The following is a 72,089-nucleotide window of genomic DNA, read 5'->3' on the forward strand; positions in this document are numbered from 1 at the left end:
TATTCATATTAATATAAACAGAACCAACATTGATCAATGAGTTTAACCTCAGTGAAACGCAGCCTCATTCCTCAATTATATTCATATTAATATAAACAGAACCAACATTGATCAATGAGTTTAAGTTCTTTGAAACACAGCCTCATTCATTAATTATATTCATATAAATATATACAGAACCAACATTGATCACAAAGCTGAACCTCAGTGAAACCCAGCCTCATTCATCAATTATATTCATATTAATATAAACAGAACCAACATTGATTAATGAGTTTATCCTCAGTGAAACGCAGCCTCATTCCTCAATTATATTCATATTAATATAAACAGAACCAACATTGATCACAAAGCTGAACCTCAGTGAAACCCAGCCTCATTCATCAATTATATTCATATTAATATAAAAAGAACCAACATTGACCACAAAGCTGAATCTCAGTGAAACCCAGCCTCATTCATCAATTATATTCATATTAATATAAACAGAACCAACATTGATTAATGAGTTTATCCTCAGTGAAACGCAGCCTCATTCCTCAATTATATTCATATAAATATAAACAGAACCAACATTGATCACAAAGCTGAACCTCAGTGAAACCCAGCCTCATTCATCAATTATATTCATATTAATATAAAAAGAACCAACATTGACCACAAAGCTGAATCTCAGTGAAACCCAGCCTTATTCCTTAATTATTTTCATATTAATATAAACAGAACCAACATTGATCACAAAGCTGAACCTCAGTGAAACCCAGCCTCATTCATCAATTATATACATATTAATATAAACAAAACAAGCATTGACCACAAAGCTGAACCTCAGTGAAACCCAACCTCATTCATCAATTATATTCATATTAATATAAACAGAACCGACATTGATCACAAAGCTGAACATCAGTGAAACCCAGCCTCATTCATCAATTTTATTCATATTAATATAAACAGAACCAAGATTGATCAATGAGTTTAACCTCAGTGAAACCCAGCCTCATTCATCAATTTTATTCATATTAATATAAACAGAACCAACATTGATCAATGAATTTAACCTCAGTGAAACGCAGCCTCGTTCCTCAATTATATTTATATTAGTATAAACAGAACCAACATTGATCAATGAGTTTAGCCTCAGTGAAACCCAGCCTCATTCCTCAATTATATTCATATTAATAGAAACAGAACCAACATTGATCACAAAGCTGAACCTCAGTGAAACCCAGCCTCATTCATCAATTTTATTCATATTAATATAAACAGAACCAACATTGATCAATGAGTTTAACCTCAGTGAAACGCAGCCTCATTCCTCAATTATATTCATATTAATATAAACAGAACCAACATTGATCAATGAGTTTAAGTTCTTTGAAACACAGCCTCATTCATTAATTATATTCCTATAAATATATACAGAACCAACATTGATCACAAAGCTGAACCTCAGTGAAACCCAGCCTCATTCATCAATTATATTCATATTAATATAAACAGAACCAACATTGATCAATGAGTTTAACCTCAGTGAAACGCAGCCTTATTCCTCAATTATATTCATATTAATATAAACAGAACCAACATTGATCACAAAGCTGAACCTCAGTGAAACCCAGCCTCATCCATCAATTATATACATATTAATATAAACAGAACAAGCATTGACCACAAAGCTGAATCTCAGTGAAACCCAGCCTCATTCATTAATTATATTCATATTAATATAAACAGAACAAACATTGATCACAAAGCTGAACCTCAGTGAAACCCAGCCTCATTCATCAATTATATTCATATTAATATAAACAGAACCAACATTGATCAATGAGTTTAACCTCAGTGAAACGCAGCCTCATTCCTCAATTATATTCATAGTAATATAAACAGAACAAACATTGATCACAAAGCTGAACCTCAGTGAAACCCAGCCTCATTCATCAATTATATTCATATTAATATAAACAGAACCAACATTGATCAATGAGTTTAACCTCAGTGAAACGCAGCCTCATTCCTCAATTATATTCATAGTAATATAAACAGAACAAACATTGATCACAAAGCTGAACCTCAGTGAAACCCAGCCGCATTCCTCAATTATATTCATATTAATATAAACAGAACCAACATTGAACACAAAGCTGAACTTCAGTGAAACCCAGCCTCATTCATCAATTATATTCATATTTATATAAACAGAACCAACATTGATCACAAAGCTGAACCTCAGTGAAACCCAGCCTCATTCATCAATTATATTCATATTAATATAAACAGAACCAACATTGATCACAAAGCTAAACCTCAGTGAAACCCAGCCTCATTCATCAATTATATTCATATTAATATAAAAAGAACCGACATTGATCACAAAGCTGAACCTCAGTGAAACCCAGCCTCATTCATCAATTATATTCATATTTATATAAACAGAACCAACATTGATCACAAAGCTGAACCTCAGTGAAACCCAGCCTCATTCATCAATTATATTCATATTAATATAAACAGAACCAACATTGATCACAAAGCTAAACCTCAGTGAAACCCAGCCTCATTCATCAATTATATTCATATTAATATAAACAGAACCAACATTGATCAATGAGTTTAACCTCAGTGAAACGCAGCCTCATTCATCAATTTTATTCATATTAATATAAACAGAACCAACATTGATCAATGAGTTTAAGTTCTTTGAAACACAGCCTCATTCATTTATTATATTCATATAAATATATACAGAACCAACATTGATCACAAAGCTGAACCTCAGTGAAACCCAGCCTCATTCATCAATTATATTCATATTAATATAAACAGAACCAACATTGATTAATGAGTTTAACCTCAGAGAAACGCAGCCTCATTCCTCAATTATATTCATATAAATATAAACAGAACCAACATTGATCACAAAGCTGAACCTCAGTGAAACCCAGCCTCATTCATCAATTATATACATATTAATAGAAACAGAACAAGCATTGATCAAAAAGCTGAACCTCAGTGAAACCCAGCCTCATTCATCAATAATATTCATATTAATATAAACAGAACCGACATTGATCACAAAGCTGAACCTCAGTGAAACTCAGCCTCATTCATCAATTATATTCATATTAATATAAAAAGAACCAACATTGATCAATGAGTTTAACCTCAGTGAAACGCAGCCTTATTCCTCAATTATATTCATATTAATATAAACAGAACCAACATTGATCACAAAGCTGAACCTCAGTGAAACCCAGCCTCATTCATCAATTATATACATATTAATATAAACAAAACAAGCATTGACCACAAAGCTGAACCTCAGTGAAACCCAACCTCATTCATCAATTATATTCATATTAATATAAACAGAACCGACATTGATCACAAAGCTGAACATCAGTGAAACCCAGCCTCATTCATCAATTTTATTCATATTAATATAAACAGAACCAACATTGATCAATGAGTTTAACCTCAGTGAAACCCAGCCTCATTCATCAATTTTATTCATATTAATATAAACAGAACCAACATTGATCAATGAATTTAACCTCAGTGAAACGCAGCCTCGTTCCTCAATTATATTTATATTAGTATAAACAGAACCAACATTGATGAATGAGTTTAGCCTCAGTGAAACCCAGCCTCATTCCTCAATTATATTCATATTAATATAAACAGAACCAACATTGATCACAAAGCTGAACCTCAGTGAAACCCAGCCTCATTCATCAATTATATTCATATTAATATAAACAGAACAAACATTGATCACAAAGCTGAACCTCAGTGAAACCCAGCCTCATTCATCAATTATATTCATATTAATATAAACAGAACCAACATTGATCAATGAGTTTAACCTCAGTGAAACGCAGCCTCATTCATCAATTATATTCATATTATTATAAACAGAACCAACATTGATCAATGAGTTTAAGTTCTTTGAAACACAGCCTCATTCATTAATTATATTCATATAAATATATACAGAACCAACATTGATCACAAAGCTGAACCTCAGTGAAACCAAGCCTCAATCATCAATTATATTCATTTTAATATAGACAGAACCATCATTGATCAACGAATTTAAACTCAGTGAAACGCAGCCTTATTCCTCAATTATATTCATATTAATATAAACAGAACCAACATTGATCACAAAGCTGAACCTCAGTGAAACCCAGCCTCATTCATCAATTATATACATATTAATATAAACAGAACAAGCATTGACCACAAAGCTGAACCTCAGTGAAACCCAGCCTCATTCATCAATTATATTCATATTAATATAAACAGAACCAACATTGATCAATGAGTTTAACCTCAGTGAAACCCAGCCTCATTCCTCAATTATATTCATATTCATATAAACAGAACCAACATTGATCACAAAGCTGAACTTCAGTGAAACCCAGCCTCATTCATCAATTATATTCATATTAATATAAACAGAACCAACATTGATCAATGAGTTTAACCTCAGTGAAACCCAGCCTCATTCCTCAATTATATTCATATTCATATAAACAGAGCCAACATTGATAACAAAGCTGAACCTCAGTGAAACCCAGCCTCATTCATCAGTTATATTCATATTAATATAAACAGAACCAACATTGATCAATGAGTTTAACCTCAGTGAAACGCAGCCTCATTCCTCAATTATATTCATAGTAATATAAACAGAACAAACATTGATCACAAAGCTGAACCTCAGTGAAACCCAGCCTCATTCATCAATTATATTCATATTAATATAAACAGAACCAACATTGATCAATGAGTTTAACCTCAGTGAAACGCAGCCTCATTCCTCAATTATGTTCATATTAATATAAAGAGAACCAACATTGATCAATGAGTTTAACCTCAGTGAAACCCAGCCTCATTCCTCAATTATATTCATATTCATATAAACAGAACCAACATTGATCACAAAGCTGAACCTCAGTGAAACCCAGCCTCATTCATCAGTTATATTCATATTAATATAAACAGAACCAACATTGATCAATGAGTTTAACCTCAGTGAAACGCAGCCTCATTCCTCAATTATATTCATAGTAATATAAACAGAACAAACATTGATCACAAAGCTGAACCTCAGTGAAACCCAGCCTCATTCATCAATTATATTCATATTAATATAAACAGAACCAATATTGATCAATGAGTTTAACCTCAGTGAAACGCAGCCTCATTCCTCAATTATGTTCATATTAATATAAAGAGAACCAACATTGATCACAAAGCTGAACCTGAGTGAAACCCAGCCTTATTCATCAATTATATTCATATTAATATAAACAGAACCAACATTGATCACAAAGCTGAATCTCAGTGAAACCCAGCCTCATTCATCAATTATATTCATATTAATATAAACAGAACTAACATTGATCACAAAGCTGAACCTCAGTGAAACCCAGCCTCATTCATCAATTATATTCATATTAATATAAACAGAACCAACATTGATCACAAAGCTGAACCTCAGTGAAATCCAGCCTAATTCATCAATTATATTCATATTAATATAAACAGAACCACTATTGATCAATGAGTTTAACCTCAGTGAAACCCAGCCTCATTCATCAATTATATTCATATTAATATAAAAAGAACCAACATTGACCACAAAGCTGAATCTCAGTGAAACCCAGCCTCATTCATCAATTTTATTCATATTAATATAAACAGAACCAACATTGATCAATGAGTTTAACCTCAGTGAAACGCAGTCTCATTCCTCAATTATATTCATATTAATATAAACAGAACCAACATTGATCAATGAGTTTAAGTTCTTTGAAACACAGCCTCATTCATTAATTATATTCATATAAATATATACAGAACCAACATTGATCACAAAGCTGAACCTCAGTGAAACCCAGCCTCATTCATCAATTATATTCATATTAATATAAACAGAACCAACATTGATTAATGAGTTTATCCTCAGTGAAACTTAGCCTCATTCCTCAATTATATTCATATAAATATAAACAGAACCAACATTGATCACAAAGCTGAACCTCAGTGAAACCCAGCCTCATTCATCAATTATATTCATATTAATATAAAAAGAACCAACATTGACCACAAAGCTGAATCTCAGTGAAACCCAGCCTCATTCATCAATTATATTCATATTAATATAAACAAAACCAACATTGATTAATGAGTTTATCCTCAGTGAAACGCAGCCTCATTCCTCAATTATATTCATATAAATATAAACAGAACCAACATTGATCACAAAGCTGAACCTCAGTGAAACCCAGCCTCATTCATCAATTATATTCAAAATAATATAAAAAGAACCAACATTGACCACAAAGCTGAATCTCAGTGAAACCCAGCCTTATTCCTCAATTATATTCATATTAATATAAACAGAACCAACATTGATCACAAAGCTGAACCTCAGTGAAACCCAGCCTCATTCATCAATTATATACATATTAATATAAACAAAACAAGCATTGACCACAAAGCTGAACCTCAGTGAAACCCAACCTCATTCATCAATTATATTCATATTAATATAAACAGAACCGACATTGATCACAAAGCTGAACATCAGTGAAACCCAGCCTCATTCATCAATTTTATTCATATTAATATAAACAGAACCAACATTGATCAATGAGTTTAACCTCAGTGAAACCCAGCCTCATTCATCAATTTTATTCATATTAATATAAACAGAACCAACATTGATCAATGAATTTAACCTCAGTGAAACTCAGCCTCGTTCCTCAATTATATTTATATTAGTATAAACAGTACCAACATTGATCAATGAGTTTAGCCTCAGTGAAACCCAGCCTCATTCCTCAATTATATTCATATTAATATAAACAGAACCAACATTGATCACAAAGCTGAACCTCAGTGAAACCCAGCCTCATTCATCAATTATATACATATTAATATAAACAGAACAAGCATTGACCACAAAGCTGAACCTCAGTGAAACCCAGCCTCATTCATCAATTATATTCATATTAATATAAACAGAACCAACATTGATCAATGAGTTTAACCTCAGTGAAACCCAGCCTCATTCCTCAATTATATTCATATTCATATAAACAGAACCAACATTGATCACAAAGCTGAACCTCAGTGAAACCCAGCCTCATTCATCAGTTATATTCATATTAATATAAACAGAACCAACATTGATCAATGAGTTTAACCTCAGTGAAACGCAGCCTCATTACTCAATTATATTCATAGTAATATAAACAGAACAAACATTGATCACAAAGCTGAACCTCAGTGAAACCCAGCCTCATTCATCAATTATATTCATATTAATATAAACAGAACCAACATTGATCAATGAGTTTAACCTCAGTGAAACGCAGCCTCATTCCTCAATTATGTTCATATTAATATAAAGAGAACCAACATTGATCAATGAGTTTAACCTCAGTGAAACCCAGCCTCATTCCTCAATTATATTCATATTCATATAAACAGAACCAACATTGATCACAAAGCTGAACCTCAGTGAAACCCAGCCTCATTCATCAGTTATATTCATATTAATATAAACAGAACCAACATTGATCAATGAGTTTAACCTCAGTGAAACGCAGCCTCATTCCTCAATTATATTCATAGTAATATAAACAGAACAAACATTGATCACAAAGCTGAACCTCAGTGAAACCCAGCCTCATTCATCAATTATATTCATATTAATATAAACAGCACCAACATTGATCAATGAGTTTAACCTCAGTGAAACGCAGCCTCATTCCTCAATTATGTTCATATTAATATAAAGAGAACCAACATTGATCACAAAGCTGAACCTCAGTGAAACCCAGCCTCAGTCATCAATTATATTCATATTAATATAAACAGAACCAACATTGACCACAAAGCTGAATCTCAGTGAAACCCAGCCTTATTCATCAATTATATTCATATTAATATAAACAGAACCAACATTGATCACAAAGCTGAATCTCAGTGAAACCCAGCCTCATTCATCAATTATATTCATATTAATATAAACAGAACCAACATTGATCACAAAGCTGAACCTCAGTGAAACCCAGCCTCATTCATCAATTATATTCATATTAATATAAAAAGAACCAACATTGACCACAAAGCTGAATCTCAGTGAAACCCAGCCTCATTCATCAATTTTATTCATATTAATATAAACAGAACCAACATTGATCAATGAGTTTAACCTCAGTGAAACGCAGCCTCATTCCTCAATTATATTCATATTAATATAAACAGAACCAACATTGATCAATGAGTTTAAGTTCTTTGAAACACAGCCTCATTCATTAATTATATTCATATAAATATATACAGAACCAACATTGATCACAAAGCTGAACCTCAGTGAAACCCAGCCTCATTCATCAATTATATTCATATTAATATAAACAGAACCAACATTGATTAATGAGTTTATCCTCAGTGAAACGCAGCCTCATTCCTCAATTATATTCATATTAATATAAACAGAACCAACATTGATCACAAAGCTGAACCTCAGTGAAACCCAGCCTCATTCATCAATTATATTCATATTAATATAAAAAGAACCAACATTGACCACAAAGCTGAATCTCAGTGAAACCCAGCCTCATTCATCAATTATATTCATATTAATATAAACAGAACCAACATTGATTAATGAGTTTATCCTCAGTGAAACGCAGCCTCATTCCTCAATTATATTCATAAAAATATAAACAGAACCAACATTGATCACAAAGCTGAACCTCAGTGAAACCCAGCCTCATTCATCAATTATATTCATATTAATATAAAAAGAACCAACATTGACCACAAAGCTGAATCTCAGTGAAACCCAGCCTTATTCCTTAATTATTTTCATATTAATATAAACAGAACCAACATTGATCACAAAGCTGAACCTCAGTGAAACCCAGCCTCATTCATCAATTATATACATATTAATATAAACAAAACAAGCATTGACCACAAAGCTGAACCTCAGTGAAACCCAACCTCATTCATCAATTATATTCATATTAATATAAACAGAACCGACATTGATCACAAAGCTGAACATCAGTGAAACCCAGCCTCATTCATCAATTTTATTCATATTAATATAAACAGAACCAAGATTGATCAATGAGTTTAACCTCAGTGAAACCCAGCCTCATTCATCAATTTTATTCATATTAATATAAACAGAACCAACATTGATCAATGAATTTAACCTCAGTGAAACGCAGCCTCGTTCCTCAATTATATTTATATTAGTATAAACAGAACCAACATTGATCAATGAGTTTAGCCTCAGTGAAACCCAGCCTCATTCCTCAATTATATTCATAATAATATAAACAGAACCAACATTGATCACAAAGCTGAACCTCAGTGAAACCCAGCCTCATTCATCAATTATATACATATTAATATAAACAGAACAAGCATTGACCACAAAGCTGAACCTCAGTGAAACCCAGCCTCATTCATCAATTATATTCATATTAATATAAACAGAACCAACATTGATCAATGAGTTTAACCTCAGTGAAACCCAGCCTCATTCCTCAATTATATTCATATTCATATATACAGAACCAACATTGATCACAAAGCTGAACCTCAGTGAAACCAAGCCTCAATCATCAATTATATTCATTTTAATATAGACAGAACCATCATTGATCAATGAATTTAACCTCAGTGAAACGCAGCCTTATTCCTCAATTATATTCATATTAATATAAACAGAACCAACATTGATCACAAAGCTGAACCTCAGTGAAACCCAGCCTCATTCATCAATTATATACATATTAATATAAACAGAACAAGCATTGACCACAAAGCTGAACCTCAGTGAAACCCAGCCTCATTCATCAATTATATTCATATTAATATAAACAGAACCAACATTGATCAATGAGTTTAACCTCAGTGAAACCCAGCCTCATTCCTCAATTATATTCATATTCATATAAACAGAACCAACATTGATCACAAAGCTGAACCTCAGTGAAACCCAGCCTCATTCATCAATTATATTCTTATTAATATAAACAGAACCAACATTGATCAATGAGTTTAACCTCAGTGAAACCCAGCCTCATTCCCCAATTATATTCATATTCATATAAACAGAACCAACATTGATCACAAAGCTGAACCTCAGTGAAACCCAGCCTCATTCATCAGTTATATTCATATTAATATAAACAGAACCAACATTGATCAATGAGTTTAACCTCAGTGAAACGCAGCCTCATTCCTCAATTATATTCATAGTAATATAAACAGAACAAACATTGATCACAAAGCTGAACCTCAGTGAAACCCAGCCTCATTCATCAATTATATTCATATTAATATAAACAGAACCAACATTGATCAATGAGTTTAAGTTCTTTGAAACACAGCCTCATTCATTAATTATATTCATATAAATATATACAGAACCAACATTGATCACAAAGCTGAACCTCAGTGAAACCCAGCCTCATTCATCAATTATATTCATATTAATATAAACAGAACCAACATTGATTAATGAGTTTATCCTCAGTGAAACTTAGCCTCATTCCTCAATTATATTCATATAAATATAAACAGAACCAACATTGATCACAAAGCTGAACCTCAGTGAAACCCAGCCTCATTCATCAATTATATTCATATTAATATAAAAAGAACCAACATTGACCACAAAGCTGAATCTCAGTGAAACCCAGCCTCATTCATCAATTATATTCATATTAATATAAACAAAACCAACATTGATTAATGAGTTTATCCTCAGTGAAACGCAGCCTCATTCCTCAATTATATTCATATAAATATAAACAGAACCAACATTGATCAATGAGTTTAACCTCAGTGAAACGCAGCCTCATTCCTCAATTATGTTCATATTAATATAAAGAGAACCAACATTGATCAATGAGTTTAACCTCAGTGAAACCCAGCCTCATTCCTCAATTATATTCATATTCATATAAACAGAACCAACATTGATCACAAAGCTGAACCTCAGTGAAACCCAGCCTCATTCATCAGTTATATTCATATTAATATAAACAGAACCAACATTGATCAATGAGTTTAACCTCAGTGAAACGCAGCCTCATTCCTCAATTATATTCATAGTAATATAAACAGAACAAACATTGATCACAAAGCTGAACCTCAGTGAAACCCAGCCTCATTCATCAATTATATTCATATTAATATAAACAGCACCAACATTGATCAATGAGTTTAACCTCAGTGAAACGCAGCCTCATTCCTCAATTATGTTCATATTAATATAAAGAGAACCAACATTGATCACAAAGCTGAACCTCAGTGAAACCCAGCCTCATTCATCAATTATATTCATATTAATATAAAAAGAACCAACATTGACCACAAAGCTGAATCTCAGTGAAACCCAGCCTCATTCATCAATTTTATTCATATTAATATAAACAGAACCAACATTGATCAATGAGTTTAACCTCAGTGAAACGCAGCCTCATTCCTCAATTATATTCATATTAATATAAACAGAACCAACATTGATCAATGAGTTTAAGTTCTTTGAAACACAGCCTCATTCATTATTTATATTCATATAAATATATACAGAACCAACATTGATCACAAAGCTGAACCTCAGTGAAACCCAGCCTCATTCATCAATTATATTCATATTAATATAAACAGAACCAACATTGATTAATGAGTTTATCCTCAGTGAAACGCAGCTTCATTCCTCAATTATATTCATATTAATATAAACAGAACCAACATTGATCACAAAGCTGAACCTCAGTGAAACCCAGCCTCATTCATCAATTATATTCATATTAATATAAAAAGAACCAACATTGACCACAAAGCTGAATCTCAGTGAAACCCAGCCTCATTCATCAATTATATTCATATTAATATAAACAGAACCAACATTGATTAATGAGTTTATCCTCAGTGAAACGCAGCCTCATTCCTCAATTATATTCATATAAATATAAACAGAACCAACATTGATCACAAAGCTGAACCTCAGTGAAACCCAGCCTCATTCATCAATTATATTCATATTAATATAAAAAGAACCAACATTGACCACAAAGCTGAATCTCAGTGAAACCCAGCCTTATTCCTTAATTATTTTCATATTAATATAAACAGAACCAACATTGATCACAAAGCTGAACCTCAGTGAAACCCAGCCTCATTCATCAATTATATACATATTAATATAAACAAAACAAGCATTGACCACAAAGCTGAACCTCAGTGAAACCCAACCTCATTCATCAATTATATTCATATTAATATAAACAGAACCGACATTGATCACAAAGCTGAACATCAGTGAAACCCAGCCTCATTCATCAATTTTATTCATATTAATATAAACAGAACCAAGATTGATCAATGAGTTTAACCTCAGTGAAACCCAGCCTCATTCATCAATTTTATTCATATTAATATAAACAGAACCAACATTGATCAATGAATTTAACCTCAGTGAAACGCAGCCTCGTTCCTCAATTATATTTATATTAGTATAAACAGAACCAACATTGATCAATGAGTTTAGCCTCAGTGAAACCCAGCCTCATTCCTCAATTATATTCATAATAATATAAACAGAACCAACATTGATCACAAAGCTGAACCTCAGTGAAACCCAGCCTCATTCATCAATTATATACATATTAATATAAACAGAACAAGCATTGACCACAAAGCTGAACCTCAGTGAAACCCAGCCTCATTCATCAATTATATTCATATTAATATAAACAGAACCAACATTGATCAATGAGTTTAACCTCAGTGAAACCCAGCCTCATTCCTCAATTATATTCATATTCATATATACAGAACCAACATTGATCACAAAGCTGAACCTCAGTGAAACCAAGCCTCAATCATCAATTATATTCATTTTAATATAGACAGAACCATCATTGATCAATGAATTTAACCTCAGTGAAACGCAGCCTTATTCCTCAATTATATTCATATTAATATAAACAGAACCAACATTGATCACAAAGCTGAACCTCAGTGAAACCCAGCCTCATTCATCAATTATATACATATTAATATAAACAGAACAAGCATTGACCACAAAGCTGAACCTCAGTGAAACCCAGCCTCATTCATCTAATATATTCATATTAATATAAACAGAACCAACATTGATCAATGAGTTTAACCTCAGTGAAACCCAGCCTCATTCCTCAATTATATTCATATTCATATAAACAGAACCAACATTGATCACAAAGCTGAACCTCAGTGAAACCCAGCCTCATTCATCAATTATATTCTTATTAATATAAACAGAACCAACATTGATCAATGAGTTTAACCTCAGTGAAACCCAGCCTCATTCCCCAATTATATTCATATTCATATAAACAGAACCAACATTGATCACAAAGCTGAACCTCAGTGAAACCCAGCCTCATTCATCAGTTATATTCATATTAATATAAACAGAACCAACATTGATCAATGAGTTTAACCTCAGTGAAACGCAGCCTCATTCCTCAATTATATTCATAGTAATATAAACAGAACAAACATTGATCACAAAGCTGAACCTCAGTGAAACCCAGCCTCATTCATCAATTATATTCATATTAATATAAACAGAACCAACATTGATCAATGAGTTTAACCTCAGTGAAACGCAGCCTCATTCCTCAATTATGTTCATATTAATATAAAGAGAACCAACATTGATCAATGAGTTTAACCTCAGTGAAACCCAGCCTCATTCCTCAATTATATTCATATTCATATAAACAGAACCAACATTGATCACAAAGCTGAACCTCAGTGAAACCCAGCCTCATTCATCAGTTATATTCATATTAATATAAACAGAACCAACATTGATCAATGAGTTTAACCTCAGTGAAACGCAGCCTCATTCCTCAATTATATTCATAGTAATATAAACAGAACAAACATTGATCAAAAAGCTGAACCTCAGTGAAACCCAGCCTCATTCATCAATTATATTCATATTAATATAAACAGAACCAACATTGATCAATGAGTTTAACCTCAGTGAAACGCAGCCTCATTCCTCAATTATGTTCATATTAATATAAAGAGAACCAACATTGATCACAAAGCTGAACCTTAGTGAAACCCAGCCTCATTCATCAATTATATTCATATTAATATAAACAGAACCAACATTGACCACAAAGCTGAATCTCAGTGAAACCCAGCCTTATTCATCAATTATATTCATATTAATATAAACAGAACCAACATTGATTAATGAGTTTATCCTCAGTGAAACGCAGCCTCATTCCTCAATTATATTCATATAAATATAAACAGAACCAACATTGATCACAAAGCTGAACCTCAGTGAAACCCAGCCTCATTCATCAAATATATTCATATTAATATAAAAAGAACCAACATTGATCACAAAGCTGAACCTCAGTGAAATCCAGCCTAATTCATCAATTATATTTATATTAATATAAACAGAACCAATATTGATCAATGAGTTTAACCTCAGTGAAACCCAGCCTCATTCATCAATGATATTCATATTAATATAAAAAGAACCAACATTGACCACAAAGCTGAACCTCAGTGAAACCCAGCCTCATTCATCAATTATATACATATTAATATAAACAAAACAAGCATTGACCACAAAGCTGAACCTCAGTGAAACCCAGCCTCATTCATCAATTTTATTCATATTAATATAAACAGAACCAACATTGATCAATGAGTTTAACCTCAGTGAAACCCAGCCTCATTCATCAATTTTATTCATATTAATATAAACAGAACCAACATTGATCAATGAATTTAACCTCAGTGAAACGCAGCCTCGTTCCTCAATTATATTTATATTAGTATAAACAGAACCAACATTGATCAATGAGTTTAGCCTCAGTGAAACCCAGCCTCATTCCTCAATTATATTCATATTAATATAAACAGAACCAACATTGATCACAAAGCTGAACCTCAGTGAAACCCAGCCTCATTCATCAATTATATACATATTAATATAAACAGAACAAGCATTGACCACAAAGCTGAACCTCAGTGAAACCCAGCCTCATTCATCAATTATATTCATATTAATATAAACAGAACCAACATTGATCAATGAGTTTAACCTCAGTGAAACCCAGCCTTATTCCTCAATTATATTCATATTCATATAAACAGAACCAACATTGATCACAAAGCTGAACCTCAGTGAAACCCAGCCTCATTCATCAGTTATATTCATATTAATATAAACAGAACCAACATTGATCAATGAGTTTAACCTCAGTGAAACGCAGCCTCATTATTCAATTATATTCATAGTAATATAAACAGAACAAACATTGATCACAAAGCTGAACCTCAGTGAAACCCAGCCTCATTCATCAATTATATTCATATTAATATAAACAGAACCAACATTGATCAATGAGTTTAACCTCAGTGAAACGCAGCCTCATTCCTCAATTATGTTCATATTAATATAAAGAGAACCAACATTGATCAATGAGTTTAACCTCAGTGAAACCCAGCCTCATTCCTCAATTATATTCATATTCATATAAACAGAACCAACATTGATCACAAAGCTGAACCTCAGTGAAACCCAGCCTCATTCATCAGTTATATTCATATTAATATAAACAGAACCAACATTGATCAATGAGTTTAACCTCAGTGAAACGCAGCCTCATTCCTCAATTATATTCATAGTAATATAAACAGAACAAACATTGATCACAAAGCTGAACCTCAGTGAAACCCAGCCTCATTCATCAATTATATTCATATTAATATAAACAGAACCAACATTGATCAATGAGTTTAACCTCAGTGAAACGCAGCCTCATTCCTCAATTATGTTCATATTAATATAAAGAGAACCAACATTGATCACAAAGCTGAACCTCAGTGAAACCCAGCCTCAGTCATCAATTATATTCATATTAATATAAACAGAACCAACATTGACCACAAAGCTGAATCTCAGTGAAACCCAGCCTTATTCATCAATTATATTCATATTAATATAAACAGAACCAACATTGATCACAAAGCTGAATCTCAGTGAAACCCAGCCTCATTCATCAATTATATTCATATTAATATAAACAGAACCAACATTGATCACAAAGCGTAACCTCAGTGAAACCCAGCCTCATTCATCAATTATATTCATATTAATATAAACAGAACCAATATTGATCAATGAGTTTAACCTCAGTGAAACCCAGCCTCATTCATCAATTATATTCATATTAATATAAAAAGAACCAACATTGACCACAAAGCTGAATCTCAGTGAAACCCAGCCTCATTCATCAATTTTATTCATATTAATATAAACAGAACCAACATTGATCAATGAGTTTAACCTCAGTGAAACGCAGCCTCATTCCTCAATTATATTCATATTAATATAAACAGAACCAACATTGATCAATGAGTTTAAGTTCTTTGAAACACAGCCTCATTCATTAATTATATTCATATAAATATATAGAGAAACAACATTGATCACAAAGCTGAACCTCAGTGAAACCCAGCCTCATTCATCAATTATATTCATATTAATATAAACAGAACCAACATTGATTAATGAGTTTATCCTCAGTGAAACGCAGCCTCATTCCTCAATTATATTCATATTAATATAAACAGAACCAACATTGATCACAAAGCTGAACCTCAGTGAAACCCAGCCTCATTCATCAATTATATTCATATTAATATAAAAAGAACCAACATTGACCACAAAGCTGAATCTCAGTGAAACCCAGCCTCATTCATCAATTATATTCATATTAATATAAACAGAACCAACATTGATTAATGAGTTTATCCTCAGTGAAACGCAGCCTCATTCCTCAATTATATTCATGTAAATATAAAAAGAACCAACATTGACCACAAAGCTGAATCTCAGTGAAACCCAGCCTTATTCCTTAATTATTTTCATATTAATATAAACAGAACCAACATTGATCACAAAGCTGAACCTCAGTGAAACCCAGCCTCATTCATCAATTATATACATATTAATATAAACAAAACAAGCATTGACCACAAAGCTGAACCTCAGTGAAACCCAACCTCATTCATCAATTATATTCATATTAATATAAACAGAACCGACATTGATCACAAAGCTGAACATCAGTGAAACCCAGCCTCATTCATCAATTTTATTCATATTAATATAAACAGAACCAACATTGATCAATGAGTTTAACCTCAGTGAAACCCAGCCTCATTCATCAATTTTATTCATATTAATATAAACAGAACCAACATTGATCAATGAATTTAACCTCAGTGAAACGCAGCCTCGTTCCTCAATTATATTTATATTAGTATAAACAGAACCAACATTGATCACAAAGCTGAACCTCAGTGAAACCCAGCCTCATTCATCAATTATATACATATTAATATAAACAGAACAAGCATTGACCACAAAGATGAACCTCAGTGAAACCCAGCCTCATTCATCAATTATATTCATAATAATATAAACAGAACCAACATTGATCACAAAGCTGAACCTCAGTGAAACCCAGCCTCATTCATCAATTATATACATATTAATATAAACAGAACAAGCATTGACCACAAAGCTGAACCTCAGTGAAACCCAGCCTCATTCATCAATTATATTCATATTAATATAAACAGAACAAACATTGATCACACAGCTGAACCTCAGTGAAACCCAGCCTCATTCATCAATTATATTCATATTAATATAAACAGAACCAACATTGATCAATGAGTTTAACCTCAGTGAAACGCAGCCTCATTCATCAATTATATTCATATTATTATAAACAGAACCAACATTGATCAATGAGTTTAAGTTCTTTTAAACACAGCCTCATTCATTAATTATATTCATATAAATATATACAGAACCAACATTGATCACAAAGCTGAACCTCAGTGAAACCAAGCCTCAATCATCAATTATATTCATTTTAATATAGACAGAACCATCATTGATCAATGAATTTAACCTCAGTGAAACGCAGCCTTATTCCTCAATTATATTCATATTAATATAAACAGAACCAACATTGATCACAAAGCTGAACCTCAGTGAAACCCAGCCTCATTCATCAATTATATACATATTAATATAAACAGAACAAGCATTGACCACAAAGCTGAACCTCAGTGAAACCCAGCCTCATTCATCAATTATATTCATATTAATATAAACAGAACCAACATTGATCAATGAGTTTAACCTCAGTGAAACCCAGCCTCATTCCTCAATTATATTCATATTCATATAAACAGAAACAACATTGATCACAAAGCTGAACCTCAGTGAAACCCAGCCTCATTCATCAATTATATTCATATTAATATAAACAGAACCAACATTGATCAATGAGTTTAACCTCAGTGAAACCCAGCCTCATTCCCCAATTATATTCATATTCATATAAACAGAACCAACATTGATCACAAAGCTGAACCTCAGTGAAACCCAGCCTCATTCATCAGTTATATTCATATTAATATAAACAGAACCAACATTGATCAATGAGTTTAACCTCAGTGAAACGCAGCCTCATTCCTCAATTATATTCATAGTAATATAAACAGAACAAACATTGATCACAAAGCTGAACCTCAGTGAAACCCAGCCTCATTCATCAATTATATTCATATTAATATAAACAGAACCAACATTGATCAATGAGTTTAACCTCAGTGAAACGCAGCCTCATTCCTCAATTATGTTCATATTAATATAAGGAGAACCAACATTGATCAATGAGTTTAACCTCAGTGAAACCCAGCCTCATTCCTCAATTATATTCATATTCATATAAACAGAACCAACATTGATCACAAAGCTGAACCTCAGTGAAACCCAGCCTCATTCATCAGTTATATTCATATTAATATAAACAGAACCAACATTGATCAATGAGTTTAACCTCAGTTAAACACAGCCTCATTCCTCAATTATATTCATAGTAATATAAACAGAACCAACATTGATCAATGAGTTTAACCTCAGTGAAACGCAGCCTCATTCCTCAATTATGTTCATATTAATATAAAGAGAACCAACATTGATCACAAAGCTGAACCTCAGTGAAACCCAGCCTCATTCATCAATTATATTCATATTAATATAAACAGAACCAACATTGACCACAAAGCTGAATCTCAGTGAAACCCAGCCTTATTCATAAATTATATTCATATTAATATAAACAGAACCAACATTGATTAATGAGTTTATCCTCAGTGAAACGCAGCCTCATTCCTCAATTATATTCATATAAATATAAACAGAACCAACATTGATCACAAAGCTGAATCTCAGTGAAACCCAGCCTCATTCATCAATTATATTCATATTAATATAAACAGAACCAACATTGATTAATGAGTTTATCCTCAGTGAAATGCAGCGTCATTCCTCAATTATATTCATATTAATATAAAAAGAACCAACATTGACCACAAAGCTGAATCTCAGTGAAACCCAGCCTTATTCCTCAATTATATTCATATTAATATAAACAGAACCAACATTGATCACAAAGCTGAACCTCAGTGAAACCCAGCCTCATTCATCAATTATATACATATTAATATAAACAAAACAAGCATTGACCACAAAGCTGAACCTCAGTGAAACCCAACCTCATTCATCAATTATATTCATATTAATATAAACAGAACCGACATTGATCACAAAGCTGAACATCAGTGAAACCCAGCCTCATTCATCAATTTTATTCATATTAATATAAACAGAACCAACATTGATCAATGAGTTTAACCTCAGTGAAACCCAGCCTCATTCATCAATTTTATTCATATTAATATAAACAGAACCAACATTGATCAATGAATTTAACCTCAGTGAAACGCAGCCTCGTTCCTCAATTATATTCATATTAATATAAACAGAACCAACATTGATCACAAAGCTGAACCTCAGTGAAACCCAGCCTCATTCATCAATTATATACATATTAATATAAACAGAACAAGCATTGACCACAAAGCTGAACCTCAGTGAAACCCAGCCTCATTCATCAATTATATTCATATTAATATATACAGAACCAACATTGATCACAAAGCTGAACCTCAGTGAAACCAAGCCTTAATCATCAATTATATTCATTTTAATATAGACAGAACCATCATTGATCAATGAGTTTAACCTCAGTGAAACGCAGCCTCATTCCTCAATTATATTCATATTAATATAAACAGAACCAACATTGATCAATGAGTTTAAGTTCTTTGAAACACAGCCTCATTCATTAATTATATTCATATAAATATATACAGAACCAACATTGATCACAAAGCTGAACCTCAGTGAAACCCAGCCTCATTCATCAATTATATTCATATTAATATAAACAGAACCAACATTGATTAATGAGTTTATCCTCAGTGAAACGCAGCCTCATTCCTCAATTATATTCATATAAATATAAACAGAACCAACATTGATCACAAAGCTGAACCTCAGTGAAACCCAGCCTCATTCATCAATTATATTCATATTAATATAAAAAGAACCAACATTGACCACAAAGCTGAATCTCAGTGAAACCCAGCCTCATTCATCAATTATATTCATATTAATATAAACAGAACCAACATTGATTAATGAGTTTATCCTCAGTGAAACGCAGCGTCATTCCTCAATTATATTCATATAAATATAAACAGAACCAACATTGATCACAAAGCTGAACCTCAGTGAAACCCAGCCTCATTCATAAATTATATTCATATTAATATAAAAAGAACCAACATTGACCACAAAGCTGAATCTCAGTGAAACCCAGCCTTATTCCTCAATTATATTCATATTAATATAAACAGAACCAACATTGATAACAAAGCTGAACCTCAGTGAAACCCAGCCACATTCATCAATTATATACATATTAATATAAACAAAACAAGCATTGACCACAAAGCTGAACCTCAGTGAAACCCAACCTCATTCATCAATTATATTCATATTAATATAAACAGAACCGACATTGATCACAAAGCTGAACATCAGTGAAACCCAGCCTCATTCATCAATTTTATTCATATTAATATCAACAGAACCAACATTGATCAATGAGTTTAACCTCAGTGAAACCCAGCCTCATTCATCAATTTTATTCATATTAATATAAACAGAACCAACATTGATCAATGAATTTAACCTCAGTGAAACGCAGCCTCGTTCCTCAATTATATTTATATTAGTATAAACAGAACCAACATTGATCAATGAGTTTAGCCTCAGTGAAACCCAGCCTCATTCCTCAATTATATTCATATTAATATAAACAGAACCAACATTGATCACAAAGCTGAACCTCAGTGAAACCCAGCCTCATTCATCAATTATATACATATTAATATAAACAGAACAAGCATTGACCACAAAGCTGAACCTCAGTGAAACCCAGCCTCATTCATCAATTATATTCATATTAATATAAACAGAACAAACATTGATCACAAAGCTGAACCTCAGTGAAACCCAGCCTCATTCATCAATTATATTCATATTAATATAAACAGAACCAACATTGATCAATGAGTTTAACCTCAGTGAAACGCAGCCTCATTCATCAATTATATTCATATTATTATAAACAGAACCAACATTGATCAATGAGTTTAAGTTCTTTGAAACACAGCCTCATTCATTAATTATATTCATATAAATATATACAGAACCAACATTGATCACAAAGCTGAACCTCAGTGAAACCAAGCCTCAATCATCAATTATATTCATTTTAATATAGACAGAACCATCATTGATCAATGAATTTAACCTCAGTGAAACGCAGCCTTATTCCTCAATTATATTCATATTAATATAAACAGAACCAATATTGATCACAAAGCTGAACCTCAGTGAAACCCAGCCTCATTCATCAATTATATACATATTAATATAAACAGAACAAGCATTGACCACAAAGCTGAACCTCAGTGAAACCCAGCCTCATTCATCAATTATATTCATATTAATATAAACAGAACCAACATTGATCAATGAGTTTAACCTCAGTGAAACCCAGCCTCATTCCTCATTTATATTCATATTCATATAAACAGAACCAACATTGATCACAAAGCTGAACCTCAGTGAAACCCAGCTTCATTCATCAGTTATATTCATATTAATATAAACAGAACCAACATTGATCAATGAGTTTAACCTCAGTGAAACGCAGCCTCATTCCTCAATTATATTCATATTAATATAAACAGAACAAACATTGATCACAAAGCTGAACCTCAGTGAAACCCAGCCTCATTCATCAATTATATTCATATTAATATAAACAGAACCAACATTGATCAATGAGTTTAACCTCAGTGAAACCCAGCCTCATTCATCAATTATATTCATATTAATATAAAAAGAACCAACATTGATCACAAAGCTGAACCTCAGTGAAACCCAGCCTAATTCATCAATTATATTCATATTAATATAAACAGAACCAATATTGATCAATCAGTTTAACCTCAGTGAAACCCAGCCTCATTCATCAATTATATTCATATTAATATAAAAAGAACCAACATTGACCACAAAGCTGAATCTCAGTGAAACCCAGCCTCATTCATCAATTTTATTCATATTAATATAAACAGAACCAACATTGATCAATGAGTTTAAGTTCTTTGAAACACAGCCTCATTCATTAATTATATTCATATAAATATATACAGAACCAACATTGATCACAAAGCTGAACCTCAGTGAAACCTAGCCTCATTCATCAATTATATACATATTAATATAAACAGAACCAACATTGATCACAAAGCTGAACCTCAGTGAAACCCAGCCTCATTCATCAATTATATACATATTAATATAAACAGAACAAGCATTGACCACAAAGATGAACCTCAGTGAAACCCAGCCTCATTCATCAATTATATTCATATTAATATAAACAGAACAAACATTGATCACAAAGCTGAACCTTAGTGAAACCCAGCCTAATTCATCAATTATATTCATATTAATATAAACAGAACCAATATTGATCAATGAGTTTAACCTCAGTGAAACCCAGCCTCATTCATCAATTATATTCATATTAATATAAAAAGAACCAACATTGACCACAAAGCTGAATCTCAGTGAAACCCAGCCTCATTCATCAATTTTATTCATATTAATATAAACAGAACCAACATTGATCAATGAGTTTAACCTCAGTGAAACGCAGCCTCATTCCTCAATTATATTCATAGTAATATAAACAGAACAAACATTGATCACAAAGCTGAACCTCAGTGAAACCTAGCCTCATTCATCAATTATATTCATATTAATATAAACAGAACCAACATTGATCAATGAGTTTAACCTCAGTGAAACGCAGCCTCATTCCTCAATTATGTTCATATTAATATAAAGAGAACCAACATTGATCACAAAGCTGAACATCAGTGAAACCCAGCCACATTCCTCAATTATATTCATATTAATATAAACAGAACCAACATTGACCACAAAGCTGTACCTTAGTGAAACCCAGCCTCATTCATCAATTATATTCATATTAATATAAACAGAACCAACATTGACCACAAAGCTGAATCTCAGTGAAACCCAGCCTTATTCATCAATTATATTCATATTAATATAAACAGAACCAACATTGATCACAAAGCTGAATCTCAGTGAAACCCAGCCTCATTCATCAATTATATTCATATTAATATAAACAGAACCAACATTGATCACAAAGCTGAACCTCAGTGAAACCCAGCCTCATTCATCAATTATATTCATATTAATATAAAAAGAACCAACATTGATCACAAAGCTGAACCTCAGTGAAACCCAGCCTAATTCATCAATTATATTCATATTAATATAAACAGAACCAATATTGATCAATGAGTTTAACCTCAGTGAAACCCAGCCTCATTCATCAATTATATTCATATTAATATAAAAAGAACCAACATTGACCACAAAGCTGAATCTCAGTGAAACCCAGCCTCATTCATCAATTTTATTCATATTAATATAAACAAAACCAACATTGATCAATGAGTTTAACCTCAGTGAAACGCAGCCTCATTCCTCAATTATATTCATATTAATATAAACAGAACCAACATTGATCAATGAGTTTAAGTTCTTTGAAACACAGCCTCATTCATTAATTATATTCATATAAATATATACAGAACCAACATTGATCACAAAGCTGAACCTCAGTGAAACCTAGCCTCATTCATCAATTATATACATAATAATATAAACAGAACCAACATTGATCACAAAGCTGAACCTCAGTGAAACCCAGCCTCATTCATCAATTATATACATATTAATATAAACACAACAAGCATTGACCACAAAGATGAACCTCAGTGAAACCCAGCCTCATTCATCAATTATATTCATATTAATATAAACAGAACAAACATTGATCACAAAGCTGAACCTCAGTGAAACCCAGTCTCATTCATCAATTATATACATATTAATATAAACAGAACAAGCATTGACCACAAAGATGAACCTCAGTGAAACCCAGCCTCATTCATCAATTATATTCATATTAATATAAACAGAACAAACATTGATCACAAAGCTGAACCTCAGTGAAACCCAGCCTCATTCATCAATTATATTCATATTAATATAAACAGAACCAACATTGATCAATGAGTTTAACCTCAGTGAAACCCAGCCTCATTCATCAATTATATTCATATTAATATAAAAAGAACCAACATTGATCACAAAGCTGAACCTCAGTGAAACCCAGCCTAATTCATCAATTATATTCATATTAATATAAACAGAACCAATATTGATCAATCAGTTTAACCTCAGTGAAACCCAGCCTCATTCATCAATTATATTCATATTAATATAAAAAGAACCAACATTGACCACAAAGCTGAATCTCAGTGAAACCCAGCCTCATTCATCAATTTTATTCATATTAATATAAACAGAAACAACATTGATCAATGAGTTTAAGTTCTTTGAAACACAGCCTCATTCATTAATTATATTCATATAAATATATACAGAACCAACATTGATCACAAAGCTGAACCTCAGTGAAACCTAGCCTCATTCATCAATTATATACATATTAATATAAACAGAACCAACATTGATCACAAAGCTGAACCTCAGTGAAACCCAGCCTCATTCATCAATTATATACATATTAATATAAACAGAACAAGCATTGACCACAAAGATGAACCTCAGTGAAACCCAGCCTCATTCATCAATTATATTCATATTAATATAAACAGAACAAACATTGATCACAAAGCTGAACCTCAGTGAAACCCAGCCTCATTCATCAATTATATACATATTAATATAAACAGAACAAGCATTGACCACAAAGATGAACCTCAGTGAAACCCAGCCTCATTCATCAATTATATTCATATTAATATAAACAGAACAAACATTGATCACAAAGCTGAACCTCAGTGAAACCCAGCCTCATTCATCAATTATATTCATATTAATATAAACAGAACCAACATTGATCAATGAGTTTAACCTCAGTGAAACCCAGCCTCATTCCTCAATTATATTCATATTCATATAAACAGAACCAACATTGATCACAAAGCTGAACCTCAGTGAAACCCAGCCTCATTCATCAGTTATATTCATATTAATATAAACAGAACCAACATTGATCAATGAGTTTAACCTCAGTGAAACGCAGCCTCATTCCTCAATTATATTCATATTAATATAAACAGAACAAACATTGATCACAAAGCTGAACCTCAGTGAAACCCAGCCTCATTTATCAATTATATTCATATTAATATAAACAGAACCAACATTGATCAATGAGTTTAACCTCAGTGAAACGCAGTCTCATTCCTCAATTATGTTCATATTAATATAAAGAGAACCAACATTGATCACAATGCTGAACATCAGTGAAACCCAGCCGCATTCCTCAATTATAGTCATATTAATATAAACAGAACCAACATTGAACACAAAGCTGAACCTCAGTGAAACCCAGCCTCATTCATCAATTATATTCATATTAATATAAACAGAACCAACATTGACCACAAAGCTGAATCTCAGTGAAACCCAGCCTCATTCATCAATTATATTCATATTAATATAAACAGAACCAATATTGATCACAAAGCTAAACCTCAGTGAAACCCAGCCTCATTCATCAATTATATTCATATTAATATAAACAGAACCAATATTGATCAATGAGTTTAACCTCAGTGAAACCCAGCCTGATTCATCAATTATATTCATATTAATATAAAAAGAACCAACATTGACCACAAAGCTGAATCTCAGTGAAATCCAGCCTCATTCATCAATTTTATTCATATTAATATAAACAGAACCAACATTGATCACAAAGCTGAACCTCAGTGAAACCCAGCCTCATTCATCAATTATATTCATATTAATATAAACAGAACCAACATTGATCAATGAGTTTAAGTTCTTTGAAACACAGCCTCATTCATTAATTATATTCATATAAATATATACAGAACCAACATTGATCACAAAGCTGAACCTCAGTGAAACCCAGACTCATTCATCAATTATATTCATATTAATATAAACAGAACCAACATTGATCACAAAGCTGAACCTCAGTGAAACCCAGCCTCATTCATCAATTTTATTCATATTAATATAAACAGAACCAACATTGATCAATGAGTTTAACCTCAGTGAACCGCAGCCTCATTCCTCAATTATATTCATATTAATATAAACAGAACCAACATTGATCAATGAGTTTAAGTTCTTTGAAACACAGCCTCATTCATTTATTATATTCATATAAATATATACAGAACCAACATTGATCACAAAGCTGAACCTCAGTGAAACCCAGCCTCATTCATCAATTATATTCATATTAATATAAACAGAACCAACATTGATTAATGAGTTTAACCTCAGTGAAACGCAGCCTCATTCTTCAATTATATTCATATAAATATAAACAGAACCAACATTGATCACAAAGCTGAACCTCAGTGAAACACAGCCTCATTCATCAATTATATACATATTAATAGAAACAGAACAAGCATTGATCAAAAAGCTGAACCTCAGTGAAACCCAGCCTCATTCATCAATTATATTCATATTAATATAAACAGAACCGACATTGATCACAAAGCTGAACCTCAGTGAAACCCAGCCTCATTCATCAATTATATTCATATTAATATAAAAAGAACCAACATTGATCAATGAGTTTAACTTCTTTGAAACACAGCCTCATTCATTAATTTTATTCATATAAATATATACCGAACCAACATTGATCACAAAGCTGAACCTCAGTGAAACCAAGCCTCAATCATCATTTATATTCATTTTAATATAAACAGAACCAACATTGATCAATGAGTTTAACCTCAGTGAAACACAGCCTTATTCCTCAATTATATTCATATTAATATAAACAGAACCAACATTGATCACAAAGCTGAACCTCAGTGAAACCCAGCCTCATTCATCAATTATATTCATATTAATATAAACAGAACCGACATTGATCACAAAGCTGAACATCAGTGAAACCCAGCCTCATTCATCAATTTTATTCATATTAATATAAACAGAACCAACATTGATCAATGAGTTTAACCTCAGTGAAAAGCAGCCTCGTTCCTCAATTATATTTATATTAGTATAAACAGAACCAACATTGATCAATGAGTTTAGCCTCAGTGAAACCCAGCCTCATTCCTCAATTATATTCATATTAATATAAACAGAACCAACATTGATCACAAAGCTGAACCTCAGTGAAACCCAGCCTCATTCATCAATTATATTCATATTAATATAAACAGAACGAACATTGATCACAAAGCTAAACATCAGTGAAACCCAGCCTCATTCATCAATTATATTCATATTAATATAAACAGAACCAATATTGATCAATGAGTTTAACCTCAGTGAAACCCAGCCTCATTCATCAATTATATTCATATTAATATAAAAAGAACCAACATTGACCACAAAGCTGAATCTCAGTGAAATCCAGCCTCGTTCTTCAATTTTATTCATATTAATATAAACAGAACCAACATTGACCACAAAGCTGAACCTCAGTGAAACCCAGCCTCATTCCTCAATTATATTCATATTAATATAAACAGAACCAACATTGATCAATGAGTTTAAGTTCTTTGAAACACAGCCTCATTCATTAATTATATTCATATAAATATATATAGAACCAACATTGATCACAAAGCTGAACCTCAGTGAAACCCAGCCTCATTCATCAATTATATTCATATTAATATAAACAGAACCAACATTGATTAATGAGTTTATCCTCAGTGAAACGCAGCCTCATTCATCAATTATTTTCATATAAATATAAACAGAACCAACATTGATCACAAAGCTGAACCTCAGTGAAACCCAGCCTCATTCATCAATTATATTCATATTAATATAAAAAGAACCAACATTGATCAATGAGTTTAACTTCTTTGAAACACAGCCTCATTCATTAATTATATTCATATAAATATATACAGAACCAACATTGATCACAAAGCTGAACCTCAGTGAAACCAAGCCTCAATCATCAATTATATTCATTTTAATATAGACAGAACCCTCATTGATCAATGAGTTTAACCTCAGTGAAACACAGCCTTATTCCTCAATTATATTCATATTAATATAAACAGAACCAACATTGATCACAAAGCTGAACCTCAGTGAAACCCAGCCTCATTCATCAATTATATACATATTAATATAAACAGAACAAGCATTGACCACAAAGCTGAACCTCAGTGAAACCCAGCCTTATTCATCAATTATATTCATATTAATATAAACAGAACCAACATTGATCACAAAGCTGAATCTCAGTGAAACCCAGCCTCATTCATCAATTATATTCATATTAATATAAACAGAACCAACATTGATCACAAAGCTGAACCTCAGTGAAACCCAGCCTCATTTATCAATTATATTCATATTAATATAAACAGAACCAACATTGATCACAAAGCTGAACCTCAGTGAAACCCAGCCTAATTCATCAATTATATTCATATTAATATAAACAGAACCAATATTGATCAATGAGTTAAGTTCTTTGAAACACAGCCTCATTCATTTATTATATTCATATAAATATATACAGAACCAACATTGATCACAAAGCTGAACCTCAGTGAAACCCAGCCTCATTCATCAATTATATTCATATTAATATAAACAGAACCAACATTGATTAATGAGTTTAACCTCAGTGAAACGCAGCCTCATTCCTCAATTATATTCATATAAATATAAACAGAACCAACATTGATCACAAAGCTGAACCTCAGTGAAACCCAGCCTCATTCATCAATTATATTCATATTAATATAAACAGAACAAGCATTGACCACAAAGCTGAACCTCAGTGAAACCCAGCCTTATTCATCAATTATATTCATATTAATATAAACAGAACCAACATTGATCACAAAGCTGAATCTCAGTGAAACCCAGCCTCATTCATCAATTATATTCATATTAATATAAACAGAACCAACATTGATCACAAAGCTGAACCTCAGTGAAACCCAGCCTCATTCATCAATTATATTCATATTAATATAAACAGAACCAACATTGATCACAAAGCTGAACCTCAGTGAAACCCAGCCTAATTCATCAATTATATTCATATTAATATAAACAGAACCAATATTGATCAATGAGTTTAAGTTCTTTGAAACACAGCCTCATTCATTTATTATATTCATATAAATATAAACAGAACCAACATTGATCACAAAGCTGAACCTCAGTGAAACACAGCCTCATTCATCAATTTTATTCATATTAATATAAACAGAACCAACATTGATCAATGAGTTTAACCTCAGTGAAACGCAGCCTCATTCCTCAATTATATTCATATTAGTATAAACAGAACCAACATTGATCAATGAGTTTAAGTTCTTTGAAACACAGCCTCATTCATTAATTATATTCATATAAATATATACAGAACCAACATTGATCACAAAGCTGAACCTCAGTGAAACCCAGACTCATTCACCAATTATATTCATATTAATATAAACAGAACCAACATTGATTAATGAGTTTAACCTCAGTGAAACGCAGCCTCATTCCTCAATTATATTCATATAAATATAAACAGAACCAACATTTATCACAAACATGAACCTCAGTGAAACCCAGCCTCATTCATCAATTATATACATATTAATAGAAACAGAACAAGCATTGATCAAAAAGCTGAACCTCAGTGAAACCCAGCCTCATTCATCAATTATATTCATATTAATATAAACAGAACCGACATTGATCACAAAGCTGAACCTCAGTGAAACCCAGCCTCATTCATCAATTATATTCATATTAATATAAAAAGAACCAACATTGATCAATGAGTTTAACTTCTTTGAAACACAGCCTTATTCATTAATTTTATTCATATAAATATATACAGAACCAACATTGATCACAAAGCTGAACCTCAGTGAAACCATTTCTCAATCATCATTTATATTCATTTTAATATAAACAGAACCAACATTGATCAATGAGTTTAACCTCAGTGAAACGCAGCCTTATTCCTCAATTATATTCATATTAATATAAACAGAACCAACATTGACCACAAAGCTGAACCTCAGTGAAACCCAACCTCATTCATCAATTATATTCATATTAATATAAACAGAACCGACATTGATCACAAAGCTGAACATCAGTGAAACCCAGCCTCATTCATCAATTTTATTCATATTAATATAAACAGAACGCACATTGATCAATGAGTTTAACCTCACTGAAACCCAGCCTCGTTCCTCAATTATATTTATATTAGTATAAACAGAACCAACATTGATCAATGAGTTTAGCCTCAGTGAAACCCAGCCTCATTCCTCAATTATATTCATATTAATATAAACAGAACCAACATTGATCACAAAGCTGAATCTCAGTGAAACCCAGCCTCATTCATCAATTATATTCATATTAATATAAACAGAACGCACATTGATCAATGAGTTTAACCTCACTGAAACCCAGCCTCGTTCCTCAATTATATTTATATTAGTATAAACAGAACCAACATTGATCAATGAGTTTAGCCTCAGTGAAACCCAGCCTCATTCATCAATTATATTCATATTATTATAAACAGAACCAACATTGATCAATGAGTTTAAGTTCTTTGAAACGCAGCCTTATTCCTCAATTATATTCATATTAATATAAACAGAACCAACATTGATCACAAAGCTGAACCTCAGTGAAACCCAACCTCATTCATCAATTATATTCATATTAATATAAACAGAACCGACATTGATCACAAAGCTGAACCTCAGTGAAATCCAGCCTCATTCATCAATTTTATTCATATTAATATAAACAGAACCAACATTGATCAATGAGTTTAGCCTCAGTGAAACCCAGCCTCATTCCTCAATTATATTCATATTAATATAAACAGAACCAACATTGATCACAAAGCTGAACCTCAGTGAAACCCAGCATCATTCATCAATTATATTCATATTAATATAAACAGAACCAACATTGACCACAAAGCTGAACCTCAGTGAAAACCAGCCTCATTCATCAGTTATATTCATATTAATATAAACAGAACCAACATTGATCAATGAGTTTAACCTCAGTGAAACCCAGCCTTATTCATCAATTATATTCATATTAATATAAAAAGAACCAACATTGACCACAAAGCTGAATCTCAGTGAAACCCAACCTCATTCATCAATTATATTCATATTAATATAAACAGAACAAGCATTGACTACAAAGCTGAACCTCAGTGAAATCCAGCCTCATTCATCAATTTTATTCATATTAATATAAACAGAACGAACATTGATCACAAAGCTGAACCTCAGTGAAACCCAGCCTCATTCATCAATTCTATTCATATTAATACAAACAGAACCAACATTGATCAATGAGTTTAACCTCAGTTAAACGCAGCCTCATTCCTCAATTATATTCATATTAATATAAACAGAACCAACATTGATCAATGCGTTTAAGTTCTTTGAAGCACAGCCTCATTCATTAATTACATTCATATAAATATATACAGAACCAACATTGACCAATGAGTTTAACCTCAGTGAAACCCAGCCTCATTCATCAATTATATTCATATTAATATAAACAGAACCAACATTGATCACAAAGCTGAACCTCAGTGAAACCCAGCCTCATTCATCAATTATATTCATATTAATATAAACAGAACCAACATTGATCAATGAGTTTAACCTCAGTGAAACCCAGCCTCATTCATCAATTATATTCATATTATTATAAACAGAACCAACATTGATCAATGAGTTTAAGTTCTTTGAAACACAGCCTCATTCATTAATTATATTCATATAAATATATACAGAACCAACATTGATCACAAAGCTGAACCTCAGTGAAACCAAGCCTCAATCATCAATTATATTCATTTTAATAGAAACAGAACCATCATTGATCAATGAGTTTAACCTCAGTGAAATGCAGCCTTATTCCTCAATTATATTCATATTAATATAAACAGAACCAACATTGATCACAAAGCTGAACCTCAGTGAAACCCAACCTCATTCATCAATTATATTCATATTAATATAAACAGAACCGACATTGATCACAAAGCTGAACCTCAGTGAAATCCAGCCTCATTCATCAATTTTATTCATATTAATATAAACAGAACCAACATTGATCAATGAGTTTAGCCTCAGTGAAACCCAGCCTCATTCCTCAATTATATTCATATTAATATAAACAGAACCAACATTGATCACAAAGCTGAACCTCAGTGAAACCCAGCATCATTCATCAATTATATTCATATTAATATAAACAGAACCAACATTGACCACAAAGCTGAACCTCAGTGAAAACCAGCCTCATTCATCAGTTATATTCATATTAATATAAACAGAACCAACATTGATCAATGAGTTTAACCTCAGTGAAACCCAGCCTTATTCATCAATTATATTCATATTAATATAAAAAGAACCAACATTGACCACAAAGCTGAATCTCAGTGAAACCCAACCTCATTCATCAATTATATTCATATTAATATAAACAGAACAAGCATTGACTACAAAGCTGAACCTCAGTGAAATCCAGCCTCATTCATCAATTTTATTCATATTAATATAAACAGAACGAACATTGATCACAAAGCTGAACCTCAGTGAAACCCAGCCTCATTCATCAATTCTATTCATATTAATATAAACAGAACCAACATTGATCAATGAGTTTAACCACAGTTAAACGCAGCCTCATTCCTCAATTATATTCATATTAATATAAACAGAACCAACATTGATCAATGCGTTTAAGTTCTTTGAAGCACAGCCTCATTCATTAATTACATTCATATAAATATATACAGAACCAACATTGATCAATGAGTTTAACCTCAGTGAAACCCAGCCTCATTAATCAATTATATTCATATTAATATAAACAGAACCAACATTGGCCACAAAGCTGAACCTCAGTGAAACCCAGCCTCATTCATCAATTATATTCATATTAATATAAACAGAACCAACATTGATCAAAAAGCTGAACCTCAGTGAAACCCAGCCTCATTCATCAATTATATTCATATTAATATAAACAGAACCAACATTGATCAATGAGTTTAACCTCAGTGAAACGCAGCCTTATTCCTCAATTATATTCATATTAATATAAACAGAACCAACATTGATCACAAAGCTGAACCTCAGTGAAACCCAACCTCATTCATCAATTATATTCATATTAATATAAACAGAACCGACATTGATCACAAAGCTGAACCTCAGTGAAATCCAGCCTCATTCATCAATTTTATTCATATTAATATAAACAGAACCAACATTGATCAATGAGTTTAGCCTCAGTGAAACCCAGCCTCATTCCTCAATTATATTCATATTAATATAAACAGAACCAACATTGATCACAAAGCTGAACCTCAGTGAAACCCAGCATCATTCATCAATTATATTCATATTAATATAAACAGAACCAACATTGACCACAAAGCTGAACCTCAGTGAAAACCAGCCTCATTCATCAGTTATATTCATATTAATATAAACAGAACCAACATTGATCAATGAGTTTAACCTCAGTGAAACCCAGCCTTATTCATCAATTATATTCATATTAATATAAAAAGAACCAACATTGACCACAAAGCTGAATCTCAGTGAAACCCAACCTCATTCATCAATTATATTCATATTAATATAAACAGAACAAGCATTGACTACAAAGCTGAACCTCAGTGAAATCCAGCCTCATTCATCAATTTTATTCATATTAATATAAACAGAACGAACATTGATCACAAAGCTGAACCTCAGTGAAACCCAGCCTCATTCATCAATTCTATTCATATTAATACAAACAGAACCAACATTGATCAATGAGTTTAACCTCAGTTAAACGCAGCCTCATTCCTCAATTATATTCATATTAATATAAACAGAACCAACATTGATCAATGCGTTTAAGTTCTTTGAAGCACAGCCTCATTCATTAATTACATTCATATAAATATATACAGAACCAACATTGACCAATGAGTTTAACCTCAGTGAAACCCAGCCTCATTCATCAATTATATTCATATTAATATAAACAGAACCAACATTGATCACAAAGCTGAACCTCAGTGAAACCCAGCCTCATTCATCAATTATATTCATATTAATATAAACAGAACCAACATTGATCAATGAGTTTAACCTCAGTGAAACCCAGCCTCATTCATCAATTATATTCATATTATTATAAACAGAACCAACATTGATCAATGAGTTTAAGTTCTTTGAAACACAGCCTCATTCATTAATTATATTCATATAAATATATACAGAACCAACATTGATCACAAAGCTGAACCTCAGTGAAACCAAGCCTCAATCATCAATTATATTCATTTTAATAGAAACAGAACCATCATTGATCAATGAGTTTAACCTCAGTGAAATGCAGCCTTATTCCTCAATTATATTCATATTAATATAAACAGAACCAACATTGATCACAAAGCTGAACCTCAGTGAAACCCAACCTCATTCATCAATTATATTCATATTAATATAAACAGAACCGACATTGATCACAAAGCTGAACCTCAGTGAAATCCAGCCTCATTCATCAATTTTATTCATATTAATATAAACAGAACCAACATTGATCAATGAGTTTAGCCTCAGTGAAACCCAGCCTCATTCCTCAATTATATTCATATTAATATAAACAGAACCAACATTGATCACAAAGCTGAACCTCAGTGAAACCCAGCATCATTCATCAATTATATTCATATTAATATAAACAGAACCAACATTGACCACAAAGCTGAACCTCAGTGAAAACCAGCCTCATTCATCAGTTATATTCATATTAATATAAACAGAACCAACATTGATCAATGAGTTTAACCTCAGTGAAACCCAGCCTTATTCATCAATTATATTCATATTAATATAAAAAGAACCAACATTGACCACAAAGCTGAATCTCAGTGAAACCCAACCTCATTCATCAATTATATTCATATTAATATAAACAGAACAAGCATTGACTACAAAGCTGAACCTCAGTGAAATCCAGCCTCATTCATCAATTTTATTCATATTAATATAAACAGAACGAACATTGATCACAAAGCTGAACCTCAGTGAAACCCAGCCTCATTCATCAATTTTATTCATATTAATATAAACAGAACCAACATTGATCAATGAGTTTAGCCTCAGTGAAACCCAGCCTCATTCCTCAATTATATTCATATTAATATAAACAGAACCAACATTGATCAATGCGTTTAAGTTCTTTGAAGCACAGCCTCATTCATTAATTACATTCATATAAATATATACAGAACCAACATTGATCAATGAGTTTAACCTCAGTGAAACCCAGCCTCATTCATCAATTATATTCATATTAATATAAACAGAACCAACATTGGCCACAAAGCTGAACCTCAGTGAAACCCAGCCTCATTCATCAATTATATTCATATTAATATAAACAGAACCAACATTGATCAAAAAGCTGAACCTCAGTGAAACCCAGCCTCATTCATCAATTATATTCATATTAATATAAACAGAACCAACATTGATCAATGAGTTTAACCTCAGTGAAACGCAGCCTTATTCCTCAATTATATTCATATTAATATAAACAGAACCAACATTGATCACAAAGCTGAACCTCAGTGAAACCCAACCTCATTCATCAATTATATTCATATTAATATAAACAGAACCGACATTGATCACAAAGCTGAACCTCAGTGAAATCCAGCCTCATTCATCAATTTTATTCATATTAATATAAACAGAACCAACATTGATCAATGAGTTTAGCCTCAGTGAAACCCAGCCTCATTCCTCAATTATATTCATATTAATATAAACAGAACCAACATTGATCACAAAGCTGAACCTCTGTGAAACCCAGCATCATTCATCAATTATATTCATATTAATATAAACAGAACCAACATTGACCACAAAGCTGAACCTCAGTGAAAACCAGCCTCATTCATCAGTTATATTCATATTAATATAAACAGAACCAACATTGATCAATGAGTTTAACCTCAGTGAAACCCAGCCTTATTCATCAATTATATTCATATTAATATAAAAAGAACCAACATTGACCACAAAGCTGAATCTCAGTGAAACCCAACCTCATTCATCAATTATATTCATAATAATATAAACAGAACCAACATTGACCACAAAGCTGAACCTCAGTGAAAACCAGCCTCATTCATCAGTTATATTCATATTAATATAAACAGAACCAACATTGATCAATGAGTTTAACCTCAGTGAAATCCAGCCTCATTCATCAATTTTATTCCTATTAATATAAACAGAACGAACATTGATCACAAAGCTGAACCTCAGTGAAACCCAGCCTCATTCATCAATTCTATTCATATTAATACAAACAGAACCAACATTGATCAATGAGTTTAACCTCAGTTAAACGCAGCCTCATTCCTCAATTATATTCATATTAATATAAACAGAACCAACATTGATCAATGCGTTTAAGTTCTTTGAAGCACAGCCTCATTCATTAATTACATTCATATAAATATATACAGAACCAACATTGATCAATGAGTTTAACCTCAGTGAAACCCAGCCTCATTCATCAATTATATTCATATTAATATAAACAGAACCAACATTGATCACAAAGCTGAACCTCAGTGAAACCAAGCCTCAATCATCAATTATATTCATTTTAATATAAACAGAACCAACATTGATCAATGAGTTTAACCTCAGTGAAACGCAGCCTTATTCCTCAATTATATTCATATTAATATAAACAGAACCAACATTGGCCACAAAGCTGAACCTCAGTGAAACCCAGCCTCATTCATCAATTATATTCATATTAATATAAACAGAACCAACATTGATCACAAAGCTGAACCTCAGTGAAACCAAGCCTCAATCATCAATTATATTCATTTTAATATAAACAGAACCAACATTGATCAATGAGTTTAACCTCAGTGAAACGCAGCCTTATTCCTCAATTATATTCATATTAATATAAACAGAACCAACATTGATCACAAAGCTGAACCTCAGTGAAACCCAGCCTCATTCATCAATTATATTCATATTGATATAAACAGAACCAACATTGATCAATGAGTTTAACCTCAGTGAAACCCAGCCTCATTCCTCAATTATATTCATATTCATATAAACAGAACCAACATTGATCAATGAGTTTAACCTCAGTGAAACCCAGCCTCATTCATCAATTATATACATATTAATATAAACAGAACAAGCATTGACCACAAAGCTGAACCTCAGTGAAACCCAACCTCATTCATCAATTATATTCATATTAATATAAACAGAACCAACATTGATAAATGAGTTTAACCTCAGTGAAACGCAGCCTCATTCCTCAATTATGTTCATATTAATATAAAGAGAACCAACATTGATCACAAAGCTGAACCTCAGTGAAACCCAGCCTCATTCATCAATTATATTCATATTAATACAAACAGAACCAACATTGACCACAAAGCTGAATCTCAGTGAAACCCAGCCTTATTCATCAATTATATTCATATTAATATAAACAGAACCAACATTGATCACAAAGCTGAATCTCAGTGAAACCCAGCCTCATTCATCAATTATATTCATATTAATATAAACAGAACTAACATTGATCACAAAGCTGAACCTCAGTGAAACCCAGCCTCATTCATCAATTATATTCATATTAATATAAACAGAACCAACATTGATCACAAAGCTGAACCTCAGTGAAATCCAGCCTAATTCATCAATTATATTCATATTAATATAAACAGAACCAATATTGATCAATGAATTTAACCTCAGTGAAACCCAACCTCATTCATCAATTATATTCATATTAATATAAAAAGAACCAACATTGACCACAAAGCTGAATCTCAGTGAAACCCAGCCTCATTCATCAATTTTATTCATATTAATATAAACAGAACCAACATTGATCAATGAGTTTAACCTCAGTGAAACGCAGCCTCATTCTTTAATTATATTCATATTAATATAAACAGAACCAACATTGATCAATGAGTTTAAGTTCTTTGAAACACAGCCTCATTCATTAATTATATTCATATAAATATATACAGAACCAACATTGATCACAAAGCTGAACCTCAGTGAAACCCAGCCTCATTCATCAATTATATTCATATTAATATAAACAGAACCAACATTGATTAATGAGTTTATCCTCAGTGAAACGCAGCCTCATTCCTCAATTATATTCATATAAATATAAACAGAACCAACATTGACCACAAAGCTGAATCTCAGTGAAACCCAACCTCATTCATCAATTATATTCATATTAATATAAACAGAACAAGCATTGACTACAAAGCTGAACCTCAGTGAAATCCAGCCTCATTCATCAATTTTATTCATATTAATATAAACAGAACGAACATTGATCACAAAGCTGAACCTCAGTGAAACCCAGCCTCATTCATCAATTCTATTCATATTAATATAAACAGAACCAACATTGATCAATGAGTTTAACCACAGTTAAACGCAGCCTCATTCCTCAATTATATTCATATTAATATAAACAGAACCAACATTGATCAATGCGTTTAAGTTCTTTGAAGCACAGCCTCATTCATTAATTACATTCATATAAATATATACAGAACCAACATTGATCAATGAGTTTAACCTCAGTGAAACCCAGCCTCATTAATCAATTATATTCATATTAATATAAACAGAACCAACATTGGCCACAAAGCTGAACCTCAGTGAAACCCAGCCTCATTCATCAATTATATTCATATTAATATAAACAGAACCAACATTGATCAAAAAGCTGAACCTCAGTGAAACCCAGCCTCATTCATCAATTATATTCATATTAATATAAACAGAACCAACATTGATCAATGAGTTTAACCTCAGTGAAACGCAGCCTTATTCCTCAATTATATTCATATTAATATAAACAGAACCAACATTGATCACAAAGCTGAACCTCAGTGAAACCCAACCTCATTCATCAATTATATTCATATTAATATAAACAGAACCGACATTGATCACAAAGCTGAACCTCAGTGAAATCCAGCCTCATTCATCAATTTTATTCATATTAATATAAACAGAACCAATATTGATCAATGAGTTTAGCCTCAGTGAAACCCAGCCTCATTCCTCAATTATATTCATATTAATATAAACAGAACCAACATTGATCACAAAGCTGAACCTCTGTGAAACCCAGCATCATTCATCAGTTATATTCATATTAATATAAACAGAACCAACATTGATCAATGAGTTTAACCTCAGTGAAACCCAGCCTTATTCATAAATTATATTCATATTAATATAAAAAGAACCAACATTGACCACAAAGCTGAATCTCAGTGAAACCCAACCTCATTCATCAATTATATTCATATTAATATAAACAGAACAAGCATTGACTACAAAGCTGAACCTCAGTGAAATCCAGCCTCATTCATCAATTTTATTCCTATTAATATAAACAGAACGAACATTGATCACAAAGCTGAACCTCAGTGAAACCCAGCCTCATTCATCAATTCTATTCATATTAATACAAACAGAACCAACATTGATCAATGAGTTTAACCTCAGTTAAACGCAGCCTCATTCCTCAATTATATTCATATTAATATAAACAGAACCAACATTGATCAATGCGTTTAAGTTCTTTGAAGCACAGCCTCATTCATTAATTACATTCATATAAATATATACAGAACCAACATTGATCAATGAGTTTAACCTCAGTGAAACCCAGCCTCATTCATCAATTATATTCATATTAATATAAACAGAACCAACATTGGCCACAAAGCTGAACCTCAGTGAAACCCAGCCTCATTCATCAATTATATTCATATTAATATAAACAGAACCAACATTGATCACAAAGCTGAACCTCAGTGAAACCAAGCCTCAATCATCAATTATATTCATTTTAATATAAACAGAACCAACATTGATCAATGAGTTTAACCTCAGTGAAACGCAGCCTTATTCCTCAATTATATTCATATTAATATAAACAGAACCAACATTGATCACAAAGCTGAACCTCAGTGAAACCCAGCCTCATTCATCAATTATATTCATATTGATATAAACAGAACCAACATTGATCAATGAGTTTAACCTCAGTGAAACCCAGCCTCATTCCTCAATTATATTCATATTCATATAAACAGAACCAACATTGATCAATGAGTTTAACCTCAGTGAAACCCAGCCTCATTCATCAATTATATACATATTAATATAAACAGAACAAGCATTGACCACAAAGCTGAACCTCAGTGAAACCCAACCTCATTCATCAATTATATTCATATTAATATAAACAGAACCAACATTGATCAATGAGTTTAACCTCAGTGAAACGCAGCCTCATTCCTCAATTATGTTCATATTAATATAAAGAGAACCAACATTGATCACAAAGCTGAACCTCAGTGAAACCCAGCCTCATTCATCAATTATATTCATATTAATACAAACAGAACCAACATTGACCACAAAGCTGAATCTCAGTGAAACCCAGCCTTATTCATCAATTATATTCATATTAATATAAACAGAACCAACATTGATCACAAAGCTGAATCTCAGTGAAACCCAGCCTCATTCATCAATTATATTCATATTAATATAAACAGAACTAACATTGATCACAAAGCTGAACCTCAGTGAAACCCAGCCTCATTCATCAATTATATTCATATTAATATAAACAGAACCAACATTGATCACAAAGCTGAACCTCAGTGAAATCCAGCCTAATTCATCAATTATATTCATATTAATATAAACAGAACCAATATTGATCAATGAGTTTAACCTCAGTGAAACCCAGCCTCATTCATTAATTATATTCATATAAATATATACAGAACCAACATTGATCACAAAGCTGAACCTCAGTGAAACCCAGCCTCATTCATCAATTATATTCATATTAATATAAACAGAACCAACATTGATTAATGAGTTTATCCTCAGTGAAACGCAGCCTCATTCCTCAATTATATTCATATAAATATAAACAGAACCAACATTGATCAATGAGTTTAACCTCAGTGAAACGCAGCCTTATTCCTCAATTATATTCATATTAATATAAACAGAACCAACATTGACCACAAAGCTGAACCTCAGTGAAACCCAACCTCATTCATCAATTATATTCATATTAATATAAACAGAACCGACATTGATCACAAAGATGAACATCGGTGAAACCCAGCCTCATTCATCAATTTTATTCATATTAATATAAACAGAACGCACATTGATCAATGAGTTTAACCTCAGTGAAACCCAGCCTCATTCATCAATTTTATTCATATTAATATAAACAGAACCAACATTGATCAATGACTTTAACCTCACTGAAACCCAGCCTCGTTCCTCAATTATATTTATATTAGTATAAACAGAACCAACATTGATCAATGAGTTTAGCCTCAGTGAAACCCAGCCTCATTCCTCAATTATATTCATATTAATATAAACAGAACCAACATTGACCACAAAGCTGAACCTCAGTGAAACCCAGCCTCATTCATCAATTATATTCATATTCATATAAACAGAACCAACATTGATCACAAAGCTGAACCTCAGTGAAACCCAGCCTCATTCATCAATTATATTCATATTAATATAAACAGAACCAACATTGATCAATGAGTTTAACCTCAGTGAAACCCAGCCTCATTCATCAATTATATTCATATTATTATAAACAGAACCAACATTGATCAATGAGTTTAAGTTCTTTGAAACGCAGCCTTATTCCTCAATTATATTCATATTAATATAAACAGAACCAACATTGATCACAAAGCTGAACCTCAGTGAAACCCAACCTCATTCATCAATTATATTCATATTAATATAAACAGAACCGACATTGATCACAAAGCTGAACCTCAGTGAAATCCAGCCTCATTCATCAATTTTATTCATATTAATATAAACAGAACCAACATTGATCAATGAGTTTAGCCTCAGTGAAACCCAGCCTCATTCCTCAATTATATTCATATTAATATAAACAGAACCAACATTGATCACAAAGCTGAACCTCAGTGAAACCCAGCATCATTCATCAATTATATTCATATTAATATAAACAGAACCAACATTGATCAATGAGTTTAACCTCAGTGAAACCCAGCCTTATTCATCAATTATATTCATATTAATATAAACAGAACCAACATTGACCACAAAGCTGAATCTCAGTGAAACCCAGCCTTATTCATCAATTATATTCATATTAATATAAACAGAACCAACATTGATCACAAAGCTGAATCTCAGTGAAACCCAGCCTCATTCATCAATTATATTCATATTAATATAAACAGAACCAACATTGATCACAAAGCTGAACCTCAGTGAAACCCAGCCTCATTCATCAATTATATTCATATTAATATAAACAGAACCAACATTGATCAATGAGTTTAAGTTCTTTGAAACACAGCCTCATTCATTAATTATATTCATATAAATATATACAGAACCAACATTGATCACAAAGCTGAACCTCAGTGAAACCTAGCCTCATTCATCAATTATATACATATTAATATAAACAGAACCAACATTGATCACAAAGCTGAACCTCAGTGAAACCCAGCCTCATTCATCAATTATATACATATTAATATAAACAGAACAAGCATTGACCACAAAGATGAACCTCAGTGAAACCCAGCCTCATTCATCAATTATATTCATATTAATATAAACAGAACAAACATTGATCACAAAGCTGAACCTCAGTGAAACCCAGCCTCATTCATCAATTATATACATATTAATATAAACAGAACAAGCATTGACCACAAAGATGAACCTCAGTGAAACCCAGCCTCATTCATCAATTATATTCATATTAATATAAACAGAACCAACATTGATCAATGAGTTTAACCTCAGTGAAACGCAGCCTCATTCCTCAATTATATTCATATTAATATAAACAGAACAAACATTGATCACAAAGCTGAACCTCAGTGAAACCCAGCCTCATTTATCAATTATATTCATATTAATATAAACAGAACCAACATTGATCAATGAGTTTAACCTCAGTGAAACGCAGTCTCATTCCTCAATTATGTTCATATTAATATAAAGAGAACCAACATTGATCACAATGCTGAACATCAGTGAAACCCAGCCGCATTCCTCAATTATAGTCATATTAATATAAACAGAACCAACATTGAACACAAAGCTGAACCTCAGTGAAACCCAGCCTCATTCATCAATTATATTCATATTAATATAAACAGAACCAACATTGACCACAAAGCTGAATCTCAGTGAAACCCAGCCTCATTCATCAATTATATTCATATTAATATAAACAGAACCAATATTGATCACAAAGCTAAACCTCAGTGAAACCCAGCCTCATTCATCAATTATATTCATATTAATATAAACAGAACCAATATTGATCACAAAGCTAAACCTCAGTGAAACCCAGCCTCATTCATCAATTATATTCATATTAATATAAACAGAACCAACATTGATCAATGAGTTTAAGTTCTTTGAAACACAGCCTCATTCATTAATTATATTCATATAAATATATACAGAACCAACATTGATCACAAAGATGAACCTCAGTGAAACCCAGACTCATTCATCAATTATATTCATATTAATATAAACAGAACCAACATTGATCACAAAGCTGAACCTCAGTGAAACCCAGCCTCATTCATCAATTTTATTCATATTAATATAAACAGAACCAACATTGATCAATGAGTTTAACCTCAGTGAACCGCAGCCTCATTCCTCAATTATATTCATATTAATATAAACAGAACCAACATTGATCAATGAGTTTAAGTTCTTTGAAACACAGCCTCATTCATTTATTATATTCATATAAATATATACAGAACCAACATTGATCACAAAGCTGAACCTCAGTGAAACCCAGCCTCATTCATCAATTATATTCATATTAATATAAACAGAACCAACATTGATTAATGAGTTTAACCTCAGTGAAACGCAGCCTCATTCTTCAATTATATTCATATAAATATAAACAGAACCAACATTGATCACAAAGCTGAACCTCAGTGAAACACAGCCTCATTCATCAATTATATACATATTAATAGAAACAGAACAAGCATTGATCAAAAAGCTGAACCTCAGTGAAACCCAGCCTCATTCATCAATTATATTCATATTAATATAAACAGAACCGACATTGATCACAAAGCTGAACCTCAGTGAAACCCAGCCTCATTCATCAATTATATTCATATTAATATAAAAAGAACCAACATTGATCAATGAGTTTAACTTCTTTGAAACACAGCCTCATTCATTAATTTTATTCATATAAATATATACCGAACCAACATTGATCACAAAGCTGAACCTCAGTGAAACCAAGCCTCAATCATCATTTATATTCATTTTAATATAAACAGAACCAACATTGATCAATGAGTTTAACCTCAGTGAAACACAGCCTTATTCCTCAATTATATTCATATTAATATAAACAGAACCAACATTGATCACAAAGCTGAACCTCAGTGAAACCCAGCCTCATTCATCAATTATATTCATATTAATATAAACAGAACCGACATTGATCACAAAGCTGAACATCAGTGAAACCCAGCCTCATTCATCAATTTTATTCATATTAATATAAACAGAACCAACATTGATCAATGAGTTTAACCTCAGTGAAACCCAGCCTCATTCATCAATTTTATTCATATTAATATAAACAGAACCAACATTGATCAATGAGTTTAACCTCAGTGAAAAGCAGCCTCGTTCCTCAATTATATTTATATTAGTATAAACAGAACCAACATTGATCAATGAGTTTAGCCTCAGTGAAACCCAGCCTCATTCATCAATTATATTCATATTAATATAAACAGAACGAACATTGATCACAAAGCTAAACATCAGTGAAACCCAGCCTCATTCATCAATTATATTCATATTAATATAAACAGAACCAATATTGATCAATGAGTTTAACCTCAGTGAAACCCAGCCTCATTCATCAATTATATTCATATTAATATAAAAAGAACCAACATTGACCACAAAGCTGAATCTCAGTGAAATCCAGCCTCGTTCTTCAATTTTATTCATATTAATATAAACAGAACCAACATTGACCACAAAGCTGAACCTCAGTGAAACCCAGCCTCATTCCTCAATTATATTCATATTAATATAAACAGAACCAACATTGATCAATGAGTTTAAGTTCTTTGAAACACAGCCTCATTCATTAATTATATTCATATAAATATATATAGAACCAACATTGATCACAAAGCTGAACCTCAGTGAAACCCAGCCTCATTCATCAATTATATTCATATTAATATAAACAGAACCAACATTGATTAATGAGTTTATCCTCAGTGAAACGCAGCCTCATTCCTCAATTATTTTCATATAAATATAAACAGAACCAACATTGATCACAAAGCTGAACCTCAGTGAAACCCAGCCTCATTCATCAATTATATTCATATTAATATAAAAAGAACCAACATTGATCAATGAGTTTAACTTCTTTTAAACACAGCCTCATTCATTAATTATATTCATATAAATATATACAGAACCAACATTGATCACAAAGCTGAACCTCAGTGAAACCAAGCCTCAATCATCAATTATATTCATTTTAATATAGACAGAACCATCATTGATCAATGAGTTTAACCTCAGTGAAACACAGCCTTATTCCTCAATTATATTCATATTAATATAAACAGAACCAACATTGATCACAAAGCTGAACCTCAGTGAAACCCAGCCTCATTCATCAATTATATACATATTAATATAAACAGAACCAACATTGATCACAAAGCTGAATCTCAGTGAAACCCAGCCTCATTCATCAATTATATTCATATTAATATAAACAGAACCAACATTGATCACAAAGCTGAACCTCAGTGAAACCCAGCCTCATTCATCAATTATATTCATATTAATATATACAGAACCAACATTGATCACAAAGCTGAACCTCAGTGAAACCCAGCCTCATTCATCAATTATATTCATATTAATATAAACAGAACCAACATTGATTAATGAGTTTAACCTCAGTGAAACGCAGCCTCATTCCTCAATTATATTCATATAAATATAAACAGAACCAACATTGATCACAAAGCTGAACCTCAGTGAAACCCAGCCTCATTCATCAATTATATTCATATTAATATAAAAAGAACCAACATTGATCAATGAGTTTAACTTCTTTGAAACACAGCCTCATTCATTAATTATATTCATATAAATATATACAGAACCAACATTGATCACAAAGCTGAACCTCAGTGAAACCAAGCCTCAATCATCAATTATATTCATTTTAATATAGACAGAACCATCATTGATCAATGAGTTTAACCTCAGTGAAACACAGCCTTATTCCTCAATTATATTCATATTAATATAAACAGAACCAACATTGATCACAAAGCTGAACCTCAGTGAAACCCAGCCTCATTCATCAATTATATTCATATTAATATAAACAGAACAAGCATTGACCACAAAGCTGAACCTCAGTGAAACCCAGCCTTATTCCTCAATTATATTCATATAAATATAAACAGAACCAACATTTATCACAAACATGAACCTCAGTGAAACCCAGCCTCATTCATCAATTATATACATATTAATAGAAACAGAACAAGCATTGATCAAAAAGCTGAACCTCGGTGAAACCCAGCCTCATTCATCAATTATATTCATATTAATATAAACAGAACCGACATTGATCACAAAGCTGAACCTCAGTGAAACCCAGCCTCATTCATCAATTATATTCATATTAATATAAAATGAACCAACATTGATCAATGAGTTTAACTTCTTTGAAACACAGCCTTATTCATTAATTTTATTCATATAAATATATACAGAACCAACATTGATCACAAAGCTGAACCTCACTGAAACCCAGCCTAATTCATCAATTATATTCATATTAATATAAACAGAACCAATATTGATCAATCAGTTTAACCTCAGTGAAACCCAGCCTCATTCATCAATTATATTCATATTAATATAAAAAGAACCAACATTGACCACAAAGCTGAATCTCAGTGAAACCCAGCCTCATTCATCAATTTTATTCATATTAATATAAACAGAACCAACATTGATCAATGAGTTTAAGTTCTTTGAAACACAGCCTCATTCATTAATTATATTCATATAAATATATACAGAACCAACATTGATCACAAAGCTGAACCTCAGTGAAACCTAGCCTCATTCATCAATTATATACATATTAATATAAACAGAACCAACATTGATCACAAAGCTGAACCTCAGTGAAACCCAGCCTCATTCATCAATTATATACATATTAATATAAACAGAACAAGCATTGACCACAAAGATGAACCTCAGTGAAACCCAGCCTCATTCATCAATTATATTCATATTAATATAAACAGAACAAACATTGATCACAAAGCTGAACCTCAGTGAAACCCAGCCTCATTCATCAATTATATACATATTAATATAAACAGAACAAGCATTGACCACAAAGATGAACCTCAGTGAAACCCAGCCTCATTCATCAATTATATTCATATTAATATAAACAGAACCAACATTGATCAATGAGTTTAACCTCAGTGAAACGCAGCCTCATTCCTCAATTATATTCATATTAATATAAACAGAACAAACATTGATCACAAAGCTGAACCTCAGTGAAACCCAGCCTCATTTATCAATTATATTCATATTAATATAAACAGAACCAACATTGATCAATGAGTTTAACCTCAGTGAAACGCAGTCTCATTCCTCAATTATGTTCATATTAATATAAAGAGAACCAACATTGATCACAATGCTGAACATCAGTGAAACCCAGCCGCATTCCTCAATTATAGTCATATTAATATAAACAGAACCAACATTGAACACAAAGCTGAACCTCAGTGAAACCCAGCCTCATTCATCAATTATATTCATATTAATATAAACAGAACCAACATTGACCACAAAGCTGAATCTCAGTGAAACCCAGCCTCATTCATCAATTATATTCATATTAATATAAACAGAACCAATATTGATCACAAAGCTAAACCTCAGTGAAACCCAGCCTCATTCATCAATTATATTCATATTAATATAAACAGAACCAATATTGATCAATGAGTTTAACCTCAGTGAAACCCAGCCTGATTCATCAATTATATTCATATTAATATAAAAAGAACCAACATTGACCACAAAGCTGAATCTCAGTGAAATCCAGCCTCATTCATCAATTTTATTCATATTAATATAAACAGAACCAACATTGATCACAAAGCTGAACCTCAGTGAAACCCAGCCTCATTCATCAATTATATTCATATTAATATAAACAGAACCAACATTGATCAATGAGTTTAAGTTCTTTGAAACACAGCCTCATTCATTAATTATATTCATATAAATATATACAGAACCAACATTGATCACAAAGCTGAACCTCAGTGAAACCCAGCCTCATTCATCAATTTTATTCATATTAATATAAACAGAACCAACATTGATCAATGAGTTTAACCTCAGTGAACCGCAGCCTCATTCCTCAATTATATTCATATTAATATAAACAGAACCAACATTGATCAATGAGTTTAAGTTCTTTGAAACACAGCCTCATTCATTTATTATATTCATATAAATATATACAGAACCAACATTGATCACAAAGCTGAACCTCAGTGAAACCCAGCCTCATTCATCAATTATATTCATATTAATATAAACAGAACCAACATTGATTAATGAGTTTAACCTCAGTGAAACGCAGCCTCATTCTTCAATTATATTCATATAAATATAAACAGAACCAACATTGATCACAAAGCTGAACCTCAGTGAAACACAGCCTCATTCATCAATTATATACATATTAATAGAAACAGAACAAGCATTGATCAAAAAGCTGAACCTCAGTGAAACCCAGCCTCATTCATCAATTATATTCATATTAATATAAACAGAACCGACATTGATCACAAAGCTGAACCTCAGTGAAACCCAGCCTCATTCATCAATTATATTCATATTAATATAAAAAGAACCAACATTGATCAATGAGTTTAACTTCTTTGAAACACAGCCTCATTCATTAATTTTATTCATATAAATATATACCGAACCAACATTGATCACAAAGCTGAACCTCAGTGAAACCAAGCCTCAATCATCATTTATATTCATTTTAATATAAACAGAACCAACATTGATCAATGAGTTTAACCTCAGTGAAACACAGCCTTATTCCTCAATTATATTCATATTAATATAAACAGAACCAACATTGATCACAAAGCTGAACCTCAGTGAAACCCAGCCTCATTCATCAATTATATTCATATTAATATAAACAGAACAAACATTGATCACAAAGCTGAACCTCAGTGAAACCCAGCCTCATTCATCAATTTTTTTCATATTAATATAAACAGAACCAACATTGATCAATGAGTTTAACCTCAGTGAAAAGCAGCCTCGTTCCTCAATTATATTTATATTAGTATAAACAGAACCAACATTGATCAATGAGTTTAGCCTCAGTGAAACCCAGCCTCATTCCTCAATTATATTCATATTAATATAAACAGAACCAACATTGATCACAAAGCTGAACCTCAGTGAAACCCAGCCTCATTCATCAATTATATTCATATTAATATAAACAGAACGAACATTGATCACAAAGCTAAACATCAGTGAAACCCAGCCTCATTCATCAATTATATTCATATTAATATAAACAGAACCAATATTGATCAATGAGTTTAACCTCAGTGAAACCCAGCCTCATTCATCAATTATATTCATATTAATATAAAAAGAACCAACATTGACCACAAAGCTGAATCTCAGTGAAATCCAGCCTCGTTCTTCAATTTTATTCATATTAATATAAACAGAACCAACATTGACCACAAAGCTGAACCTCAGTGAAACCCAGCCTCATTCCTCAATTATATTCATATTAATATAAACAGAACCAACATTGATCAATGAGTTTAAGTTCTTTGAAACGCAGCCTCATTCATTAATTATATTCATATAAATATATATAGAACCAACATTGATCACAAAGCTGAACCTCAGTGAAACCCAGCCTCATTCATCAATTATATTCATATTAATATAAACAGAACCAACATTGATTAATGAGTTTATCCTCAGTGAAACCCAGCCTCATTCCTCAATTATTTTCATATAAATATAAACAGAACCAACATTGATCACAAAGCTGAACCTCAGTGAAACCCAGCCTCATTCATCAATTATATTCATATTAATATAAAAAGAACCAACATTGATCAATGAGTTTAACTTCTTTGAAACACAGCCTCATTCATTAATTATATTCATATAAATATATACAGAACCAACATTGATCACAAAGCTGAACCTCAGTGAAACCAAGCCTCAATCATCAATTATATTCATTTTAATATAGACAGAACCATCATTGATCAATGAGTTTAACCTCAGTGAAACACAGCCTTATTCCTCAATTATATTCATATTAATATAAACAGAACCAACATTGATCACAAAGCTGAACCTCAGTGAAACCCAGCCAACTTCATCAATTATATACATATTAATATAAACAGAACAAGCATTGACCACAAAGCTGAACCTCAGTGAAACCCAGCCTTATTCATCAATTATATTCATATTAATATAAACAGAACCAACATTGATCACAAAGCTGAATCTCAGTGAAACCCAGCCTCATTCATCAATTATATTCATATTAATATAAACAGAACCAACATTGATCACAAAGCTGAACCTCAGTGAAACCCAGCCTCATTCATCAATTATATTCATATTAATATAAACAGAACCAACATTGATCACAAAGCTGAACCTCAGTGAAACCCAGCCTAATTCATCAATTATATTCATATTAATATAAACAGAACCAATATTGATCAATGAGTTTAAGTTCTTTGAAACACAGCCTCATTCATTTATTATATTCATATAAATATATACAGAACCAACATTGATCACAAAGCTGAACCTCAGTGAAACCCAGCCTCATTCATCAATTATATTCATATTAATATAAACAGAACCAACATTGATTAATGAGTTTAACCTCAGTGAAACGCAGCCTCATTCCTCAATTATATTCATATAAATATAAACAGAACCAACATTGATCACAAAGCTGAACCTCAGTGAAACCCAGCCTCATTCATCAATTATATTCATATTAATATAAAAAGAACCAACATTGATCAATGAGTTTAACTTCTTTGAAACACAGCCTCATTCATTAATTATATTCATATAAATATATACAGAACCAACATTGATCACAAAGCTGAACCTCAGTGAAACCAAGCCTCAATCATCAATTATATTCATTTTAATATAGACAGAACCATCATTGATCAATGAGTTTAACCTCAGTGAAACACAGCCTTATTCCTCAATTATATTCATATTAATATAAACAGAACCAACATTGATCACAAAGCTGAACCTCAGTGAAACCCAGCCTCATTCATCAATTATATTCATATTAATATAAACAGAACAAGCATTGACCACAAAGCTGAACCTCAGTGAAACCCAGCCTTATTCATCAATTATATTCATATTAATATAAACAGAACCAACATTGATCACAAAGCTGAATCTCAGTGAAACCCAGCCTCATTCATCAATTATATTCATATTAATATAAACAGAACCAACATTGATCACAAAGCTGAACCTCAGTGAAACCCAGCCTCATTCATCAATTATATTCATATTAATATAAACAGAACCAACATTGATCACAAAGCTGAACCTCAGTGAAACCCAGCCTCATTCATCAATTATATTCATATTAATATAAACAGAACCAACATTGATTAATGAGTTTAACCTCAGTGAAACGCAGCCTCATTCCTCAATTATATTCATATAAATATAAACAGAACCAACATTGATCACAAAGCTGAACCTCAGTGAAACACAGCCTCATTCATCAATTTTATTCATATTAATATAAACAGAACCAACATTGATCAATGAGTTTAACCTCAGTGAAACGCAGCCTCATTCCTCAATTATATTCATATTAGTATAAACAGAACCAACATTGATCAATGAGTTTAAGTTCTTTCAAACACAGCCTCATTCATTAATTATATTCATATAAATATATACAGAACCAACATTGATCACAAAGCTGAACCTCAGTGAAACCCAGACTCATTCACCAATTATATTCATATTAATATAAACAGAACCAACATTGATTAATGAGTTTAACCTCAGTGAAACGCAGCCTCATTCCTCAATTATATTCATATAAATATAAACAGAACCAACATTTATCACAAACATGAACCTCAGTGAAACCCAGCCTCATTCATCAATTATATACATATTAATAGAAACAGAACAAGCATTGATCAAAAAGCTGAACCTCAGTGAAACCCAGCCTCATTCATCAATTATATTCATATTAATATAAACAGAACCGACATTGATCACAAAGCTGAACCTCAGTGAAACCCAGCCTCATTCATCAATTATATTCATATTAATATAAAATGAACCAACATTGATCAATGAGTTTAACTTCTTTGAAACACAGCCTTATTCATTAATTTTATTCATATAAATATATACAGAACCAACATTGATCACAAAGCTGAACCTCAGTGAAACCATTTCTCAATCATCATTTATATTCATTTTAATATAAACAGAACCAACATTGATCAATGAGTTTAACCTCAGTGAAACGCAGCCTTATTCCTCAATTATATTCATATTAATATAAACAGAACCAACATTGACCACAAAGCTGAACCTCAGTGAAACCCAACCTCATTCATCAATTATATTCATATTAATATAAACAGAACCGACATTGATCACAAAGCTGAACATCAGTGAAACCCAGCCTCATTCATCAATTTTATTCATATTAATATAAACAGAACGCACATTGATCAATGAGTTTAACCTCAGTGAAACCCAGCCTCATTCATCAATTTTATTCATATTAATATAAACAGAACCAACATTGATCAATGACTTTAACCTCACTGAAACCCAGCCTCGTTCCTCAATTATATTTATATTAGTATAAACAGAACCAACATTGATCAATGAGTTTAGCCTCAGTGAAACCCAGCCTCATTCCTCAATTATATTCATATTAATATAAACAGAACCAACATTGATCACAAAGCTGAACCTCAGTGAAACCCAGCCTCATTCATCAATTATATTCATATTCATATAAACAGAACCAACATTGATCACAAAGCTGAACCTCAGTGAAACCCAGCCTCATTCATCAATTATATTCATATTAATATAAACAGAACCAACATTGATCAATGAGTTTAACCTCAGTGAAACCCAGCCTCATTCATCAATTATATTCATATTATTATAAACAGAACCAACATTGATCAATGAGTTTAAGTTCTTTGAAACACAGCCTCATTCATTAATTATATTCATATAAATATATACAGAACCAACATTGATCACAAAGCTGAACCTCAGTGAAACCAAGCCTCAATCATCAATTATATTCATTTTAATAGAAACAGAACCATCATTGATCAATGAGTTTAACCTCAGTGAAACGCAGCCTTATTCCTCAATTATATTCATATTAATATAAACAGAACCAACATTGATCACAAAGCTGAACCTCAGTGAAACCCAACCTCATTCATCAATTATATTCATATTAATATAAACAGAACCGACATTGATCACAAAGCTGAACCTCAGTGAAATCCAGCCTCATTCATCAATTTTATTCATATTAATATAAACAGAACCAACATTGATCAATGAGTTTAGCCTCAGTGAAACCCAGCCTCATTCCTCAATTATATTCATATTAATATAAACAGAACCAACATTGATCACAAAGCTGAACCTCAGTGAAACCCAGCATCATTCATCAATTATATTCATATTAATATAAACAGAACCAACATTGACCACAAAGCTGAACCTCAGTGAAAACCAGCCTCATTCATCAGTTATATTCATATTAATATAAACAGAACCAACATTGATCAATGAGTTTAACCTCAGTGAAACCCAGCCTTATTCATCAATTATATTCATATTAATATAAAAAGAACCAACATTGACCACAAAGCTGAATCTTAGTGAAACCAAACCTCATTCATCAATTATATTCATATTAATATAAACAGAACAAGCATTGACTACAAAGCTGAACCTCAGTGAAATCCAGCCTCATTCATCAATTTTATTCATATTAATATAAACAGAACGAACATTGATCACAAAGCTGAACCTCAGTGAAACCCAGCCTCATTCAACAATTCTATTCATATTAATATAAACAGAACCAACATTGATCACAAAGCTGAACCTCAGTGAAACCCAGCCTCATTCATCAATTATATTCATATTAATATAAACAGAACCAACATTGATCAATGAGTTTAACCTCAGTGAAACCCAGCCTCATTCATCAATTATATTCATATTATTATAAAAAGAACCAACATTGATCAATGAGTTTAAGTTCTTTGAAACACAGCCTCATTCATTAATTATATTCATATAAATATATACAGAACCAACATTGATCACAAAGCTGAACCTCAGTGAAACCAAGCCTCAATCATCAATTATATTCATTTTACTAGAAACAGAACCATCATTGATCAATGAGTTTAACCTCAGTGAAATGCAGCCTTATTCCTCAATTATATTCATATTAATATAAACAGAACCAACATTGATCACAAAGCTGAACCTCAGTGAAACCCAACCTAATTCATCAATTATATTCATATTAATATAAACAGAACCGACATTGATCACAAAGCTGAACCTCAGTGAAATCCAGCCTCATTCATCAATTTTATTCATATTAATATAAACAGAACCAACATTGATCAATGAGTTTAGCCTCAGTGAAACCCAGCCTCATTCCTCAATTATATTCATATTAATATAAACAGAACCAACATTGATCACAAAGCTGAACCTCAGTGAAACCCAGCATCATTCATCAATTATATTCATATTAATATAAACAGAACCAACATTGACCACAAAGCTGAACCTCAGTGAAAACCAGCCTCATTCATCAGTTATATTCATATTAATATAAACAGAACCAACATTGATCAATGAGTTTAACCTCAGTGAAACCCAGCCTTATTCATCAATTATATTCATATTAATATAAAAAGAACCAACATTGACCACAAAGCTGAATCTCAGTGAAACCCAACCTCATTCATCAATTATATTCATATTAATATAAACAGAACAAGCATTGACTACAAAGCTGAACCTCAGTGAAATCCAGCCTCATTCATCAATTTTATTCATATTAATATAAACAGAACGAACATTGATCACAAAGCTGAACCTCAGTGAAACCCAGCCTCATTCATCAATTCTATTCATATTAATATAAACAGAACCAACATTGATCAATGAGTTTAACCACAGTTAAACGCAGCCTCATTCCTCAATTATATTCATATTAATATAAACAGAACCAACATTGATCAATGCGTTTAAGTTCTTTGAAGCACAGCCTCATTCATTAATTACATTCATATAAATATATACAGAACCAACATTGATCAATGAGTTTAACCTCAGTGAAACCCAGCCTCATTCATCAATTATATTCATATTAATATAAACAGAACCAACATTGGCCACAAAGCTGAACCTCAGTGAAACCCAGCCTCATTCATCAATTATATTCATATTAATATAAACAGAACCAACATTGATCAAAAAGCTGAACCTCAGTGAAACCCAGCCTCATTCATCAATTATATTCATATTAATATAAACAGAACCAACATTGATCAATGAGTTTAACCTCAGTGAAACGCAGCCTTATTCCTCAATTATATTCATATTAATATAAACAGAACCAACATTGATCACAAAGCTGAACCTCAGTGAAACCCAACCTCATTCATCAATTATATTCATATTAATATAAACAGAACCGACATTGATCACAAAGCGGAACCTCAGTGAAATCCAGCCTCATTCATCAATTTTATTCATATTAATATAAACAGAACCAACATTGATCAATGAGTTTAGCCTCAGTGAAACCCAGCCTCATTCCTCAATTATATTCATATTAATATAAACAGAACCAACATTGATCACAAAGCTGAACCTCAGTGAAACCCAGCATCATTCATCAATTATATTCATATTAATATAAACAGAACCAACATTGACCACAAAGCTGAACCTCAGTGAAAACCAGCCTCATTCATCAGTTATATTCATATTAATATAAACAGAACCAACATTGATCAATGAGTTTAACCTCAGTGAAACCCAGCCTTATTCATCAATTATATTCATATTAATATAAAAAGAACCAACATTGACCACAAAGCTGAATCTCAGTGAAACCCAACCTCATTCATCAATTATATTCATATTAATATAAACAGAACAAGCATTGACTACAAAGCTGAACCTCAGTGAAATCCAGCCTCATTCATCAATTTTATTCCTATTAATATAAACAGAACGAACATTGATCACAAAGCTGAACCTCAGTGAAACCCAGCCTCATTCATCAATTCTATTCATATTAATACAAACAGAACCAACATTGATCAATGAGTTTAACCTCAGTTAAACGCAGCCTCATTCCTCAATTATATTCATATTAATATAAACAGAACCAACATTGATCAATGTGTTTAAGTTCTTTGAAGCACAGCCTCATTCATTAATTACATTCATATAAATATATACAGAACCAACATTGATCAATGAGTTTAACCTCAGTGAAACCCAGCCTCATTCATCAATTATATTCATATTAATATAAACAGAACCAACATTGGCCACAAAGCTGAACCTCAGTGAAACCCAGCCTCATTCATCAATTATATTCATATTAATATAAACAGAACCAACATTGATCACAAAGCTGAACCTCAGTGAAACCAAGCCTCAATCATCAATTATATTCATTTTAATATAAACAGAACCAACATTGATCAATGAGTTTAACCTCAGTGAAACGCAGCCTTATTCCTCAATTATATTCATATTAATATAAACAGAACCAACATTGATCACAAAGCTGAACCTCAGTGAAACCCAGCCTCATTCATCAATTATATTCATATTAATATAAACAGAACCAACATTGATCAATGAGTTTAACCTCAGTGAAACCCAGCCTCATTCCTCAATTATATTCATATTCATATAAACAGAACCAACATTGATCAATGAGTTTAACCTCAGTGAAACCCAGCCTCATTCATCAATTATATACATATTAATATAAACAGAACAAGCATTGACCACAAAGCTGAACCTCAGTGAAACCCAACCTCATTCATCAATTATATTCATATTAATATAAACAGAACCGACATTGATCACAAAGCTGAACCTCAGTGAAACCCAGCCTCATTCATCAATTTTATTCATATTAATATAAACAGAACCAACATTGATCAATGAGTTTAACCTCAGTGAAACGCAGTCTCGTTCCTCAATTATATTCATGTTAGTATAAACAGAACCAACATTGATCAATGAGTTTAGCCTCAGTGAAACCCAGCCTCATTCCTCAATTATATTCATATTAATATAAACACAACCAACATTGATCACAAAGCTGAACCTCATTGAAACCCAGCCTCATTCATCAGTTATATTGATATAAATATAAACAGAAACAACATTGATCAATGAGTTTAACCTCAGTGAAACCCAGCCTCAATCATCAATTATATTCATATTAATATAAACAGAACCAACATTGACCACAAAGCTGAACCTCAGTGAAACCCAGCCTCATTCATCAGTTATATTCATATTAATATAAACAGAACAAACATTGATCACAAAGCTTAACCTCAGTGAAACCCAGCCTCATTCATCAATTATATTCATATTAATATAAACAGAACCAACAATGATCAATTAGCTGAACCTCAGTGAAACCCAGCCTCATTCATCAATTATATTCATAATAGTATAAACGGAACCAACATTGATCACAAAGCTGAACCTCAGTGAAACCCAGCCTCATTCATCAGTTATATTCATATTAATATAAACAGAACCAACATTGATCACAAAGTTTAACCTCAGTGAAACGCAGCCTCATTCCTCAATTATATTCATATTAATATAAACAGAACCAACATTGATCAATGAGTTTAACCTCAGTGATACCCAGCCTCATTCATCAGTTATATTCATATTAATATAAACAGAACCAACATTGATCGCAAAGCTTAACCTCAGTGAAACCCAGCCTCATTCATCAATTATATTCATATTAATATAAACAGAACCAACATTGATCAATTAGTTTAACATCTTTGAAACCCAGCCTCATTCATCAATTTTATTCATAATAGTATAAACAGAACCAACATTGATCACACAGCTTAACCTCAGTGAAACCCAGCCTCATTAATCAATTATATTCATATTAATATAAACAGAACCAACATTGATGAATGAGTTTAACCTCAGTGAAAAGCAGCCTCATTCCTCAATTTTATTCATATTAATATAAACAGAACCAACATTGATCAATGAGTTTAACCTCAGTGAAACCCAGCCTCATTCCTCAATTATATTCACATTAATATAAACAGAACCAACATTAATCACAAAGCTGAACCTCAGTGAAACCCAGCCTCATTCATCAATTATATACATATTAATATAAACAGAACAAGCATTGACCACAAAGCTGAACCTCAGTGAAACCCAGCCTCATTCATCAATTTTATTCATATTAATATAAACAGAACCAACATTGATCAGTGAGTTTAACCTCAGTGAAACGCAGCCTCATTCCTCAATTATATTCATATTAGTATAAACAGAACCAACATTGATCAATGAGTTTAACCTCACTGAAACCCAGCCTTATTCATCAATTATATTCATATAAATATAAACAGAACCAACATTGATCAATGAGTTTAACCTCAGTGAAACCCAGCCTCATTCATCAATTATATTCATATTAATATAAACAGAACCAACATTGATCACAAAGCTGAACCTCAGTGAAGCCCAGCCTCATTCATCAATTATATTCATATTAATATAAACAGAACCAACATTGATCACAAAGCTGAACCTCAGTGAAACCCAGCCTCATTCATCAATTATATTCATATTAATATAAACAGAACCAACATTGATCAATTAGTTTAACATCTTTGAAACCCAGCCTCATTCATCAATTATATTCATAATAGTATAAACAGAACCAACATTGATCACAAAGCTGAACCTCATTGAAACCCAGCCTCATTCATCAGTTATATTCATATTGATATAAACAGAACCAACATTGATCAATGAGTTTAACCTCATTGAAACCCACTCTTATTCATCAATTATATTCATATAAATATAAACAGAACCAACATTGATCAATGAGTTTAACCTCAGTGAAACCCAGCCTCATTCATCAATTATATTCATATTAATATAAACAGAACCAACATTGACCACAAAGCTGAACCTCAGTGAAACCCAGCCTCATTCATCAGTTATATTCATAGTAATATAAACAGAACCAACATTGATCACAAAGCTGAACCTCAGTGAAACCCAGCCTCATTCATCAATTATATTCATATTAATATAAACAGAACCAACATTGATCAATTAGTTTAACCTCTTTGAAACCCAGACTCATTCATCAATTATATTCATATTAGTATAAACAGAACCAACATTGATCAATGAGTTTAACCTCAGTGAAACCCAGCCTCATTCATCAATTATATTCATATTCATATAAACAGAACCAACATTGATCACAAAGCTGAACCTCAGTGAAACCCAGCCTCATACATCAATTATATTCATATAAATATATACAGAACCAACATTGATCACATAGCTGAACTTCAGTGAAACTCAGCCTCATTCATCAATTATATTCATATTTATATAAACAGAACCAACATTGATCAATTAGTTTAACCTCAGTGAAACGCAGCCTCATTCCTCAATTATATTCATATTAATATAAACAGAACCAACATTGATCACAAAGCTGAACCTCAGTGAAACCCAGCCTCATTAATCAATTATATTCATATTAATATAAACAGAACCAACATTGATGAATGAGTTTAACCTCAGTGAAAAGCAGCCTCATTCCTCAATTTTATTCATATTAATATAAACAGAACCAACATTGATCAATGAGTTTAACCTCAGTGAAACCCAGCCTCATTCCTCAATTATATTCACATTAATATAAACAGAACCAACATTGATCACAAAGCTGAACCTCAGTGAAACCCAGCCTCATTCATCAATTATATACATATTAATATAAACAGAACAAGCATTGACCACAAAGCTGAACCTCAGTGAAACCCAGCCTCATTCCTCAATTATATTCATATTAATATAAACAGAACCAACATTGATCACAAAGCTGAACCTCATTGAAACCCAGCCTCATTCATCAGTTATATTCATATTGATATAAACAGAACCAACATTGATCAATGAGTTTAACCTCATTGAAACCCAGCCTTATTCATCAATTATATTCATATAAATATAAACAGAACCAACATTGATCAATGAGTTTAACCTCACTGAAACCCAGCCTTATTCATCAATTATATTCATATAAATATAAACAGAACCAACATTGATCAATGAGTTTAACCTTAGTGAAACCCAGCCTCATTCATCAATTATATTCATATTAATATAAACAGAACCAACATTGATCACAAAGCTGAACCTCAGTGAAACCCAGCCTCATTCATCAATTATATTCATATTAATATAAACAGAACCAACATTGATCACAAAGCTGAACCTCATTGAAACCCAGCCTCATTCATCAGTTATATTCATATTGATATAAACAGAACCAACATTGATCAATGAGTATAACCTCATTGAAACCCACTCTTATTCATCAATTATATTCATATAAATATAAACAGAACCAACATTGATCAATGAGTTTAACCTCAGTGAAACCCAGCCTCATTCATCAATTATATTCATATTAATATAAACAGAACCAACATTGACCACAAAGCTGAACCTCAGTGAAACCCAGCCTCATTCATCAGTTATATTCATAGTAATATAAACAGAACCAACATTGATCACAAAGCTGAACCTCAGTGAAACCCAGCCTCATTCATCAATTATATTCATATTAATATAAACAGAACCAACATTGATCACAAAGCTGAACCTCATTGAAACCCAGCCTCATTCATCAGTTATATTCATATTGATATAAACAGAACCAACATTGATCAATGAGTATAACCTCATTGAAACCCACTCTTATTCATCAATTATATTCATATAAATATAAACAGAACCAACATTGATCAATGAGTTTAACCTCAGTGAAACCCAGCCTCATTCATCAATTATATTCATATTAATATAAACAGAACCAACATTGACCACAAAGCTGAACCTCAGTGAAACCCAGCCTCATTCATCAGTTATATTCATAGTAATATAAACAGAACCAACATTGATCACAAAGCTGAACCTCAGTGAAACCCAGCCTCATTCATCAATTATATTCATATTAATATAAACAGAACCAACATTGATCAATTAGTTTAACCTCTTTGAAACCCAGACTCATTCATCAATTATATTCATATTAGTATAAACAGAACCAACATTGATCAATGAGTTTAACCTCAGTGAAACCCAGCCTCATTCATCAATTATATTCATATTAATATAAACAGAACCAACAATGATCAATTAGCTGAACCTCAGTGAAACCCAGCCTCATTCATCAATTATATTCATAATAGTATAAACAGAACCAACATTGATCACAAAGCTGAACCTCAGTGAAACCCAGCCTCATTCATCAATTATATTCATATTAATATAAACAGAACCAACATTGATCAATTAGTTTAACCTCTTTGAAACCCAGACTCATTCATCAATTATATTCATATTAGTATAAACAGAACCAACATTGATCAATGAGTTTAACCTCAGTGAAACCCAGCCTCATTCATCAATTATATTCATATTAATATAAACAGAACCAACAATGATCAATTAGCTGAACCTCAGTGAAACCCAGCCTCATTCATCAATTATATTCATAATAGTATAAACAGAACCAACATTGATCACAAAGCTGAACCTCAGTGAAACCCAGCCTCATTCATCAGTTATATTCATATTAATATAAACAGAACCAACATTGATCAATGAGTTTAACCTCAGTGAAACGCAGCCTCATTCCTCAATTATATTCATATTAATATAAACAGATCCAACATTGATCAATGAGTTTAACCTCAGTGAAACCCAGCCTCATTCATCAGTTATATTCATATTAATATAAACAGAACCAACATTGATCGCAAAGCTTAACCTCAGTGAAACCCAGCCTCATTCATCAATTATATTCATATTAATATAAACAGAACCAACATTGATCAATTAGTTTAACCTCTTTGAAACCCAGACTCATTCATCAATTATATTCATAATAGTATAAACAGAACCAACATTGATCACAAAGCTTAACCTCAGTGAAACCAAGCCTCATTCATCAATTATATTCATATTAATATAAACAGAACCAACATTGATGAATGAGTTTAACCTCAGTGAAAAGCAGCCTCATTCCTCAATTTGATTCATATTAATATAAACAGAACCAACATTGATCAATCAGTTTAACCTCAGTGAAACCCAGCCTCATTCCTCAATTATATTCACATTAATATAAACAGAACCAACATTGATCACAAAGCTGAACCTCAGTGAAACCCAGCCTCATTCATCAATTATATACATATTAATATAAACAGAACAAGCATTGACCACAAAGCTGAACCTCAGTGAAACCCAGCCTCATTCATCAATTATATTCATATTAATATAAACAGAACCAACATTGATCACAAAGCTGAACCTCATTGAAACCCAGCCTCATTCATCAGTTATATTCATATTGATATAAACAGAACCAACATTGATCAATGAGTATAACCTCATTGAAACCCACTCTTATTCATCAATTATATTCATATAAATATAAACAGAACCAACATTGATCAATGAGTTTAACCTCAGTGAAACCCAGCCTCATTCATCAATTATATTCATATTAATATAAACAGAACCAACATTGACCACAAAGCTGAACCTCAGTGAAACCCAGCCTCATTCATCAGTTATATTCATAGTAATATAAACAGAACCAACATTGATCACAAAGCTGAACCTCAGTGAAACCCAGCCTCATTCATCAATTATATTCATATTAATATAAACAGAACCAACATTGATCAATTAGTTTAACCTCTTTGAAACCCAGACTCATTCATCAATTATATTCATATTAGTATAAACAGAACCAACATTGATCAATGAGTTTAACCTCAGTGAAACCCAGCCTCATTCATCAATTATATTCATATTAATATAAACAGAACCAACAATGATCAATTAGCTGAACCTCAGTGAAACCCAGCCTCATTCATCAATTATATTCATAATAGTATAAACAGAACCAACATTGATCACAAAGCTGAACCTCAGTGAAACCCAGCCTCATTCATCAGTTATATTCATATTAATATAAACAGAACCAACATTGATCAATGAGTTTAACCTCAGTGAAACGCAGCCTCATTCCTCAATTATATTCATATTAATATAAACAGATCCAACATTGATCAATGAGTTTAACCTCAGTGAAACCCAGCCTCATTCATCAGTTATATTCATATTAATATAAACAGAACCAACATTGATCGCAAAGCTTAACCTCAGTGAAACCCAGCCTCATTCATCAATTATATTCATATTAATATAAACAGAACCAACATTGATCAATTAGTTTAACCTCTTTGAAACCCAGACTCATTCATCAATTATATTCATAATAGTATAAACAGAACCAACATTGATCACAAAGCTTAACCTCAGTGAAACCCAGCCTCATTCATCAATTATATTCATATTAATATAAACAGAACCAACATTGATGAATGAGTTTAACCTCAGTGAAAAGCAGCCTCATTCCTCAATTTGATTCATATTAATATAAACAGAACCAACATTGATCAATCAGTTTAACCTCAGTGAAACCCAGCCTCATTCCTCAATTATATTCATATTAATATAAACAGAACCAACATTGATCACAAAGCTGAACCTCATTGAAACCCAGCCTCATTCATCAGTTATATTCATATTGATATAAACAGAACCAACATTGATCAATGAGTTTAACCTCATTGAAACCCAGCCTTATTCATCAATTATATTCATATAAATATAAACAGAACCAACATTGATCAATGAGTTTAACCTCACTGAAACCCAGCCTTATTCATCAATTATATTCATATAAATATAAACAGAACCAACATTGATCAATGAGTTTAACCTTAGTGAAACCCAGCCTCATTCATCAATTATATTCATATTAATATAAACAGAACCAACATTGATCACAAAGCTGAACCTCAGTGAAACCCAGCCTCATTCATCAATTATATTCATATTAATATAAACAGAACCAACATTGATCACAAAGCTGAACCTCATTGAAACCCAGCCTCATTCATCAGTTATATTCATATTGATATAAACAGAACCAACATTGATCAATGAGTATAACCTCATTGAAACCCACTCTTATTCATCAATTATATTCATATAAATATAAACAGAACCAACATTGATCAATGAGTTTAACCTCAGTGAAACCCAGCCTCATTCATCAATTATATTCATATTAATATAAACAGAACCAACATTGACCACAAAGCTGAACCTCAGTGAAACCCAGCCTCATTCATCAGTTATATTCATAGTAATATAAACAGAACCAACATTGATCACAAAGCTGAACCTCAGTGAAACCCAGCCTCATTCATCAATTATATTCATATTAATATAAACAGAACCAACATTGATCACAAAGCTGAACCTCATTGAAACCCAGCCTCATTCATCAGTTATATTCATATTGATATAAACAGAACCAACATTGATCAATGAGTATAACCTCATTGAAACCCACTCTTATTCATCAATTATATTCATATAAATATAAACAGAACCAACATTGATCAATGAGTTTAACCTCAGTGAAACCCAGCCTCATTCATCAATTATATTCATATTAATATAAACAGAACCAACATTGACCACAAAGCTGAACCTCAGTGAAACCCAGCCTCATTCATCAGTTATATTCATAGTAATATAAACAGAACCAACATTGATCACAAAGCTGAACCTCAGTGAAACCCAGCCTCATTCATCAATTATATTCATATTAATATAAACAGAACCAACATTGATCAATTAGTTTAACCTCTTTGAAACCCAGACTCATTCATCAATTATATTCATATTAGTATAAACAGAACCAACATTGATCAATGAGTTTAACCTCAGTGAAACCCAGCCTCATTCATCAATTATATTCATATTAATATAAACAGAACCAACAATGATCAATTAGCTGAACCTCAGTGAAACCCAGCCTCATTCATCAATTATATTCATAATAGTATAAACAGAACCAACATTGATCACAAAGCTGAACCTCAGTGAAACCCAGCCTCATTCATCAGTTATATTCATATTAATATAAACAGAACCAACATTGATCAATGAGTTTAACCTCAGTGAAACGCAGCCTCATTCCTCAATTATATTCATATTAATATAAACAGATCCAACATTGATCAATGAGTTTAACCTCAGTGAAACCCAGCCTCATTCATCAGTTATATTCATATTAATATAAACAGAACCAACATTGATCGCAAAGCTTAACCTCAGTGAAACCCAGCCTCATTCATCAATTATATTCATATTAATATAAACAGAACCAACATTGATCAATTAGTTTAACCTCTTTGAAACCCAGACTCATTCATCAATTATATTCATAATAGTATAAACAGAACCAACATTGATCACAAAGCTTAACCTCAGTGAAACCCAGCCTCATTCATCAATTATATTCATATTAATATAAACAGAACCAACATTGATGAATGAGTTTAACCTCAGTGAAAAGCAGCCTCATTCCTCAATTTGATTCATATTAATATAAACAGAACCAACATTGATCAATCAGTTTAACCTCAGTGAAACCCAGCCTCATTCCTCAATTATATTCACATTAATATAAACAGAACCAACATTGATCACAAAGCTGAACCTCAGTGAAACCCAGCCTCATTCATCAATTATATACATATTAATATAAACAGAACAAGCATTGACCACAAAGCTGAACCTCAGTGAAACCCAGACTCATTCATCAATTTTATTCATATTAATATAAACAGAACCAACATTGATCAGTGAGTTTAACCTCAGTGAAACGCAGTCTCATTCCTCAATTATATTCATATTAGTATAAACAGAACCAACATTGATCAATGAGTTTAACCTCACTGAAACCCAGCCTTATTCATCAATTATATTCATATAAATATAAACAGAACCAACATTGATCAATGAGTTTAACCTCAGTGAAACCCAGCCTCATTCATCAATTATATTCATATTAATATAAACAGAACCAACATTGATCACAAAGCTGAACCTCAGTGAAACCCAGCCTCATTCATCAATCATATTCATATTAATATAAACAGAACCAACATTGATCACAAAGCTGAACCTCATTGAAACCCAGCCTCATTCATCAGTTATATTCATATTGATATAAACAGAACCAGCATTGATCAATGAGTTTAACCTCATTGAAACCCACTCTTATTCATCAATTATATTCATATAAATATAAACAGAACCAACATTGATCAATGAGTTTAACCTCAGTGAAACCCAGCCTCATTCATCAATTATATTCATATTAATATAAACAGAACCAACATTGATCACAAAGCTGAACCTCAGTGAAACCCAGCCTCATTCATTAATTATATTCATATTAATATAAACAGAACCAACATTGATCACAAAGCTGAACCTCATTGAAACCCAGCCTCATTCATCAGTTATATTCATATTGATATAAACAGAACCAACATTGATCAATGAGTTTAACCTCACTGAAACCCAGCCTTATTCATCAATTATATTCATATAAATATAAACAGAACCAACATTGATCAATGAGTTTAACCTCAGTGAAACCCAGCCTCATTCATCAATTATATTCATATTAATATAAACAGAACCAACATTGATCACAAAGCTGAACCTCATTGAAACCCAGCCTCATTCATCAGTTATATTCATATTGATATAAACAGAACCAACATTGATCAATGAGTTTAACCTCATTGAAACCCACTCTTATTCATCAATTATATTCATATAAATATAAACAGAACCAACATTGATCAATGAGTTTAACCTCAGTGAAACCCAGCCTCATTCATCAATTATATTCATATTAATATAAACAGAACCAACATTGACCACAAAGCTGAACCTCAGTGAAACCCAGCCTCATTCATCAGTTATATTCATAGTAATATAAACAGAACCAACATTGATCACAAAGCTGAACCTCAGTGAAACCCAGCCTCATTCATCAATTATATTCATATTAATATAAACAGAACCAACATTGATCACAAAGCTGAACCTCAGTGAAACCCAGCCTCATTCATCAATTATATTCATATTAATATAAACAGAACCAACATTGATCAATGAGTTTAACTTCTTTGAAAAACAGCCTCATTCATTAATTATATTCATATAAATATATACAGAACCAACATTGATCACATAGCTGAACCTCAGTGAAACCCAGCCTCATTCATCAATTATATTCATATTTATATAAACAGAACCAACATTGATCAATTAGTTTAACCTCAGTGAAACGCAGCCTCATTCCTCAATTATATTCATATTAATATAAACAGAACCAACATTGATCACAAAGCTGAACCTCAGTGAAACCCAGCCTCATTCATCAATTATATTCATATTAATATAAAAAGTACCAACATTGATCAATGAGTTTAACTTCTTTAAAACCCAGCCTCATTCATCAATTATATTCATATTAATATAAACAGAACCAACATTGATCAATTAGTTTAACCTCTTTGAAACCCAGACTCATTCATGAATTATATTCATATTAGTATAAACAGAACCAACATTGATCACAAAGCTTAACCTCAGTGAAACCTAGCCTCATTCATCAATTATATTCATATTAATTTAAACAGAACCAACATTGATCAATTAGTTTAACCTCAGTGAAACGCAGCCTTATTCCTCAATTATATTCATATTAATATAAACAGAACCAATATTGATCACAAAGCTGAACCTCAGTGAAACCAGCCTCATTCATCAATAATATACATATTAATATAAACAGAACAAGCATTGACCACAAAGCTGAACCTCAGTGAAACCCAGCCTCATTCATCAATTATATTCATATTAATATAAACAGAACCGACATTGATCACAAAGCTGAACCTCAGTGAAACCTAGCCTCATTCATCAATTATATTCATATTAATTTAAACAGAACCAACATTGATCAATTAGTTTAACCTCAGTGAAACGCAGCCTTATTCCTCAATTATATTCATATTAATATAAACAGAACCAATATTGATCACAAAGCTGAACCTCAGTGAAACCAGCCTCATTCATCAATAATATACATATTAATATAAACAGAACAAGCATTGACCACAAAGCTGAACCTCAGTGAAACCCAGCCTCATTCATCAATTTTATTCATATTAATATAAACAGAAGCAACATTGATCAATGAGTTTAACGTCAGTGAAACGCCGCCTCATTCCTCAATTATATTCATATTAGTATAAACAGAACCAACATTGATCAATTAGTTTAACGTCAGTGAAACGCCGCCTCATTCCTCAATTATATCATATTAATATAAACAGAACCAACATTGATCAATTAGTTTAACCTCTTTGAAACCCAGACTCATTCATCAATTATATTCATATTAGTATAAACAGAACCAACATTGATCAATGAGTTTAACCTCAGTGAAACCCAGCCTCATTCCTCAATTATATCATATTAATATAAACAGAACCAACATTGAATACAAAGCTGAACCTCATTGAAACCCAGCCTCATTCATCAATTATATTCATATTAATATAAACAGAAACAACATTGATCAATGAGTTTAACCTCAGTGAAAAGCAGCCTCATTCCTCAATTTTATTCATATTAATATAAACAGAACCAACATTGATCAATGAGTTTAACCTCAGTGAAACCCAGCCTCATTCCTCAATTGTATTCATATTAATATAAACAGAAGCAACATTGATCACAAAGCTGAACCTCAGTGAAACCCAGCCTCATACATCAATTATATTCATATTAATATAAACAGAACCAACATTGATCACAAAGCTGAACCTCATTGAAACCCAGCCTCATTCATCAGTTATATTCATATTGATATAAACAGAACCAACATTGATCAATGAGTATAACCTCATTGAAACCCACTCTTATTCATCAATTATATTCATATAAATATAAACAGAACCAACATTGATCAATGAGTTTAACCTCAGTGAAACCCAGCCTCATTCATCAATTATATTCATATTAATATAAACAGAACCAACATTGACCACAAAGCTGAACCTCAGTGAAACCCAGCCTCATTCATCAGTTATATTCATAGTAATATAAACAGAACCAACATTGATCACAAAGCTGAACCTCAGTGAAACCCAGCCTCATTCATCAGTTATATTCATATTGATATAAACAGAACCAACATTGATCAATGAGTATAACCTCATTGAAACCCACTCTTATTCATCAATTATATTCATATAAATATAAACAGAACCAACATTGATCAATGAGTTTAACCTCAGTGAAACCCAGCCTCATTCATCAATTATATTCATATTAATATAAAGAGAACCAACATTGACCACAAAGCTGAACCTCAGTGAAACCCAGCCTCATTCATCAGTTATATTCATAGTAATATAAACAGAACCAACATTGATCACAAAGCTGAACCTCAGTGAAACCCAGCCTCATTCATCAATTATATTCATATTAATATAAACAGAACCAACATTGATCAATTAGTTTAACCTCTTTGAAACCCAGACTCATTCATCAATTATATTCATATTAGTATAAACAGAACAAACACTGAACAATGAGTTTAACCTCAGTGAAACCCAGCCTCATTCATCAATTATATTCATATTAATATAAACAGAACCAACATTGATCAATGAGTTTAACCTCAGTGAAACCCAGCCTCATTCATCAGTTATATTCATATTAATATAAACAGAACCAACATTGATCGCAAAGCTTAACCTCAGTGAAACCCAGCCTCATTCATCAATTATATTCATATTAATATAAACAGAACCAACATTGATCGCAAAGCTTAACCTCAGTGAAACCCAGCCTCATTCATCAATTATATTCATATTAATATAAACAGAACCAACATTGATCAATTAGCTGAACCTCATTGAAACCCAGCCTCATTCATCAGTTATATTCATATTGATATAAACAGAACCAACATTGATCAATGAGTTTAACCTCATTGAAACCCACTCTTATTCATCAATTATATTCATATAAATATAAACAGAATCAACATTGATCAATGAGTTTAACCTCAGTGAAACCCAGCCTCATTCATCAATTATATTCATATTAATATAAACAGAACCAACATTGATCACAAAGCTGAACCTCAGTGAAACCCAGCCTCATTCATCAATTATATTCATATTAATATAAACAGAACCAACATTGATCACAAAGCTGAACCTCATTGAAACCCAGCCTCATTCATCAGTTATATTCATATTGATATAAACAGAACCAACATTGATCAATGAGTTTAACCTCATTAAAACCCACTCTTATTCATCAATTATATTCATATAAATATAAACAGAACCAACATTGATCACAAATCTGAACCTCAGTGAAACCCAGCCTCATTCATCAATTATATTCATATTAGTATAAACAGAACCAACATTGATCAATGAGTTTAACCTCAGTGAAACCCAGCCTCATTCATCAATTATATTCATATTCATATAAACAGAACCAACATTGATCACAAAGCTGAACCTCAGTGAAACCCAGCCTCATACATCAATTATATTCATGATAATATAAACAGA

This window comes from Leuresthes tenuis, unplaced genomic scaffold, assembly GCF_036924035.1.
Source record: "Leuresthes tenuis unplaced genomic scaffold, fLeuTen1.0.hap1 SCAF_14, whole genome shotgun sequence".
Lineage (NCBI taxonomy): Eukaryota > Metazoa > Chordata > Actinopteri > Atheriniformes > Atherinopsidae > Leuresthes > Leuresthes tenuis.